The sequence below is a fragment of the Mixophyes fleayi genome, chromosome 2 (genome assembly GCF_038048845.1).
Source record: "Mixophyes fleayi isolate aMixFle1 chromosome 2, aMixFle1.hap1, whole genome shotgun sequence".
NCBI lineage: Eukaryota > Metazoa > Chordata > Amphibia > Anura > Limnodynastidae > Mixophyes > Mixophyes fleayi.
In genome coordinates, this window is record NC_134403.1 from 365,341,911 (window position 1) to 365,413,999 (window position 72,089).

General features: G+C 40.3%; 2 long non-coding RNA genes across 2 annotated transcripts; one reads left to right on the plus strand and one right to left on the minus strand.

Moving 5' to 3' along the window:
• Positions 1 to 18,200: 18,200 nt before the first annotated feature.
• LOC142140531 (uncharacterized) lies at positions 18,201 to 32,270 on the plus strand. The gene is made up of 7 exons (XR_012688532.1): positions 18,201 to 18,446; positions 20,041 to 20,220; positions 20,312 to 20,455; positions 21,239 to 21,470; positions 21,669 to 21,812; positions 29,620 to 29,696; positions 30,394 to 32,270. It is a non-coding gene; the product is annotated as an uncharacterized LOC142140531 (long non-coding RNA).
• A 5,208-nt stretch (positions 32,271 to 37,478) lies between these two features.
• On the minus strand, positions 37,479 to 39,599 carry LOC142140532 (uncharacterized). Its single transcript, XR_012688533.1, has 3 exons — positions 39,367 to 39,599; positions 37,844 to 37,951; positions 37,479 to 37,767 (listed from the first exon to the last, which is right to left on the minus strand). It is a non-coding gene; the product is annotated as an uncharacterized LOC142140532 (long non-coding RNA).
• Positions 39,600 to 72,089: the final 32,490 nt, after the last annotated feature.

A 72,089-nucleotide genomic window follows, 5' to 3' on the forward strand; every position in this document is an offset into this window, starting at 1 on the left:
TGGAATGTCTCTATGTCTTTGACAGGTAACACAGTCTCTGATATATGTACAGTCTAAAGTTAAGAGCCTAACTTGTGAAATTAGAGGTTTAGGGCCGGATTCCTCAAGGCACGCATTCTGAGCGCAACCTGTGTTTAGTATTAAAAGCAAGTATTTCGGCTTTGAGCATGCCCAAATTCATCTAGGCATGAATCTCAAGATATGTGTGCTGTTGAAATCGGGGGCAGGTCTGCTGTGCTCTACTACACAAGACGTTGTATTATATGTCCAATACATAGGTGGATTATAGATTCACAAAACAATGCAATTAATTATTGTCACCTGATAATAATATAGGCATTAGTGATAAAACAGTAAAAAAAATGGGGGGGGGGGGGGGGGTCCCCATGTGATACATATATTAGGATGTTGTTAATGTCTACAGAGCATAAAATAAATTTTTATAGTTACTTGTGATTGCAAACACGTTATAGCAAGTTATGGCTAAGTGGTTAGCACTTATGCCTTACCGCACTGGGGTGATGAGTTCAATTCCCGACCATGGCCTTATCTGTGAGGAGTTTGTATGTTCTCCCCGTGTTTGCGTGGGTTTCCTGCGGGTGCTCCGGTTTCCTCCCACACTCCAAAAAACATACTGGTAGGTTAATTGGCTGTTAACAAATTGACCCTAGTCTGTGTGTGTGTGTGTTACGAAATTTAGACTGTTAGCTCCAATGGGGCAGGGACTGATGTGAGTGAGTTCTCTGTACAGCGTTGCGGAATTAGTGGCGCTATATAAATAAATGGTAATAATAATAATAATAATAGCATGCATACAAGACTATCATCAATAGAAACTCAGGACTTAAACTAGCCCTATAGCTGTAACAAGAGATATGCCAGAAAAACAAGTAACCTTAAGATGGCCAGAGCAGGATTCAGGCGTGACTGTGTGTGCTTGTGTTTGGCACACCCTTACTGTACTACGACTACAGCAAAATGTCCCTTCCCTGCCTCATTCACTCCCTGAAATCGTAGGCTGTAGTAAGTGTCCTTTGCATTTGAAGACGGAGTGCACAGGGCTTCGTCCAAGGCTGAATGTGCCCCAGTTCTGGGAATGCGCAAAGTGATTTTGCGCTTGAGGCGCTCAAAATTGGCAGATACGTGTTTTGATGAATCAGGCCCATAGTTGTCTTTTCTTAATGCAGCAATTGTGGTGTCACAGTGTTTGGTTTGTTATTACTTATTTCTCTTCCTTTGGATGAAGATGTGGTCTCAGCCACTTTGGGGTAGTGAACTACCTGGAAGTCTGATCTTGTTAGCTGTACCTCTCTGCTAACACGCAATTCATTAATAGCAGGAGTCTTCCTCTCTGCAGGCTCGCTTTGCTGTGTGATCTCCCTCAGACTGCTTGATAGCTGATTTTCTGCAGGAATTCAACAACAAAATTTTCCTATGCAATGCTACACCCAGCATCTCTTTTGATAGCTCTGATGTCTGTTTGCTTGCACACTCTTTCTTTTCAGCAAACTCTCCTCTCAGACATCTCTCCTTCCCCTGTTGCCACACACTTCGCTGGCTTCCATATATATATGACACACTGGAGGCTACCGGGGTCGGACCCGGGAATAACCCTCGTAAAGACCCGGGTCTAATTGCCGGGTCATCCATTTCCTCCCACACTCCAAAAAAATACTGGTGGGTTAATTGGCTGCTATTAAATTGCCCTTAGTCTCTCTCTATCTGTGTATGTTAGGGGATTTAGATTATAAGCCCCAATGGGGCAGGGACTGATGTGAATGAGTTCTCTGTACAGCGCTGCAGAATAAGTGGCGCTATATAAATAAATAGAAGATGCTGATGATGATGATGATAAAACTTTAACCAGCCTGTCCTTCGATTCCCACATAATGTGGATTATAGCAATTACTTTTTATAGCCTTTGCTTTTGTTCCCCAGCTCGACAGAGTACAACTGCAGTGTCTAATTACATGTGGATAAGAGAACATTGTAACTCATTGTATATTGGTTATTGTATATTGGTTATGCAGCAGTGAGGTCGTTATTCATTGTCCTTAAAGTGAAGTCAGGGGGGTTATGGGTAGGGATCATGTTGCAAGATACTGGAGAGGGGAAGGCTAATTAGTATCCATTGTTCTCACAAGACTACTCCAGGCGTTTGGTCTATAGTCTGGCAGGGAAGGTTCTGTGGAATACAGCTCATCTCCACTCTTCTCTCCAACCCCCCTAGTCCAGGACTCACCAATGTTTAACAAGAAGAGGCCCAGGGGTTTACCCAGGAAGGGGAAAGCACTGTGGAAATTTGTCCCTAGATATAAGGAGCGACTCCAGGGTGAGAGGTGTTGTTCTTCTGAGATTTGATTCATGGAAGGTGCAGTGTAGCTGGTTTTGATTTTTCATTCTCCACCAATGGACTACAGCTGCAGCTAAGAGAAGAACTCCAGGGGTCTTTAAGTCCGGACATCCAGGTGACTGTAGCTCCTTAAGCTAGTTGGGTAAGGGACAGATGATTTGGTAAACCTGTTTGGTTTATACATAATAATCTAGCGATTGTTTTTTCTTACTATAAATGCATTGCTTAACTTTTTAACTGCATTTGCCTGAGTGACTAATAAGCTTAGAAGATACTGGAAAAAGTTAAATTGTACACCGCACCAAGCTAAAACCCCTTATATATTAATAATTATAAATATTAATTAATCAGTCAGGGGAGGTGCTCCTATACTAATATATCAACTTTGTATACAGAGGAAGAAAGAGAAATTAGTATTGAAAGGGCACTCTTTTGGACAGATACTTGCTCATAACATTTTAGTAGTGTAAATTAAAATAAAGAACTTTATTAATAATTTGTTAAAATTTCAGAGCAAAATATTTAAAAAGTGATTGAAAATAACTATAACCCTGATTAGTAGTCAGTTAAAAGGTAGACATCTACCACAGTGGCTTGCTGTTTATAATATTATATCATTGTTGCTGATAGAATAAATTACGTATAGTACATTGACAGAAAATACTGTAATATATAGAGGCGAATCTGTGCTTTTTCCCTAATGGATTGTCTAATCAAGGAAGACAGGAAGGAATCCGTATAATAAGTTGATGTACTAAGACTAAAATAAGTACTATGCAATCATAGTCTGTATAATAGCGGGTAGGATGATAGAGTAACCTATCCGTAGTTGTTATTAGGTTAATCAGTGAATACCGATCACTGTAGACTTGTTAGTATAATGCAAGGTAGCATATATACGAAAATACCATTCCCTGTCAGGGAATCTAAGGGCCGATAACTGGTGTGTTGATATCGGACTAACTAAATAGCATATACGTCCCTGGAGAGTATTCCTTCAATGATTCACGATAGAATTCTAGTCTCCTAAATTACTATACACTATCAGCCTGAATTATTGTTATAATGAAACTAAAGCAGCAAGCTCAGCGTTACGCCGACACGCGTTTCGCTTCTGAGCTTTGAAAGATACTGGGTAGGCTATCCTGGCCTAGGAAGGCACCCGTGGGTGGCCAGCCAGAGTGAAGTGGGTAGAGTTGGGCCAGAAAACCCGGTATCTTCACATTATTAATAGTGCTTAGTGCCCAAGGGACAATCCCACCCCTATATCAGTTATCTATGTCCATTCAAGGAACAGCATTTCTTGATGTGTAATAAATCTTCAGTTGCTCCAAGCAACATTATTTTCTTCATATTACCAGTTTTGAAAGTTATCTTCTTCACTATTGTTATTCTTCAGTGTTACTACCATTTTCATTATTGAAATTAATGTTGTAATATTACCTATTGCTACCTCATCTTTTACAAATTCAGGCGCATTCTATTGTCCAGAATGTACACTTGCCGTTAGTGATAGTTTCTTCATTTTGTCCATGTATTCAGTATTCAATCTCTTGCTTCAGGGTGTGCATCTGCAGTTTGATTAAGAGTAATACCCCTCTTTACTACCATGATAGTCCATGATTTAAGCAACGAGTAACATGGTGTAAATACACTGCTTCATTCTTCAGGTTTAGAGATGAGTATTTAAGCATTTAGGCAGTTGTTACTGGGTAACAGTCATTTATAGTGTCTTAACTATGATTTTGTGTATTCACATTATTACTCATCATTATAGTTGCTATGATGACAACTCAGCCCAGCCCAACCTGTGAGAGACTGAGTGAGAAGAAGGAGGGGCTGTCAGCAAGGGGATAATTGGAGAAGATTAAAGAGAGAAAAGTGCAGGAAAAGGGCTCAGACAGAGAAAGAGACAGAAGAAAGGTGATGGGAAAGCTGGGACCTGGGACAGTGGAGGTGGAGGTCCCAGGCTCCCCCGGCATTGCCCAGGATCAGGTGAGTGGCGGCTACCACCTAGAGACAAATACGACTATCCCCTAAGTAAGAGTGGGGGTGGACCCCAAAAGAGAAAGGGGGTTGCTGCATGCAACAGTGTGGCTACATATAGAAAGGGGAGGAGTGCCCAATCCCAGAGAGGGTGGGAACCTCATATCACAAAAGAGAACCCCAAAAGAGAGAGGGGAACATTTTGCATGGAAGAGACCCTAGAGAGAGGGTTGTTGCAAGAGGCAGTGTAGTAGCAGTTTCAGGGTCTTTAGAGCCCAAGGGTGTAAAGAAAACCATAACAAGTGTCAGAGCACAATGGCTGAGAGAGCACAGAGAAAAGTGTTAGAGCAAAAGGGAGAAATCATCCCTGCAGAGGAGGGGGTGAGCTGCAGCTGAGAGTTACACAGCGTGGGTCAGAAATGCATTAAGAAGCTGCCTGCTCAAGGGAAATGTTTGCTTGTTATCCATGTGAATGCCCCTGCAGTGAAGGCGTGAATTGCAGTGAAGTATGGAGTACTGGAGTGTAGGAGACATGTGAATTGTTTTATATAACATCTAAATAACATTAAGAACTGTGCAGGAGGAGTAAGGAGATATACTTGCATCCATATTCATACTGCTCATTAAGACATGGGCTGGAGAGAGAATGGAGCTGTATATATTTTTTTATTGCTGCAAATATTATGACAATTGTGCTGGAGGAAGAGGAGTGTAAATAAAGAGTTCAGTTTGTGATTGAGATTGTCTGGTGCCCAAATTATTGTGTCTTTTATTGCACTGCACCACAAAGGTATATCACCTGTATCCCACCACTTACATAGAGACTTTGTAAATAAATACCTACATGGGGTGTAGAAAAATATGGTCATGGCAAAGGTGATGGGTAAAACAGAAATGATATCCCCATCCTCTGTCGCCCTCTTTTATGGACCTACTATTGTGTTTGGGTACAGTTGCTAGATGTCTGGCTGGTGGGCACAGAGGTTACTGTGTTTGGTGGGAGATGTTGGGCCTACACATCTAACTGGAATACACATTACACTGGATAGACATATGTACTGTGTGTTGCTCTTTTGTTCACCATTTTAAATGTACCTTTGTCTCTCTGGAAGAACTGGCACTGTGTGTTAATCTGTTTTATGTTTCATTTTAAATAGGAGTAAATAACAAATAATAAGTGCAAGCTTGCCCCCAGAACTCTCCATTCTCACTTGTACAGACACACACACATACACACACACACACACACACACACACACACCACTGTTTAACATGTGTATCTCTCCCTTTATGCTATCCTGCATTGACTAGTATACAATACAGAAAACATACTATTGACTAATATACAATAGAGCATTCTAGTTACCAATATACAATAAAGAAAGCATTCGTTTGACAGATATACAATAGAGAGAACATATTGCCTTATCCTCCCTCCACCCTCATATTTCTCTTACCCTTTGTTTCCTTTCTGTTGTACTCTCCCCTCCACTTGTATCATATCTGTTAGTGTTCTCGACTTACCTATCTCTCTTCTCTGTTACCTACCTCATATCTATTGTGCCCCCACCCTAGTGCACTTGTCTGATTATTTTAATTCTAACACTGTGTTTTTGGAGCTAGGGCCTCCAGGACTGTACAAAGTACCTGAGACAAGGTCTTACCAGTGGCCAAAGTGGAAAAAATTTCCATCTTCCTGCTACTAATACCTGTCCCTAGTATCTTTCAAGTATCCTACTGGCGTCTCCTACTAATTGGACAGTGTTGCATAATATGTTGAAACTATAGAAGTAAATGATGATTTAATAGCATAATAAAATAAAAATAATAATAATACGTTTCTTAGGTCCCGTGGATAATCATGAAGTTGACTTTACTGATCCACATAAGAACCAGACATCTGAAGAAAAGGAAGATACTGAAAGTCGAGACAACAAATCTCATTATGTTGATGTAACTGAAAGTTAAAAAAATAACTGAGACCATTAAAAATGACTGATTATGAGAATCCAACAACAAGGCTGTCTTTATTATGTTCATGAAAACATCTGTTTTCAGATACAAGATAGATATCCTATTCATATTCTAACTGAGAATAAGAAAAACATGAGATTTGCTTTCTTATGTTGGAATTCAAACCCCCAAATGAAAAAAACTTAAGTGATAAGTGGGTGTATTACTGGGAGCTGTCATGATGATTGTCCTGATTATCTATATTTAAGTGCTCTCACACACGGGCATTGAAAAACAACATTAATTAACCATATCAAAGATATATATGATGCAAATATGCTTACAAGATAATATATTAATGGTTAAGGTGAAAAGGAATTTATTAAAATGCAAATTGGCCAAATTTAATAGACAATAGATAAAATACCTGGACAATATATAAAATACCTAATTGAAAGGAAAATTGACAAGAAAAAGCCACAGGATATGGAAATCACCATTCACTGATAAACAGATCTATGTGTTACTACTCAGTAAGTACCAAGTCCAAAAGTCAGTCCCAAAAAGATCGTCTCTGATCTCAGATGGTAGGCACAAAAAAGTTATTATAAGGATAATGGTTGCCCCACAATACTTGTGGATCATCCCCTTACAAACATCAGACCGGGTCCAGACCACAGGAAGTGATGCGTGCAGTCCGCAATGAAACACATGCTGGTTTTCAGTTCACCAGTACACTTACAGATAGAGGAGCGACTCGTCGAATACCATTAAGCCGGCCAACATGAGCTCCATTCCAAGCACCGCTAGGCAGGGCCGGTGCTAGGGTTCTAGGCGCCCTAGGCAAAAATTCAACGCCCCCGTCCCCTGCCCCGCCGCCCCCGCCGAAAACGCTAAATAAATAAATAATTAGATTTTATTTATCTCGCTCTTTTTTCTCCTGAAGCCTCATCAGTAGATGCAGGGGAGCTCGTCAAACCTCTTCTCTTTTCTTTTCTTCACTTCTCTTCTTTTCTCTTTTATTTTCTTTCTTTCCTATGGCTGCTCCTCGCCTTCTTCACACAGGAGGCGGAGCGATGCATGCTGGGAGGGGAAGGGAGGGGGAAAGAACTTTATTCACACTGTCTGTCACTACAGACAGTGTGATAATGCAGCACAGCACAGGCGCCGCCGGGTAAAGACCTGTCACCTGATCACTGACGTCAGTGATCAGGTGAGCGATGCGCCGGGCAGCCCGGGTGCATCGAAATTAATTGCAAGTGGCGGCGGAAGTTGAAAACACAACGGCGGCACCCCGCTGCACCTCTCTCCCACTTCCCTCCGCTGACTAGATTTTCAAATCTAGTCAGCGGCAGCGGCGCCCTGCAGGTCCCGGCGCCCTAGGCAACTGCCTAAGGTTGCCTAATGGGAGCGCCGGGCCTGCCGCTAGGAAGGACTCAGTCACAGCAAGTGTTGTATTTGTTTATCAGTGAATGGTGATTTCCATATCCTGCGGCTTATTCTTGTCAATTTTCCTTTCAATTAGGTATTTTATATATTGTCCATGGGTGCTATTTTATTATGTTTATAATTTTATGTTTGATTATTGCTGGCTTTGGCCGATTTTCATTTTAATAAATTACTTTTCACCTTAACCATTAATATCTCATTGTGTAGGCATATTTGCATCATATATATCTTTGATACGGTTGGTTAGCGCTGGATCATTCCATTTCTGAGCCGTGCCTATATGACACGTCTGGACAACCTGTAAGATCTGCAACAGCAAACGAATCGTTTTATTCTGTTTTTACTGTGCGCACAAACTGTTGTATTGTGATTGAAAAACAACACTTGCTAAAAGTGTAGACAAAGCCATGAACTTTATTGCTCCTTTAACAGAGCGTTAGCAATGCATTCATTAATGCGTTTCATTGCTTCCCTGCTGCATAGTGTATTATAAAATAAAAATAAAATTTTAATTGAAAACCAGTGACACCAATGTGACCCGAAGTTTATTTAGCCGTACAATCCTCTCTATGCTAACTTTTTGGTGCCAAATAAGTTAACAACGTTTAGGTATCTACTGTAGCTGCCAATACAGAGGCAAATATCTTTCTCTCTGACTCCATTTGGTCTCTAACTTTTTTATACTTTCTGTCTCTAGATGACAATAAATCAATTCTTTCAACTCACACAATCACACACTTTTGTTTTCTGCGCAGAAAATTAATTTCCCAAACAATAGTAATATCTTTTCAGAGGCTTTAGCAAGTCATTATACTATACATATATAATAGACTATCAAAACGACTGTTTAAACACGTGGCAATAACACCGGAAGTGTACATACACAATGCAGGAAATACACATACGCTATGCAATGCAATACATTTAAAACACAAAATGCCAATAAAAAGAAACAGCTTTCTTTCTTGTCCCTAGGTTCAAGTTAGCACTCCTTAGATTATGCAAAAACGGACATTCGGTTTCACAACACAGAATGATTAACAGGTCTTAAACACATTGCGTTCTTACCCGTATATGACGCGTCTCCACCCTTTGTTGAGGAACCAAAATCCGAATGCTTTGAGTATCGTCCGGTAGCTTAACTTCCAGCTGTGAGCCCCCAAATTATTAAAGTAATTTCATTGTTTTCCAATAAGCATTGTCTATGCGATTTCTTGTGGCTCTAAAGCACAAATAATTTATTTTAGCAAAAGCAAAAGTTTTAGCAGTTCAATACATAATTATAATACAGTACAGCCGATACCAAATACATACATACCGCTGCGCCCGCTGTGCTCCGCTGGTACCAGCTACAGTACTTCAGTCCAGAAGACTGTGGTCAGAGATGACTGCTTAGCTGGTCCCAGGGAGCTTGTATATATACACTCAGTGATACAGAGAAAACAATACAGATAAGGCTTGCTTCTATAGGTCCATGCTTCAGTAGGGTCCAGTGTAATGCAGGTCATAGGCCAGTTCAAACAACCCCCTCCAAAGGTGGGGGTCAACATTCCAACATGGGGGACTGCTCTCCAGATGATAACTCAGATTTTCCCGCCCAGAATCCAGTTCAAACTAGTCTATTTACATAACACAGACAGTATCATGTTAAACATTTATTCCCTAACATCGCTAACTAGAGTATGCAATGTGCGTTCCCTTCGGCGAATGAACCGGACAACCGCGGATAAATAGGGGATTAAAATGATACTAGACATGACATATTTCCTGTAACCTAAACCTTAAATATCACTAAAGTGTACATATAACCTTAATATATATATATTTATAAAACTATAAACCAAATACCATCTGCTCATAAATCACTTTGGAATGGAACCATTATAAATATGTAATATATAGATGAATGTGAGAGTGCGAGTGTATGCGTGCGCGTATTTTATCATGTGATCGCGCCATGCCACGTGTTACGTGGCGTACTGATCGCAATCGCACGGTAAAACAATATTAACCAATATACTTTCGTTCATCCAATACGACTTCGACAATCCCTATGCAGGTATTCATTTATCATTAAAAAGAAGATAACTGTTAATGTGCTGTAATTGATTCTGTAGGTTACTGTAACACAAAAGGTCCGATGTGGTAAACATTAGTGTATGGAATGAGCATTGTGGAAATAGGGTGTCCTGTTTTGCATGCTTCCTCACTCACAGTGTGGCAGCATGACAAATGCTGTTCTGCAGGCAGTTTGTTTGTTCAAACTGTGCATGGAGGAGCTATATGGAAGCACAGAGGGGTTGGGTACAAATCTCCGATGGTGGAAATATGAACTGCTCGAAAATCCCGACAGTCAGAATACCTACCCGTAGTAATTACCGACAGTGTGATTGCAGACAATGAAAATGTCGACAGTCACAATGTCAACATTAAAACTGACCTGCTGTCAGTAAACATTTGCACTACAGGACACAGTGAGCCCTCTGTGTAAGGGCATGTTGACACTTGTGGTTCATGACAGCCAAGGCTTGCTGGCACTTCTAGTTCACCAATGTAAAATAGTGTTCCTCCACTCTGCCAAAGAGTCACTTACACATTTTCCCATCTCTACAAAGTCAGCTTTACTAAAATTTAACACCTTTGTTTTTGTGTGGTATAAGTTAGTCTCCGTCTTTATACTAAACCATACTGCTTGATGATCACTGGATCCTAGGTACTCTCCCACATTTACATTAGATATTCTGTCACTATTTGTAAGAATTAAGTCTAATATTGCGTCTTAGCGGGTGGGCTCGCTCAGTGGCGGATCCAGGGGGGGGTGATCGGGGCATTCGCCCCCCCTAGCAGCAAAAAGCTAGGTCCCAGCCGCCGATTAAAATGGGAGGGGCGGGGCTAAGCGTGAGCGGGGTCGGGGCTAAATGTGGGCCAGCCAATCAGAGTGGTCCCAGCCGGCGACCACAACTGGAGGGGGCGGGGCCAATCGCGAGCGGAAGGTGGGGTTAACGCAGGCCAGCCAATCAGAGCAAAGGAGGGGCGTGATTATGCAAAATCGCCACTCCTAAACATAAAGTCTAGATCCGCCCCTGGGCTCGCTCACCATTTGCTTGAGGGATGCTCCCTGCAAGGAGTTCAGAATGTCCCTAATTCTAGTGGAACTTGCAAAAGACCCCTCCCAGTTCACATCAGGTAGATTAAAGTCTCCCATGATTATTACCCATACTTGCCTACTCCCGGACTTCCCGGGAGGATCCCGAATTTCGGGGAGTCCTCAGGGACTCCGGGAGGAGTAGGCAAAGCTCCCGCATTTGCCCAATGGAAGGGTTGGGGCTTAATCGTGTCATTAAGCTCCGACCCCCCCTCCATTCAATGCTGTGAATTTCGGCTTTTTATAGTGGGGGCGGGGCTAAGGGGATGCGACAATGTCACCACGCCCTCCTCCTGCCCCTTCTTAAAAGTTGCCATATGTATGTTATTACCTGCTTATTATGTTAATAAATTCCTGTCCAGTTCCTCTTCCTGACCTGGTGGTCTATAGATCACCCCAGTACGAAGAATAGCCTTGATTTTATTTCCTAAGCTCCTAGCATTTGCACACATAGCTCTAAGGGGCATACGAAGCTGCGGGTTTGTATATGTTTCTTATAGCAACCAATTACCTCCTTTGTGGGGTAATCTCTCTCTCCTGTCCTCTGCAGGGTATTATCTCTCACCCCTATCTGTATACTGCCTCTCCATTTTATCATCCTGTCACATTCTGAGGTAATATCTCCCTGACGTCTGCTGAGGTCAATAATATTCTGTCTGTCATGTTGCACTTTGACCCCTCGTAAAAGCAGACTACGGTCCCCCCCCCCCCTCACAGATTACATGGGGTATTTCAAGACCTCTTCTCCTCTGTCCTGGGTCCCCGGCAGGCACTCAGGGGGGTTTCCCTAGTGCTACAGCCACAACATGGCCGACATGAGGCTGAAGTGATGTCAGCAGCTCCTCCTAGCTCTGTCTGTATGGATCTAACTCAGCTCAGACCGGTCTGCAGTACAGAAGTAAGTTATAGTATTGTACACATTTATCCAGTGCAGCTAACAGTCTGTGTGATGACAGATAATGTAATACTATCCCAATGCACAACATAATTAAAAGCAAATGAAACAACCAGCTCACATTTGTAAGGTCCAATTAATTTGCAGAATGTCAGAACTGCAACATCATTATGAATGATGATACAGCAGCCAAAAGAGTTTTGACATTTCCATTTGTAATCTTAAAGTTCTGTCTATTACAGCAAAACAAACATAGTAAATTAGCTATTGTGTTTTACACAGCCAACATGGACAGACCCCTCTGGCCTGCTAGATAGCTCCTTTATACAAGGAAATGATCCACAGGTGAGTGGGAGTGCTTGCAAGTATAAAATTAATTACCAGGGTGAGAGAGGGTGGAAAATGAAATATGGGACAGTGAGAAAATTAATTGCATGGAAGAGGGCGGGTGAGACCTTTTTCACTCATGGAAACACTATTTTATACCAATATTTAACAGGTAACATTTTTCTGACCAGTGCCTGAGATTCAGATAATGTCTTAATTATCCTCATACTGTTAAGATTAGCCAGAACAACCTAAAATGCATGTTGTGACATGTTAAATGATATCTTACTGGAAATGAAAGGAAAGGACATTAAAATATGGTCAGGCCAGCTGAAGTTAACTGTATGACGGTGTGTGTGAATTGATAATCCATTTGTTTAACAAGCCCTTTTATGTGCCAGCATGTATGTTTGTGTAACTGAGTGTTAACGCTCTGAATGCTGCTGTGTGCTTTGCTAACCTGTGTGTAACAAGGTGTATAGTGTGTGACAGTATATTGAGGTCCTATTCTCCTCATTCAGTAGGTGGTGGCAGATCATAGGTGTGTATGGGTGTAAAAGCACTGTTTGGGGGGGTGATTTAGCAAATCTATACTCTGTGTGATAGGGGAGAGAAAGATTGAGTGCTGGAATCATGTGTACCTCCATACAGTTTCTGACAACCTTATGCGCCCCCATCTGAATTATTAAAGGTAAATTAATAGATTGTCTGATCCAAAACTATGTGGTTCCAATGCATAAAAGAATTTAATTGCAATAAAAGTAAACTCAAAAGTATCACCAATAGTACTCAGGCGCGGCTACAGAGCACAACAACTTCAATCCAGAATTCCTACAGTACATTGATCACACTGAGTTTTTATACAGTGTACACAATGATAACAGTAAGGTCACAGGTGATTGGTCAAAGGGTCAGGACCTCCCTAGAACTCGACGCACAATAGGTCAAACAGTCTCCATTGTATCTGTATGCGACAGTTTTCAGACTTGTGAACGAAGGCTGCTGCTACTTGATCTTATTTTACACATACTTTACCTGCAAATCTTGCACTTAATACATTGATAACTACATCAAGCATTTCCTATGGGCAACAACATTACTTACTATGCGTAAAATAAATATAGTTGCTATGCAATCGCAAGCAAAAATAATTAGGAAGAAATTGATCTTTTGATATCGATATGATAAACTAAAAGTAAATGACTTTTAACAGAGTAATCATCAACCCCCATTAGCATAACAGCTACCCCCATAAACATAATCATTAATCCACATGAGAAAAATCATTAACCCCCATCATCATAATCATTACTCTCCATGTCAGCATAATCATTAACCCCCATCAGGATAAACATTAACCCCACTGTCAACATAATAATTGACCCCATCAAAATAATAATCCCACCTCTGTCAGCATAATCATGTAGAGAGGGAGTGTGTGTGTCTGCTTGTCAGCCTGTGTCTCTCCTGCTCAATGACAGAACTCACCCGTACACACACAGAGTCCACGCTAACATGGTTCAAGTAACTATATGGGGGCTCGTGTAAGCTTCGTAAATTTTATTACAGGCTTAACACCGTAAAAAACACTGATTTCTCCGGCAATAATCTGGTTTTCGCTGAGTAACGCCGCCCACACAGAGCTCTATGGGGATGGAGAAGAGTAGATATTTAACACGCTGTAAAAAGCATCTGTGAAAGGCTTTAACAAGTTACCTTTATGGATTTCTGCCCCGACAAAGACATCAGTGAGAAGACAGCTCATCTCTCCCTGATTGTTCTCCCCAGCAGGCTGACTTCTCCTCACTGCCTTATAGTAATCAGTGTTATTGAGGACAGGGGCGCACTTACGGAAGTTTCCTGTTGCCCAGAAACCCTCCTCTATTCTGAAAATGACTATAGAGCAGGGGTCGGCACCCCCCTGGCACGCGTGTCAGAAGTGGCACGTGGACCACTTTTGTCTGGTACTGGCACTCCGCAGCTGCCTCACTAAAGCAGCTGAAGATGGCCATAACAGAGCTGCTGTGCATGTGCGGCAGCTCAGTTTCGCCCATCATTGGCTGCTTTAGTGAGACAGCTCTCAGGATTCACTGTGGAACGGGAGACGTGTGTGCTAACTATGTGGCATACTATGTATTAGGAGCACAACTATGTGGTATTCAATGTATTAGGAGCACAACTATGTGGTATTCAATGTATTGGGGGGGGGACATTTACGTGGCATACTATGTTTTGGGGGCACAACTATATGGCATACTATGAATTGGGGGCATACTATGAATTGGGGGGAATACTATGAATTGGGGGGCACAACTATGTGGCATAATACAAACTGGGGCAGTGCCCTAATTTGAACTGGGACACTACTGTGTGGCATAACGTTTATTTGTTGGTCCCATTACTATTAATATTATGATCTTAGCATAATAAAAAAAGCCATATTTAAAATATATATATATCTATCTATCTGGCACACCTGACTAGACTTTAGCTGGCACACTGATAGATACATGTTGCCAGCCCCTGTTATGGGGCCTCTCTATAGAAGCTCTGGGTCTGCTGCCCTGTGCTGTGTGCAGAGGAGGAGGTGGGAGGGTCAGACAGCAGCACTGACCAATCAGTTGCTGACTGTCTCCTATGTCATCAGTAGGCTCCCAGCACACAGTACTAGGGGGAGGGGAGGAGTTTCAGTCTCTAGTTGTCTGACCTGCAGGGGGAAGATGGTGAGTACAGACAGTTTGTGTGTGTCTCCTGTTCCTGGCAGTCTCTGTGCTCTCAGTGTGTCTGTCTACCATTCCTGGCAGTCTCTGTGCTCTCAGTGTGTCTGTCTCCCATTCCTGGCAGTCTCTGTGCTCTTAGTGTGTCTGTCTCCCATTCCTGGCAGTCTCTGTGCTCTTAGTGTGTCTGTCTACCATTACTGGCAGTCTCTGTGCTCTCAGTGTGTCTGTCTACCATTACTGGCAGTCTCTGTGCTCTCAGTGTGTCTGTCTACCATTACTGGCAGTCTCTGTGCTCTCAGTGTGTCTGTCTCCCATTCCTGGCAGTCTCTGTGCTCTTAGTGTGTCTGTCTACCATTACTGGCAGTGTGTCTCCAGTCTGCCTGTGATGAGAGATTGTTACTTCACTATTGGAGGTTGAATGCTGGGTGTTTGAGTGGGGAAAGGGGGATATTTATTCACAGAGTTAACAGATAGTATTCACTAAGCTAAATTAAGGTTTGTAGAGACAACTCCCTGCATTTATCCTATTGATATGAACATGGCTTCTAGAGCGATTAATATATTCCTATATTCCTTAAGGAATTTTACCTGCAGTCCAGTCAGTGGCGTCAACCACACAGTGGACGCAGCAGGAACTCCTGTACCTCTGTTGAGTGTATCTTACTGTACACTTACTGCAGCACGGTACACACCTGATACACTGACACCTGATACACACACTGTGACAGACACAGATGACTTTACCATAGGTAAAATGCTGTTGTTTAGTAGTGTGTAAAATTTATTTTTACTATTTTAAATATAATATTAGTCTAATCTGGTTATTAGATAAGTATGTGTATAAGCAACACTTTAGGACTCAACTGAATTTGTTATATACATAAAACAATTTAAATGCAATAAAAGTGTCTGTTTTTTGGGTTTATTGCATCAGTTTTCTTTGCTTTGTTCTGAAATCAGGTATTCAGAAACCCCCTACAGCAATCCTGTGTTTGTCCCTGGGGTTTCTATTGCAGCCATAAAGTAAAAGTGGAGGAGGGGGTTACATATAATATATTTCCACAACTCTTTCCTGTACAACAGACATAGTTTAGTAGCAACAATATTGCATTTTAAGCGAAACAGTGCGACCAATACAACATTGGAAATGTAGTTCCAGGAATGTGTTTATAGATATTTGATATTTTTAAATGGGGGATATATAGACAGGACACTGATCGAGTAGGTTAGGCCCTGTGGGATATAATTATTTAATTGCACAGAAACATAAGCTGGTTTGCAAACAAAGTGTTTTATTAAGAAAACTTGTCATACAGTACTTATAGTTGTAGGCTCATAGCAAATGCTTCCCTATTGGCATCCTTACAAAGTCAACCTGCTGACATTTGCAACTTGACAAGGAGATAATGGTAATATCACAGTATTATGAAGAAGAAAATCTTTTTGATGCAACATGTGACTACTTCTGGATTCAGATATGAAACTGTGCAGTTATGTTACATCTATAACTGTGGTTATTCATTTGTTCTCTGAAAACCCACCTCTTCAGACAAGCTTATAATATTCCTCAACCACCCTCTTAACCTCACTACATTACCCTATTACCACCCATTATACAACTACCCCTTGACCAACATAGTTGTGTGACAGGAGCTTATGAGTCACTTTTACCTTTGCAGCCTGGCTGGGCCGACTGCAAATGTAGACTTAACCTCATGTATCAAACTCATTATCCCATAGATTGTAAGATTGCGAGCAGGGCCTTCTCACCTCTTTGTCTGTTTTACCCAGTTTGTTTATTAGTTTACTATGTTTGTCCCCAATTGTAAAGCACTATGGAATATGTTGGCGCTATATAAATAAATGATATATTATGTGTATATATAGGAGTATTCTACTGACTAAGTGGCTCCCATTGAATTACTGACAAGGAATCCGGCTGGTTACAGTGCGGCTTATGTGGGAGCCTTATACTAACAATGAGGTTTCCCCATTTAATTACTTAAATAATCTGGGTACTAAACGTCTCTGTGATTTATAGTATTTCCAGTTAGTATGGAGGTATATCATGTGGATAGAGATAGACCCCACACACGTTGTGCTCTGCTTTAGTGGTGGGAAGACCTGGCTATAATACTGGTGCTATGTATCTGAATTGGGGGTTAGGTTGTATTTTACATTTATTATGACGACAATCTTCATCATTAAGTGATTTATAAAATATGTCTGATGTCACTGTTGAACCCTTGTGAGAGAGAAGTGCTAAATAAATAAAATGATTATTATGAAATAGGAAGAAAGTGTGGGGAAAGGGGGGTGGACAAGACAGAATCTAGTATTAGATTCCCTGAAATTCCATGTCAGGTTCACAATTTACAAATAACTGAAGAAAATAATGATGATGATAATAATAATACTTGTAAAGTTTATGGATCTACAAGTTTGCACTAAGTCACACATCAGTGTCCTGAATTGGAACATTATAGCTATTTTGATCCAAGTAACTTAATGTCAGTATCTATGTATTCCATTTTCACATAAAATATTATGCAGAGGGGGGAATTCAATTGACCGCGAGATATTTTTTAACACTGCATTAAGTCATTTTAACGCTGTTTTTTTTTTTTAATCATTTTCAAGCGGGTTAACCTTACCCGCTATTCAATTCCATTTTTAACGCTCCGTTTTTTTTCATGAAACGGTACTCTCGCGCTCCAGTAGAAGGTCTATTGAAAGTGTAGGGTGTGCGAGAGGCAGCCATGTTAAAAGCTATTCAATTGTTTTTTAATGCGGCGCGTTAAACAGGCCAGTATGCTGTTTTATCTCGCACCTCTTTGGGGTGTGATAAAAATCCTATGAAAACTATTTGAAATCATGTAATAATGAAAAAAAAAGATAAACTATGTTTATCAGTAATGCCTAATATGTAAAAGTTGATTTTCTTGGGAAAAAATTATGAAAAAAAAAACCATAAAGAAATTAAAATGACTAATTAAATATATTTATGTATGTTTTTGGTACAGATATGTATGTACTAATGTGTTTTAGCATGGTATAGATGATTCTATAGTAAAAAATAGTTAAATAAAAAAATATGCTAAAGAAAGTACTGTAATGTAGATATTATCAAATAGAATGGTTGTGTAATGCAATCTAATGTATGAAATCGTATGCCAGTCCTTTTTTTTGTGTTATACATGACCCAGTTAAACACTCCCCTAAAAACTCACAAACACAATGATTAACGCACGGGGGCAGCGTTCCCTCCTTTTCAAATGAATTGCACGAGTTTTCACGCTGCGTTAACTAAAACTGGTCACTATAGCAGTTAAAGACCCGCAGGAGATTTTTTTTTTTTTAACGCAGTCAATTGAATACCCCCCAGGGAGTGATAGGCTGGGGCAATGAGATAAAAGAACAAAATGGAAAAATTGATTGCTGAAAAATGTGATAACTATGATCTCTCTGCTACAGGTGCTGTCTGGTAAGGAGGACAACGCTGATGTAAACTGGTATTCTGTTGGTGTCGTTCTGACCCGAATGATTACCAGAATATATAAATACCATCATAGTCTATTAAGTGCTCGAGGAGTGGAGGCAAAAGACATAATTGAAAAGGTAAAATAGAATTTTAATTTAATACTAGTAATCATCACAGTAAATGATGGAATTTTAATATCTTTGGGCAGTAGTGTTGATTCAGCACTTTGCTCCTGAGATGCTATGTACAATAATCATTGCCTTTCAAGAGCATGTCCGCAGCATGAAACGCACCATGTGACACCCCCCTAAGAGACCTGAAATGTGAGATAAATGAGTCTCCTCATAGACGTGGCTCTGAATTTCCTGACCGGAGACCTTCCCCTCCCCTACATAGTAGGGTACAGTAACGTACATAAAGAGAAAGTACATACAGACATGACTGCATTATCTAACAGTTTTTTGGTTTTTTTTTAAACTGTTTTGAAGAGGAAACAACTGGAGAAATACAAACATATTGAACTCAAGAATATGAATATACAAGGTGTCTCCTCCATGTTTTCTACATTATATCAATGGGGTAGGGGGGGGAAGGGAGGGAGAAGGGGAGGGCGGGAGGTAGAAAGGCACAAATTCTATTGACAATATTGCTAATAAGTATACATGGAACATGACTAGGAGGAACTAAACCAAACAATTAAATAGCAGACAGGTGTTACTCACCAACAGCGCGCCGTGCCCAGCCCGGAGGATCCAGAAGCGGCCCAAGAACTATATTCCAACTACAGGAGGGGGAGCCATACTGGAAAGGTAACTACGGCTTTCTTGCAAATACCCCGGGGCCCACACCCTATCGAAGTTGTGTGATTTATCGTGCAGATAGTACGTTGTACTCTCCATGCTTGCGACATGCCAAATGTAAGACCGTAGTTCCTGCATGGATGGTGCATTGGGGTCTTTCCAATGCTTTGCTATTGGGGATTTAGCAGCTGTCAGTATATGGGAGATAAGCTTGTTAGAAGGCACACTCTCATCAGGTATAGGGTGGGATAGAAGAAATGACCAGGGGTCCTTATTTATCTGTTCTGACACAGAATTTATAAGTGTAAGGACCATGTTCCAAAAAGGAACTATACGAGGACAGGTCCACCATATGTGTAGCATCGTGCCCCTCTGTCCACACCCCCGCCAGCAGCCCGGAGTGGCCGTGGGAAACATTTTGGACAGCTTGTCAGGGGTATATCAAACAGTTTTTCAGTATTAATTCTTGATAAAAAGCAAGACCATAATGAGATAATTAACTGAAGCGTATTGTCCAGTAAGAAAAATTGAAGAGACATTACACATTGTTTCAGAAATATTTCTGACAAAGCCCTTCAGCAATGATTATATTTCTACTGATCACGGTCACTGAAGAATTTTGACAGTATCTATTCAGCATTGCACCTTGATGTTGCTTAAACTCACAAGTTTGTGTAATAGGATTCATAGAAATAATACTTTCATTTCTCTTTTATATCCATTTGGGGGACACTGCTCACCATGAGTATAGAGGGTGCTGTGTAGGAAGTAAGGGACTAAAATCACTAACACTTGTCTGGCCTGCTCCCCACCTCTGTGCCCCCTGGACTGAGGTCCTTCAGTGTTTTTAATAGTGCCCACAGAGTAGGGCGCTTTTTGTTAATTTTCTTTAACAATATTGTTTTTCTTTGTTTTTCTTCTTCTATTTCAGAACACCGCGGATGAGAGCCGCTTCTCCCTACTCCAACGAGGGGCTCCCGGTGAAGTCATTTGGGTGGCTACATTACAGCGACCAGGGACCCAGGTGCTGCACCAGACCGCGCCAGTTTCACTCTCCCCCACAGCTCATGAGAGGTCCCCTCTGGCTACCAGGAGGTGACACTTTAAGCAGGTTGGAAGAGTCAGACAGAGCTGGAAAGCCAGATTGCTCACACCAGGGTCTTTGTTGAAAAATGGTGATAACTATTCTCTCTCTGCTATAGATGCTGTCAGGTGAGGAGTACATCGCCGCAGTAGACTGGTTTTCCTTTGGTGTCATTCTGACCTGAATTATTACTCGAAAGTCTAAACACCATCATAGACTATAACATGTACAAGGAGTGGAGGCAAAATACATCATTAAAAAGGTAAAATAGATTTTTAATTTAATATTAGTAATCATCACAGTCAATGATGGAATTTTAATATCTTTGGGCAGTAATGTTGATTCAGCACTTTGCTCCTGAGATGCTATGTACAAAAATCATTGCCTTTCAAGAGCCTGTGCGCAGCATGAAACGCACCATGTGACACCTCCCTAAGAGACCTGAAACGTGAGATAAATGAGTCTCCTCATAGACGTGGCTCTGAATTTCCTGACTGTAGACCTTCTCCTCCGCTACATAGTAGGGTACAGTAACATACATAAAGTACATACAGACCTGGCTGCATTATCTAACAGTTTTTCAGCATTAATTCTTGATAGAAAGCAAATCTATAATGAGATAATTAGCTGAAGCGTATTGTCTATTAAGAAAAATTGAACAGACATTACACATTGTTTCAGAAATATTTCTGACAAAGCCCTTCAGCAATGATTATATTTCTACTGATCACGGTCACTGAAGAATTTTGACAGTATCTATTCAGTAATCGCACCTTGATGTTGCTTAAATTCATAAGTTTGTGTAATAGAAATAATACTCTCATTTCTCTTTCATTTACATTTGGGGGACACTGCTTACCATGAGTATAGAGGGTGTTGTGCAGGAAGTAAGGCACTAAAATCACTAACCACTTGTCTGGCCTGCTCCCCACCTCTGTGCCCCCTGGGCTGAAGTCCTTCTGTGTTTTTAATAGTGCCCACGGAGTAGATGGCTTATTATTAATTTTCTTTAACCGTATTGTCTTACTTTTTTTTTCTATTTCAGAACACCGTGGATGAGAGCTGCTTCCCTGCTCCCCAACAAGGGGCTCCTGGTGAAGGGTCATCTGGATGGCTACATTACAGCGACCAGGGACCCAGGTGCTGCACCAGGACAGCACCAGACAGCGCCAGCTTCAGTCTCCCGCACAGCTCCGGATACCCGGCGGTGTCTCTTCAAGCAAGTTGGAAGATTCAGACAGAGCTGGAACGCCAGGTAGCCGGAGGATAATAGCCTGGTAGGTGTCTGTAGTAGTTACAGCTCACACCAGGGTCTTTTGCACGGCAGGGAGCCGCCATTGTTGGTGCTGGGAAAACGGGAGGAGGTGCTTCTTCCCCAGAAGGTAGCACCTCCCTCTTTACCGGGCTTTCTCTCACAACAAGATGGAAAAATTGATTGCTGAAAAATGGTGATGACTATTATCTCTCTGCTATAGATGCTGTCGGGTGAGGAGTACATCGCCGCAGTAGACTGGTTTTCCTTTGGTGTCATTCTGACCTGAATTATTACTCGAAAGTCTAAACACCATCATAGACTATAACATGCCCAAGGAGTGGAGGCAAAATACACCATTAGAAAGGTAACAATAGATTTTTAATTTAATATTAGTAATCATCACAGTAAATGATGCAATTTTAATATCTTTGAGCAGTAATGTTGCTTCAGCACTTTGCTCATGAGACACTGGACCTAATTTATTAAGGAAAATAAGGGGAAACGAAAAGAGTAAGTTATCTCCTGGACAAACCATGTTACAATGCAAAGGGTGCAAATTATTATTGTGCATGTGTGGAAAATATTATCTGTATTTTCATGTAGCACAGAGATGCTTGATAGCTTTAGTCTTACACTGAAACTTAAAATTGATCTAGGACATGCCCTACCTAACTATAAATCTGTCCCCACATTTTAAATTTACCTCCAATGTAACATGGTTTTTCCAAGGTGCAAAGTTGCTCCTTTTTTTATTTTTTTTTATTTTGCTTTACGCTCTTAAATAACTCAGTCACACAATTGCCAAGTGGATTGTGCGTCAGGCTGATCTCTTGGAGGGCTCTCCGGTTCCTGACGAGATTACTGCTTACTCTACTAGATGGGTTAGCACCTCGTAGGGGAAACAGAATGGGGACTTGGTCCAGCAGATGTGTGGGGCAGCTACCTGGTCTTCCATCAACACATTCTTCAAATTATATCGGTTCAACATCTTTGTTTCCAAAGATGCCAGCTTTGGCCGAAAGGTTTTGCTTGCAGCAGTGTCTGAGCATAGCCACCCCTAGGGGCAGCTTTGGAATGTCCCCAGGGTAAGAGGATTTTTGTACCCAAAATCCATTTCTCTGAATCCATTTGGGGGACACTGCGCTCGCACCCATTATGTGCTGATGGTTTTAGTTGTATGGTTCTTGTTTGAGTGTTACATTAGTCCTATCCTTAGGGCTTTGTTAGTTAAAAATAGAGATGAGCGGGCTCGGATTTCGCTAATCCGAGCCCACCCGAACAGTGCGGATCCGAACGGGATCCGAGCACTGTTCGGATATTTCCGGCGGGCAAAAAAATGAAAACGAGGCTCTGTCGTCCAAGTCTCGCGTCGAATCTCGCAAGGGGTGGGAGGGAGGGCCCAGAACAATTCCATCTTGTACCTCTTTTTTTGGCATTATGTGCTCAAGCTACCTCGGTGCAACCTTTTGGCCTAAAAACAATATTGTGAGGTGTTCAGAATAGACTGGCAATTAGTGGAAATGATTGTTATTGAATGTTATTGAGGTTAATAATAGCGTAGGAGTGAAAAAAAAACCCACAAAACTGGTTTTTAACACTTTTAATCTTTTTTTCAAAATAAATCCAAAACCTTAAATCCGAACCAAAACCTTTCGTCAGGTGTTTTGCGAAACAAATCCGAACCCAAAACCTTAAGCAAATCCGAATCCAAAACACAAAACACGAGACACCAAAAGTGGCCGGTGCACATCCCTAGTTAAAAACTGAAGGACCTCCATCCAGGGGACGTAGAGGGGAGGAGCAGGCCAGATAAGTCCTTAGTGGTTTTTAGTGCCTTACTCCCAGCACAGTGCCCTCTATAGCCCATGGTAAGCATTGTCCCCCATGGTAAACAGTAAGTGTATGGTATTAAGTATAGGCAGGTATGTGGATGGGAAGAATCAAACTGTCTCAATAAACACAGTGTAAACATTGTGATGTGCAATGTTAAAGCATTATAATTATACAAGAAGAGCATCTGGTGACATAAGAGAGTCACAATATTATTAATTTAGGTACTTACATGTAACAATATTCACCAAAGAAAAGGGTATGGGGTTTGATAGTATTCACTTTCAAGTCAGTGGCTCCAATAGTATAGTAACAAAATCTGAAGAAAGGTCTTCCATGTATCCTACTATGAGCCCTGCATTAATCAGGGGTAATTATGTCCTTTTATGAAACAGTCTTTCATCCTAAACGATCTATTAAGAAAACCAATCTTTCATAAGGATAAGGATTCCTTGGTGTAGTTTTACCGTGCACTCATAAATATCAAACAAGTTCAGATCAAGCCTGAGAAATGGATTCCGATCAGCGGTATAGAGTGCCACAGACCTACTAGTCCAATGTGCCCATTCTTTCTGTATATATTCCGTATTCCGTATCCTGGGCTGAATGCTAAGTGATTTGTATGGTGTTAGCTGCTGGCTGGCAAATTTTAGCCTGGAGGGAAATCACATTGCACTGGCCCATGAGCAGTGGCCCATTTTCTAGAGGTGGCTTTATGTATAGACCACAGGGTCTGATTTATCAAAGGGGGAAAAAAAGCCCTTTTGCTTGAGAAGACGTGTTTTTATCTCATCCTGTATATTGTTAGGGTTGCATCCAGTAATAACCTCCAATGAGGTAACCTCTTTGTAAAGCATTATTTAGTTATTTTCTGTTCCTGTAAAATTATTTTCAAATGGTGTTACCAGAACAGAAGCATGTTTGAAACAGAAATAAAAAAAGAGTTATGTAATGCATTACTGTTTTAAATTATATTTATTTATGAAAAAATTAAAATAAATTAGCTATTTGTTATTCACGTGGGCACTGTTGTTGCTTACCAGTGTTGGGCCACTTATGCCACATGAACTGCTGCGTTCAAACCTCCCACTGCCAGCTCAAGTCTATGATTACTTGTGAATAAGTCATCACGTCAGCCAGACAGTGGAAGATTTGAAAACAGAGGTTCAAGTAGAAGCTGTGTGGAGCAGGTGAGCTACAGTGGTATAATTAACAGGTACTAGAGGAAAAAGGATATTAACAGTTAAAAAAATATATTAAAATACTGAACACGCATGTACCTAGGTAAAAGTGAATGTGTTTCCTTCTCTTTCTTTTTTCCCCCCTTTACAGTTTTCTCTTCCTCTGTTTCTCTCTCTCTCTGTGTTTTTTTTCCTGGGTTCAGAATGGGGATTACTATACCCTAACTATATGGTAGCCTTGTACTGACAAAGAAGCTCCCACTGAATCACTGGAAAGGCATTGTGTGGCCTATGTAGAAGCCTCCTACTAACAATGAGTTTCCTATTTAGTTACTTAAATAATCTGGACACTAAGCATGTCTATGATAGTTTATAGTGTTTATTTAGTTTTTCCACTCAGTATGGCGGAACATCGTTTGCAAGGACAGTGGGGATAATATACATATGTCCAGGCCCTTCCAGAGAGGAGAGGGGGTGGCTAGCTGGGAGATTTTCCTGGGCTTCAAACTGAAAGGAGGCCTCAGACCTTTTTGTTTTTAGGGGGGAACTTAATTCCCCCCCGAAGTACCGCCACGCTAAAACTATTACCGTTATTACGGTAGTTTCAGTCTGGCTTGCAAAAAGCCAGCGTTAGAACTACCGTAATAACGGTAATTACGTGCACTATTACCGTAATACTGGTAATAATGCGCAGGCTGCGTTACTTTAAACAGTAACGCGGCCAATTGAATACCCCCTTAATGTTCTGACTTTTTTTAAGTATTTATCAATTTGCTAATTTGGCAATTTCCAAGTAATAAAAGTTTAAACCTGTTAATTGGCTAAATATGCTTATTGCTCTCTGTACATGATGCATCTATTCAGACGCAGGAGCACATCACTTGTCCATGAGATTTGCCAGGGGCAATGACTCGCAGCTTCGCAAGGGAATAGTTTGTTTATACTTGGGGAAACTGGACTGTTTGATGTTCAAAGTTTACTTGATGCTTTTACGTGAACAACTGAACGCTTTTAAAGGTAAATAGCATAAATGAGGCAACAGGGCCGCTACTAGGGTGGTGCAGCTGGTGCCGTAGCTGAGAACGCAGGCCGCCCTGTAGGCAGAACCGACTGCCGCCACAATGTCCATTTGCCCTCTGCAATGTTTTTATAAGCAGTGCGCCCGGGTGATTCTCTGCAGTCTCCTTCCCACTTCCGCAGGGCTGTTAGGGAGAGTGATGTCTGAGCATGGGGGTGGGGCAGCAGCAGCTGTCGGTCTCACAGGGAGGAGGAGGAGCTGCAATCGGGAAGACTCACTGTTTTCTGAAGTAACTGTATGTGTGTGATTGCTGGGGTAAATTAAGGTAAGTGTTTGTGTGTGTGGGTGGGTGGGGAGCAGTTGAGGTGCTGGGATAAATTAGGGTAGTGGGAGAAATAATTTAGAGCACTGGAAAAGGTCAAGGGCATGAGGGGAGCAGTATGAGGTGTGAGCAGAACAGTATGAACAATGAGAGGAGCAGTATGAGGTGTGAGCGGAACAGTATGGACAATGAGGGGAGCAGTATGTGGTGTGAGCGGAACAGTATGAACAATGAGAGGAGCAGTATGTGCTGTGAGCGGAACAGTATGAACAATGAGGGGAGCAGTATGTGGTGTGAGCGGAACAGTATGAACAATGAGGGGAGCAGTATATGGTGTGAGCGGAACAATGAGGGGAGCAGTATGAGGTGTGAGCAGAACAGTATGAACAATGAGAGGAGCAGTATGAGGTGTGAGCGGAACAGTATGAACAATGAGGGGAGCAGTATGTGGTGTGAGCGGAACAGTATGAACAATGAGAGGAGCAGTATGTGCTGTGAGCGGAACAGTATGAACAATGAGGGGAGCAGTATGTGCTGTGAGCGGAACAGTATGAACAATGAGGGGAGCAGTATGTGGTGTGAGCGGAACAGTATGAACAATGAGGGGAGCAGTATGAGGTGTGAGCGGAACAGTATGAACAATGAGGGGAGCAGTATGAGGTGTGAGCGGAACAGTATGAACAATGATGGGAGCAGTATGTGGTGTGAGCGGAACAGTATGAACAATGAGGGGAGCAGTATGTGGTGTGAGCGGAACAGTATGAACAATGAGGGGAGCAGTATGTGGTGTGAGCGGAACAATGAGGGGAGCAGTATGTGGTGTGAGCGGAACAGTATGAACAATGAGGGGAGCAGTGTGAGGTGTGAGCGGAACAGTATGAACAATGAGGGGAGCAGTATGTGCTGTGAGCGGAACAGTATGAACAATGAGGGGAGCAATATGAGGTGTGAGCGGAACAGTATGAACAATGAGGGGAGCAGTGTGAGGTGTGAGCGGAACAGTATGAACAATGAGGGGAGCAGTGTGAGGTGTGAGCGGAACAGTATGAACAATGAGGGGAGCAGTATATGGTGTGAGCGGAACAATGAGGGGAGCAGTGTGAAGTGTGATAGGGTACTATGAGCTGTGCGGCGAGCAGTGAGGTGTGCTGGAGAAGTGTGAGCTGTGGGGGGAGGAGCAAGCATGACATAAATCCTTTAACCCCACCCATACTTATGTATAGTCAGTTTCCAGACATTTATAATGCCAATTTAGATAACAAATAATAATGTTATTATACAACTGATGTTTCAGAATATTACAAGAACCGCGATGTTGAGGAAATTTGAAAGTGGGACATCAACAGAAGCCGAATCTAAAAAGTTACTTCATTTTTTTTAAATCACCAGTACAAGAAAACGCTCCTCACCCAAGCGGTCCCACAACAAGTTATTCAGGATCAGGAACTTCAGATTCAAACCCAGTTGAAAATGAAACCAGCCAAACCATCGCAATTACAAATAATTACAATTCTGTTCCAAATTCAATGCCTGAGGCTGAAGTTCAACATGGGAATGAAGACATTTGCTGAGAAAGAAATGTGCAATACCACCGAGGCAGCCGATACCGAGTCAAGCAGCAGACAATCCAGTTTACAATCCACACTCTACAGCAAGAACGTCGAGAACCAGAAGAGCAAGGATTAAATCTGAAACTTAAAAATGAAACACTTACCACAATCGACATTTGTATTATCAACAAAAGCGATGCTGGCCAAATGAAGTCATTTCTTAAGATTCCTAGCTCTGAAATACCAAATAACATTCCACAAGACACTAGTAAGCATGCTTTCCCTTATCTTCTACTTAAGAAAAAAATTGCCCACAAGACTGGTTATGCTGGAGTGTAGCAAAACCATCTCCACTGTGCGCCTTGCTTCATTTTTAATAAAAGTGCAGCAAACACTTTGGTTTTATCTGCTCAATCTGCATGGACCTTGAGTATAGAGTTTGAAATAAATTGAACAACCGAATACCATCACGCAAGAGTTCAATGCTGCACATTGAAAATTATGTGTCGTGGAAGTCAGCCCTCAATTTACAGTTTACTCTTCGCCAAAGTCACCACAGAAGCTAATTATTGGAAACAAATTCTTGAGCGCACCTTGCATGTCATTCTTTATATTTCTGAGCGGGGATTAGCATTCTTTGGTTCCAGTTCTCATATTGGTGACAGTAATAGCGGAAACTTTCTAGGTATAATCGAGCTAATCAGCTTTTATGACCCGATGTTATCGAGGCATATTAAATTTGTTCAGGAATTGTAAAGAAGCCAAAAACACCTGCAAGTTCATTACAAAATATATTTATTGAGCTGTGTGGGTTCGTACAAGAAACAATTCTTGATGAAGTTAGAATTGCAAAATACTTTGCTCTCATAGTTGATGCCACTGCTGTTAGTTCTCACAAGGAACAGATCTCTCTGGTGATTCGTTATGTAAAGATTGTAGAATGCCTAAAATTTTTCAATTGAAGAACAGTTTATCATGTTTGGTATTTTCACCAAAAAAATGGAAAAGAAATTGTTGATCGAGTATTGGAAAATTTGTAAGATTAAAGGTGGATTTTCAAGCATGCATTTGCCAAGCCTATGTCAATGGGTCTAACATAGCTAGGAAAAACAGGGGAATATAAGCAATTGAGCAAAACTCATACTGTATTTTCTGCAGCTGTGTAAACCACACGCTAAACCTTGTGGGTGTTGACTGCACTGAATCTTGTAAGGAGGCAATTGCTTACTTTGGAACTGTGTAACAAATGTACAATATCTTCAGTTCCACTCCACAAAGGTAGGAAATTCTGAAGAGCCTCTTCCTGCTTCACGTCATAATATATCCACAACTAGATGGTCTACATGCATTGATTCTGTTAAACCATTTGTGCATTATTTTGGAACGACTTTATCAAATATTGAAATTCTCCATCTCACTGCACAAACTCGATCAGAAATTCAGTCCATTAAGGAGTACTTGTTGAAATTTGAATTTGTTCTAATGTCATCTTTGTGGATAAAGCTACTTCCAATGATCAGCCAAACTACCCTACTTATTGGAGCACGCAATGCTACACTGGAGTTGAGCTAGACAACATCAAATGTCTTATCAATTGAACAGATGCGCAATAAATGGGATAAGATCACCATAGAGTGCAAAATTATAGCAAAAACATTGAGATTCCAACACAGTCGCCATTTACATAATCCGAGTTTCTTTGGGAGTTCAACAATATGAGTAAGACCTGTGCTCTGCAACTGAAAACTTTAAACAACAATACAAGAAAGATATTGGCCAAGATTTCAGTGACAAACTAATTTTACTGAAGCGAATTTATAGAAAGCAAACCAAAGAAACTTCTTACAGAAATCCTAGAACTAGGACTTTCCGGGGTGTTTCCCGACATCACAATTGCTTTGTGCATTTTCATCTGTTTGCCAGCGCATATTGCTTTTGGAGAACGAATGTTCAGTGTGCTGAGGAGCGGAAAAAATTATCAGCGTTCAACTACAGGGCAAGAGCGATTACATGGGCCATGCTCAATATTAACTGTGAAAGTTGGAATTTTTCCAAATTGATTGCTGCATTTGCAGAAAAAACTACAAAAGCACCTCTAATTTGAAATCTCCAATAATATAGTACTTTACTATATGTATACAGTATATTATTCTGAAATTTTAATAAAGTTAAGCATTAAAATAAATTTAAAATATATTTTAAATGCATTTTTTTTTTTGTAAAGAAAATGGGGGTGGGGATTACATTTTGATTAACTCTGTCTTTGCCAGGTGGAAAGGAGTCTAGGGTGAAGACCGCAGGTTCAGCATGAAATATCAGAGCTAGTGTGCAGGATCTGGAAACTCAAGTAAGATGTCTATCGGCACTGACAGCATAACATCCCGTCGCCCCCCCTTATATAAATTATTTAGTTAAACCTATTCATTATATCATGTACTCTGAAACGAGGGCTACTCATCAGGGATACCAATATTGGCACTGTAAGTGAGAGAAGAATGCTGAAGACGGAAATGTTGAAGATGGAGAATAAGACAAAAACAAAATATTTTACACACGCTTACTGTATGAAGCATGTCCAATTAAAAATGTAATGAACATGCACAGACATGTACAATAAGCCATGACCTATTGTTTAATGTTAATATTGTGTACTCCTAATGTCTCGGCCAAACACTTCCTGACGCCCCGGATTAATGGTGCACTCAAAGAATGCTTGGCATACATTTCAGCTTCATGCATTGTCTTGCACACCTTTACCGCCCATTTACCCTTGCTGGGGTTTTTTCACACTTACTGTTTGCTCTTCTAGCATAAATATCTCTGGCAGTTTGTAAGGAACGCTACTTTAACTCATCTGTTTCTAGTTGTTGTTGTGTCTGCAACATTATATGTAATCTGATATATCACAGATAGGAATGAACTTCTCTAACCTATGAACTTGGAGCTCATCTGTTTTCAACAGAAATATTGACTGTAGTTTGTTCATATACTATGTATGTTTTATAGCCACTTATCAATTTCTTTTGTAAAATTTTTTTCTACAGGGAATTTCCGAACAAAGCTCCAGAAGGAAGAGCAGTGTGTCCAATATGTTGAAAGCCAGGGATGGATAGAATACATCCTTAGAACATGCAACATATACGCGAACTGGAAGTCGCATCAATCAAGAAATCAACCAAGAAATAAGAGATCACATGGAAATAAAACAGGGGAAATGTTTGCGTGATGATCAGGGTGTTCTCTGCAACATATGGAGGGCATTTTCAGAGTTGTGCAGTCCTTCTACTCTGACCTTTTATCGGAGAGATGACCCATTAGAGAAAAGATGGACCAAGAGACTCCTGGGTTGAAAAATCTTAAAGGATCTCTTGACTTCTTGGGTGATGACATAACAGTATATGAATTCAGAATGGTAATAGACAACTTGTCCATACAAAAAAAATCCCCAGGTCCAGATGGCTTGACGTCTGAATTATATTAAACCTTTATTGACATTCTGGCTCCTCATCTTATGGAGGTGTTTAATGAAAGCATGTGTGAGGGCTTGTTCTCTCCCTCCATGAGAATTTCTGATCTTATACTATTATCCAAGGGTAAAGATTCATCCAAAATTGAGAACTGGTGCCCCATCGCCCTTCTTGACATGGAAAGAAAGATACGGGCAAATATATTGTTGAATAGGCTGGTGTGAGTTTCTGAGCTTCTACTTTCTCCTCAGCATTGTGCTATGAAGGGCTGCAGCACCTTTAGTGCTGTCCTTGGGGTCCAGAAGGCCCTGGAATGGTGTAGTGCTGAAAAATGGAGAAAGTATCTCCTAGTGTTGGACCAGTCAAACACCTTTTAAAGGGTCAACCACGAGTACCTGTGGGCCCAACCTGAAAGGTACGGTCTTCCGGTGAGAGTGATAAATTGGCTATCTGTCATCTATAGACAAGAGGAAATCTTCCCACTTGTGAATGGTTGGATCGACTCTGCATTTGAGGTTTTGCAGGTGTCATCCAGGTTGCCCCCCTGAGCCCCCTTTTGTATGTGTTGCAATCAATCCATTTATCTGAAGAGTAGAGAGTGACAGTATGAGAGGGGTGCAATTGAGCCCGAATATTCCTTTGAAAGTAATAACCTATGCTAATGAAGTCACAATATTTTTGTAAGAACAAGTCTAAGGCAAGGGACATAGAACACCACATCTGTTCATACTCAGGTTCCAGGGTAAACCAGGAAAAGTGCAAAGTTCTCTGGATGGGGGAGGAAGGCCAACAATTTAATCTTCCAGACAGCCTCCTCAGGCTTGTCCAGAAATCAAAATTTTAGGCAGTTTTTTTGGCCCTTGGAGATCATGCCATTTGAACTTGGGAACTAAAGCTGGAAGAAGCTACCAGGAAATTAGAGAGCTGGAAGAGATGGAGATTATCTCTTTGGGAAATCAAAACCTACCTGGTTCCAATTTTCTTGTATGCTAGCTATGTGTCTCTCTTGCCAGAGTCTTTACGGGTCAAGATTTATGCAGTTTTTTTAGTTACTCTGGTGTAACAGGCTGAATCTAATCATGAGGCTGGTGACCTATAGGTTGAGGAGGAAAGGAGGCCTGGGAATGGTCAACCCAGTGCTCTTCTTTTTGACCATTTTTATTAAACTTCACCTTGCAATAATCTAGTTTGGGACTCCTCCTTGATTGCTAGAGGATTTTAAGACCTGGGTGCCTCCCTTTCTCAGTGCGTTGTTAGTGGGAGTGGAAGTGAAAAGCTTTCAAGTCAAGCATGGTTACCTTCCAGTCTACATGACCCTGAGCTTAAAGGTGACAAGACGATGGAGCTTGGAGGTGATCAAAAACTCTTCTAGAAGGGATATAACAGATTAAATGTCTGCAAATCACACCTTACAACAAGTGAATATATTCAAATAAAATAATTGAAAATACTTATATTTGAATGGAGAGTAGATTCATGTGTCACAGTGCTCTGGTCTTTTACTCCATATTATATGAGATAGTGATATGTCATAGAAAAATATAAAAATACAACATAGTGTGATATTGTAATAACATAAATGTCATACAGAATCTCAATAGGATAGTAATATTCTTCTTAAACGTGCTCAATCCATGAATTATAATTCTTTTAAAATGTTTCTACTCAGATTCTCTTCTCATGTGAATCCACTCACCAGATAATAAATATACAAATGCCTTTAGTGCTCAGATAAATTCAACGTGATATGATGTACACTCCATCACCATCCGCATCCTTAAGTGAAAACACTTACAAGAACAATGAGAATCTGAAGCCTGATATCAGTTTTCTTTAAATTCCTCCATAGAGATACCGAAGGATTTCCACCAAATAGATTCTCTCAATTTTCATATAAAACGGAAAAAAAACCGGATCTAGCATAATACCGTTTGACTACAAATACATTTTATTACCAATAGTTAAAAAACAATATAAAAATAAATTAAAACACTGGAACTGGATGTTATGAGGGTCCCTACCAGATAGAAATGGATACAAACGTGATGTTATAAATCCCCGGGGTTCGCGGTCTCCACTTCTATGGTTATCCAGATGGTAAGAATGGGATCCCAGAAAGTTACAGATATGATAGCCCTAATGACCCAACGCATTTCAACCTCTCAATTTAGGTCTTTTTCAAGGATAGGGCTATTACAAAAGTGAGTCCCTTTTATACAGGAAGTCTAATTGATTCAGGTTCACAAGTCATTTACATAAATCGTAAAATAACATTTATATATTCACATAAACAAGGATCTATTCAAATTAATATCACAAGGAGGTGAACAAATGAATAAAATTCATTAAACAAGAACATAAATTAGAGATGAGCGGGCTCGGATATCTGAAATCCGAGCCCACCCGAACGTTGCCGATCCGAGCCGGATCCGAGACAGATCCGGGTATTCCCGCCAATTGCAAAACAAACCGAGGCTCTGAGTCATAATCCCGCTGTCGGATCTCGCGATACTCGGATCCTAAAAATTCCCCGCCCGCCGCCATCTTCACTCGGGCATTGATCAGGGTAGAGGGAGGTTGTGTTAGGTGGTCCTCTGTCCTGCTATATCTCGTGCTGTGCATTAGTGGAAATGATTGTTATTGAGGTTAATAGCGTAGGAGTGAAAATAAACCCAAAAACTTGATTTTAACACTTTTTATGTTTTTTTCAATATAAATCTGAATCCAAAACCTTAAATCCGAACCAAAACCTTTCGTCAGGTGTTTTGCGAAACAAATCCAAACCCAAAACCTCAAGCAAATCCGAATCCAAAACACGAGACACCAAAAGTGGCCGGTGCACATCCCGTACATAAATGTCTTTAACTATCGGAGGAAGAACATGAACATCTTTACCAATCAGAAGAGATTCCAACAAATACCTTTCAATATCGTCCAATTCCATAGTTCTTCTTAACACACACCATCTAATTTCTACATAGAGGCTAATTCTGAAATAACTATAGGTAAATACAGAGGGGAACGCCGTTTTCATTCCACCTTCACTTCCGGTTTGTGTGTCAACATAAACAAGGTGAAACGCATATGCGTTCCACTTCCGGTAATTCACTTTCGGTTTTTACTTGGCTTCATTTTCGGATACTGTTAATAGGTGGAGCGCATTTTGCGTTTTATGCAACAAATTCAGATCTCAAAACAAGGCAAAACATAATTTGGAAGGGTAATTCAGTGAAATATATAGTTAAAAAAGGGTGTTTGCGTGTAAGGGTTTTTTTCTGGCCATTTTCAACATTCAGTGACTACATGTAGAACATTGTAGCAGTGGCAGTAACAATCAGATGTCATTAGATGGACCGGTGGTTCTCGCTTCCACAGCACTGTGAACCCCAACAATGTTTTAAAAGACAGATGCATCACGATGCTCTAATCCCTACAGTACTGAAATTACTACTTACCAGATGTCAGACCTGCAGTTTTCTCGGCCTTTGAAATCGCGGTCCAGTGTGGAATCCGAATGAGCTAAACACCGACACTATGAAATGACGTCTATTACTATGGACAGACTGAAAATGCCTGTTTTAAAGCGGCAATACCCGGACCCCACGCCTGTACTACATTATCCAGGCGTGGGGTCCGGGTATATTTTTCAATAGCCATAGCATTCATTCATCCATCTGCAACAGCAGGGCTTTCCTTACCTTGCTGCTATATAAATAAATGATTATGATCGACAAAGATGGCCTACATAAATTCAAAGACTACGCACACATTACACATCTTGATGGGCAGATCATTCATCGATATCCCAAGAGCAGAGCCTTCATATCTTGTTTTAGCTATATGCTGTGTCGTTATGCTGCCCTTCTGAATCAAACCAGGGGACTTGTGTATATTTATGGGAAGGGAATGCTGAAGAATCTTTTTGCCCCTGGGGAAGCTTCGACTAATCCCGGGGTAATGGGGACTGGCCAAGACTTACAGCAGAGGTGGTCCCCTAGACCCATGTATATAAATATAAAATGTGTATAATTAATATTTAGTGACCTGTAAGAAATATGTAAAATAGACGGTTCAGATAGGCCAATATTTGGCCTTCCTATGCAGTGTGTATAACTCACATTGATGCAGATTTCGTTGCCATAAACATCTGTCTTGACTTATATACATTATATGGACAAAAGGACTTGACCACACCTGTTAATTATTTAATTAAGGTGTTTCAATTAGACCTATTGCCAGAGGTCTATAAAATCAAGCACCTAGCCAAGCGGTCTCCATTTGCAAACATTTGTGATACAAAATGGGTCGTTCTGAAAAGCTAAGTGACTTCAAGAGGGGTACTGTGATAGGTTGCCACTTTTGCAATAAAACAGTTTGTGAAATTTCATCCCTGCTGGATATTCCATGGTCAACTGTAAGTGACATTATTAGAAAGTGGAAGCGTATAGTAACAACAGCAACTCAGCCACGAAGCGGAAGACCATGTAAAATCACAGAGCGAGTTCCATGACTGCTAAGGCTCAGCTGATTTCATAGCTGAAGAGTTCCGAACTTCCACTGGCATTAATGTAAGCATAAAATCTGTGCGGCGGGAGCTTAATGGAATGGTTTTCCAAGGCCCAGCAGCTGCATGCAAGCCTGACATAACCAAGACCAATGCCAAGCGTCGGATGGAGTGGTGTAAAGCACACCGTCACTGGACTGTGGAGCAGTGGAAACATGTTCTGTGGATTGTCGAATCTGTTTGCAAATCAGATGGACGAGTCTGGGTTTGGCGGATACTGGGAGAATGTTACCTGCCTGACAACATTATGCCAACTGTAAAGTTTGATGGAGGACGGGTAATGGTATGGGGTTGTTTATCAGGGTTTGGTCCAGGCCCCTTATCTCCAGTGAAGGGCAATCTTAATGCTTCAGCATACCAAGTCATTTTGGACAATACTATGCTTCCAACTTTGTGGCACAGTTTGAGGAAGGCCTTTTTCTATTCCAACATGACTATGCCCCAGTGCACAAAGCAAGGAGTGCAAAAACATAGTTTGATGAATTTGGTGTGGAAGAACTTGATTGGCCTGCACAGAGCCATGACCTCAACCACATCGAACACCTATGGGATGAACTGGAATGGAGATTGCGAGCCAGGCCTTCTCGTTCAATATCAGTGCCTGACCTCATAAATGCTCTACAGAATGAATGGGCACAAATTCCCACAGAAACACTCCAACATCTTGTGGAAAGCCTTCCAAGAAGAGAGGAAGCTGTTATCGCTGAAAAAGGAGGACCAAATCCATATTAAAATATTCGTATTTGAATACAATTGTCATTACAGTCCCTGTTGGTGTAATGGTCAAGGATCCATATAGTGCAGTGGTTCCCAAACTTTTGCAGTTCACGGCACCCTTAGAGTCTCCAAATTTTTTCAAGGCACCCCTCCAAAATAATTACTGAGCAGTCCTGTTTTAGAAGTAGTTGGGTCAAAAAATTGTAATAAGTATTTAGGTCACAACAAAAATACTTATTTAGTTGTATGCAAAATGCCTCTCTGCATCCAGGGACTCTGCCCCCTCTGCATCCAGGGACTCTGCCCCCTCTGCATCCAGACACTCTGCCCCCTCTGCATCAAGGCACTCTGCCCCCTCTGCATCCAGGCACTCTGCCCCCTCTGTCATGCTGCCCCTCCTTTGCCCTCTGTCACGCTGCCCCTCCTCTGCCCTCTGTCACGCTCTCCCCTCCTCTGCCCTCTGTCACGCTCTCCCCTCCTCTGCCCTCTGTCACGCTGTCCCCCCTCCTCTGCCCTCTGTCACGCTGTCCCCTCCTCTGCCCTCTGTCACGCTGTCCCCTCCTCTGCCCTCTGTCACGCTGTCCCCTCCTCTGCCCTCTGTCACGCTGTCCCCTCCTCTGCCCTCTGCCACACTGTCCCCCTTCTCTACCCCCAGGCACGCTGCCCCCTCTGCAGCCCTCTGTCACGCTGCCCCCCTCTGCTGCCCGCTGTCCCCCTCCGCTGTCACACTGTCCCCCTCCACTGTCAAACTGTCGCCCTCTGCTGCCCACTGTCGCCCTCCGCTGCCCCACTGTCCCCCTCCGCTGCCCCACTGTCCCCCTCCGCTTCCACACTGTCCCCCTCCCCTGCCACCCTGTCCCCCTCCGCTGCCACGCTGTCCCCCTCCGCTGCCACCCTGTCCCCCTCCGCTGCCACCCTGTCCCCCTCCGCTGCCACGCTGTCCCCCTCCGCTGCCACCCTGTCCCCCTCCGCTGCCACGCTGTCCCCCTCCGCTGCCACCATCCTTTTCACTCTGCCCCAGGCTAGACATAAAAAAAAGAAGACAGAAACTTACCAATCAGCGCGGTGCCGGGACCCAGAAGCCTCCTCTCTCCCGCAGCTGTCACTGAATAAAGACGTCAGTGACAAGCTGCTGCGGGAGAGAGGAGGCTGCTGGGTCCCGGCGCCGCGCTGATTGGTGAGTTTCTGTCTTCTCATTTTTTTATGTCTGGCTCGCGGCACCCCAGTGACAGCGCCGCGGCACCCCTGGGAGCCACGGCGCACACTTTGGGAACCGCCGATATAGTGTATTTGGTTTTGGGTTTGGTCAAATACAACACCCAGCCTACCCATAATTTTTTAACCCAGAACAGCATACCTACCACTTGACACCTACACCACTATCACTGCGCCACACAAAACGCCAATGAACCCTAACTTACAGGATCAGTACCCCTGTATCCTTTGTCAGGTAGCAATCACAATATCCTGCACTCACAAGCACAGACAGTCCAGAAACCTTCTCTCCTTATTTTTTATAATAGTATCAGCTTATACATTTTATTTTGTTTCTCTTTAGCTTTCTTTTACATTAACATAATTAGATTTGCTGTCTTGACCTCCAGTATCTTTCTCCGACATCCGGATTTCATGTGAATCAGTATCTTGAACTGCATGAGTGTGCACAGGTCCTAGGAAAAGTATTATTATTATTATTATTATTATTACTATTTGTAGTAATGATTCCCCACAAACACTCTCACTTACTGTGTGTACCGCACTGATATTTCCAGAAGAGAAAGATTCCCAGAGAAAGAAATAAAGTTGCGAAACCCACAATTCTCAGCCACCAAATGTAACATATGTAGAGTTCATCTAAAAAGAAAATAATTGTTAAACATTAAGGTGGATCTGTCATTCAGGTATGAAAAACCTGACATAATACAGAATGAGTAAAAGGGTAATAGCAATGTACATTGTTTAACACTCATACTATTCTTGAAAAACATGAACAATGATTCTCCTCCCACTCTGTGACATACATGTAATAGGCTTATTTAAATAATTTGGTGTTGTTATTATTATTTTTATCTTTTATTTATAAGGCGCCAAAAAAGGTCCGGAGCCTGTACATGAAATTTACCGTAGTTTGCAATACATAAAGCACAACAATCCATAATACATTACAGTACAAATTATTATATTATATACATAATTAAACTAAACATAATTATACAAAGTCCAGACGTTTACTAATTAACAGATTGCATACAGATAACATGGTTATACAGATCAGATTATATACGGCACAGGGGTGATGGTACAGAGGGTCATGGAATAGTAGAAGGAGAATACGAGGAGAGCGGGCCCTGCTTGTGAGCTTACATCCTAACGGAGAGGGGAAGACACAAATACGGTGGCAATGAGAGACGGACTGCAGGTGACATCACAGGAAAACAAATTAGGGGGAGGGCTGATAGGCTTGAAAAAAAATTAGGTTTAAGGGTGTGCTTGAAACCTTGAGAAGTAGAGTCTGATAGGGCATGGTAGATCGTTCCATAGGTGGGGAGCCTGAGTGAAATACTGGAGACAAGATTGGGAAGATGTTATGTGCATAAATTCCTGTGAAACTGATGTGATTATTCAGAGCCAATGTAGTGAGAGCTGGCAGTTTTGTTCACTGTGCTCCTGAGTCACATTATGATCCTTAGGAATCCAGTAAACATGCTCCTGCCGTGGACTGTCCACACTACATGAACACTCATGAATATTCATAGTTGCCCAGAATATTGCTAAATTCATGCTGGCATGTAAAAAGGAGAGACTAAGAGAAACTATACAACTATATATAGTTATGTGTTGTCTGTTCAGATATTTGTTTAATGTTCAGTTGTGTGTAAGTGACAGGTTCTCACCACACTGCAGCTGTCTAACCAGCTTCTATGGGCAATTCTCTGAGTGTATTACAGGAAGGGTAAATCTGGTGCTGTGATGTTACCAAATATAAAATGCCCTGTGCAATGGCAATGGCGGTTTACCATATCAAGGCCCCGGCTTTGCTCTTTCAGAGCATGCATGAGGGCCGGCACATACTCAGTGAATGCCATGCCCTGGAAAAGTCTACAAATCATATAACCCTGCAAAGAGGATCCAATGTAAGATCCTAACACTATGGTAGAAATTACCATCCACATTTCCTTTCCTGCTTTTGCCTATGATGTTCCTATATTGATTGATGTCTTGTATTATAGGTCATATAATATAGTTAGGAGAACACTTACTGTATCTACCAGGTACTGAGATGGATTTCTCCTGGGGATACATAAACGTAGGGTGAGAAACAACACAGGTGACTGATGTCACATTGTCTCTCTTCTCACTGTATGTACTGATCACTGTCCAGGTCTGATCCGGATTTCCAGCACTTGTTGTGTTTATATCATGTGAATGTGGGATCCAGGAGATTTCTGCAGCTGGATACCCCCCAATGACTCTGCACTCAGGAGACCCGTCACTGTTTAATTCCAGGGTCAGAGAGGGCTCAGCTGGAAAACATAAAGATCTCTGTTACATGTACAGTTTAATGCAAAATTGTCATCAGCTCATCAAAAGCTTGAAATACCCGAGAGAAATATGTATTAATGTAGTTATTATTGAACTATATGTTGCATGTGACATTTATACCTTTCTTATTCAAAGACTGTTATGCATAAACACATATATTATACACATTTGACTTTAATATATTTATGCATTTTTATAAAGGATACCTCTACATATACAGAGTAATCTGAAGTCATAAAATGATAATTATACACCCTGGGGGAATATCTAGAAACTGAAACTGAATTGCTTTAAAGAAAAAAATATTAGGGACATATATAGGGAGCTAGCTTTGCTGAGAGGACACATAATTCATACTTGCCCACTCTCCCGGGTTGTTCAGGAGACTCCTGAATTCCAGGTAGGTCTCCTGGACTCCAGGGAGAATAGGCAAGTCTCCCACATTCTGCCCTCCGAAAGTCAAAATTACGCGATTAGCAGTGAATTGCGTAATTTTGGCTCCGTCACCTGGGACAATATGATGATTTTGTCATGGGTCAGAGCCAAAATCACATGATTTGCCACATCCTGCCCCCTTCCACCCTACCACCATACACCCCTCGGGGATCTCCCGGAAGCCAACTATACAAAGTTGGCAAGTATGACACAATTTAATGTTTTTGTGACCGCCACACATTATCAGCAATTTATAATGCTGGAACTGCAGATTATAGTTTATCAATACATTTCTGTTATTTATTTTTAAGGTTTTCCTGAAGTATTTATCTTATTTATATCAGATAAAAGAGAATCTCCACCTGGTACAGCTGATGTTGAAGATATAAATAAATGGGATGTAGGATGTATATCAGAGGCATAGGAAAAATGATGAAATATTTGAATAATTCTGAACAGAAAAGCACATGCTGTGAGAGAGCACATGCCAAAAGCACATCTGCATTATCTCTGTGTGTCAATGAAACATGTTAATTCAAGGGAAATTAGTCAATATTGCTAAATCTAAGTATGGGAGACCAGGAATAAAACATTATAGAAGATACGGGGACAGAGTGTGTGTATATCGAATCAGCAGGGCAAAAACAAATTGAAGGAACCTGTGAGATAACAGCCTTATAACAGAGAGTCATCATAGTAGGATCAGCTTCTATCTCACCCAACCTAGCGGTGAGAAGAACACACAAGGATAGAGATACTATAGACTAAAGCCTGTATTAGAATAAGGATGCAGGAAACAAATAAATGATAAATAATTAAGGCTTAATAGTAAAGTGATATTAGCTTAGATACAACTAAAAAAATAGAAGAAGAGAGTTGCATAAATAAATAAATTATTATTAAAATTGAGAAATATTGAGCTACCAAGTGATAATAAACATTTGATAGTAGATTAGAAGGAGACATAGTCTTGGAAATATCCCTGCTATCAGATACACATAAAAGCCATCCCTGTAATATAGTATTGATTGTAAGGAGATATATAGTAACTCCAAAAAATCACCAATAGAGGGCACTATAACAAAATGTATAGAGAGCAATAAAAAGAGAACGACAATACTGAATGAGACCTATTGATATATGTAAATACATATATTAACATTGACCTCTATATTTGGGAACCCTGTGAAATTGATATTATAGTGAATTATCAAAAAGAAAGAGACTCTCCTCTTAAAATACAATATAAGGTGATTGCGAACGCATTTTAATCATTAGATTTGAACACTTTACACCTTCCTATATATGTTTTTAATTATAAAATTTGCTTTGTTGATATAAAAAAATATATTTTTTTATTAACATTGACTTTAAAAATTGATTTTAATAGAAAATGAATCGAAATTGTCTAGTGCTCAATTATATAAATTAAAGATGAGTGGTTAAGATTCTGTGCAACATATCTGAATTTTGGGGTGGAGTGGTGAGGGAATCTTAGGAAGGTGATAATAAGGGTTAATATTAAACAAATAATCTTTTTCCAATCTAGATATCACTCCTCTTTCCATTGCTGTATCTAGTAGATATTTCAATTCCTCCTGATAAATGTTAGAACCTATGCTTCAAATGAAACTGCAATTTAGCAGAGAATCGCATCAACACAGAGCTATATTGCCAGAAGTTGGATACAAAAGACCCAGCAACTAGTGACAACAGCTGCAGAGACATCAGCTACAGAGACAATATCTACAGTGATAGCGTCTACAGAGAGGCATGACAGAGAGAGGCCTCATCTCCGACCAATCCAGCAGCTAAGAAAACATAGGATCGTCTATGTAGCTAACATGGGCAGAGACTGATAGGAGAACTTTATTCCCAATAGACTCACTCAGACCTGATAAGTGATAATATATACAGACCTGTGTATTTCACCAACTAAGGGTCAGAATGTTAATATTTGAGTCCTGGATTGGTTAAAACTTCCATAGTTTACACCAAACAGTACTTACCGTACATGACTGAAGAGAAGGAGTCAATACCCTTTAGCTCATAGTGCTTTCCTAGTGCATTCTACTATCTGTAATAATTTACAGTAATGGTATGTTTTACATTAGATTTTCAATGTTTCTTATGGGATGACATCAGAACTCACTTTTTATGCAAATATTATTTACAAAACGTTATACATATATTAACATCACGTGTGTATTATTACATATACAAAACAAAACTTACCTAATACTTGTAATGTAGTTCCACTAATGAATGTCCCATTATAAGCAGTATGAGTTTCACACCTGTAGTTTCCTTCATCAGATATCTGAGCTCTATCAATTGTCAGTGATAAACTGTCATATTTAATTCTCTCACTACAGTTGTTGTGTAGTCTTGGATCTTTTGAAAATAATCTTGACAATAAACAGTTATAATTATTCCGGAGATGAATCTTCCATATTACAGACATGATGGTCTGTGTTGTATCACCGTCACATTGCAGAAGTACAGAATTGTCGATTCTCGCTGGCATCACAAATCCAACTGAAAACCAGAAATAAATAGATGTATTAGTGGGTTTATTGTTTGTTGGACTCAAACATCATCTATAAATGGTGAGGGATTCCAGGTGAAACCACAATGTCAATATATAAATGTTGCTTGGTGAAGGCTGTGTAGAACTATTAAAAATAAAGTGTTTATCTTCACTGCAGCTTGCAGATAACGTGTTCTCTTCACGTCATTTTTATAAAGAACAATTTAAGTGATACACTCCTATATATATGGAATTGTATCTACTTTTTGCAAAACTTAATTGTCCATATGTGCATCCTGGGACTCATGTAGAGTTGGATGCAAATTGTGTTTTATGTGTAGACTGAGACGCATCCACAGCTTACAGCCGCATGTGACTCCTTATGATTTAAGAGACAGATCAGGGAAGGAGGATCCATGTAAAGGCGTATTGGAACAAATGCAACTTATGTAGACTGAGACTCAGACATCAAGAGATGGGAAACTTGTGGGTGCTTGATCACCAGTGTAAGTTACTATCCGATAGTGAAGGGGATGCGTTCGGCTCAACATACTCCTGTAAAATATGTATTTTTTGGGTTGTAATTTCTATCGGCCTTTTAGAGATTTGAGGCCCCCAATGTGCACAGTAATTGTAACAGTTCTGATAGCGAGTCTCAAATGTAGAAAACATAATCTACTATCACAGCCAGGTCCCATTATTAATTGTAATTTTTTTTGCCACTTACTTTTTTTACATATACGTAATGAAAAAATGACAAATATTGAATTTTCCATGTTGTAATACATTGTACATGCTGTATATAAAAGAGGACCCTCATAAATTGCATACTGTTGATTGTTCTCCTTCATTGTACAAAACCTCTCTTACACTCTAAACCCTACTTAAATAAAGACACTGACAATCATTTGAATTTGGCAAAATATGTCACATATATTGAATTAAATAGAAAGTTGGTAGCTGCAAAAGCAAATTGCAAGTCAGCTAAAAACTAATAGCAAAACCAAACTGTATGGCCACAGGCGGTAACCACTGGTCCCAGGATATAGTCCTTTACGATTCGTCGGTGCTAAATCTGGCGTAAGAGGGACTACTCCCCCTCTGGGCTCACAATGATGTGCCCACACAAAGTAGGTCAAGATTTCCCCCACACAAAGGCACCAAGAGCCAGAGTGCTTTGGAGGGGACAGTGACACGCAACCAATCAGTGATAGCACTGTGTAAATTTGTCGCTGACTGCAAATGCTTTTCTACAAACTGGGCCTCCTCTGGTATCGGGGGAAAAAAGGATATGATTAAGACATACCATATAAATGCACGGATGGACGGGATTTGTGCAGCAAAAGAGACCCCGCAAACACTGGGCAAAGAATATATGGGTCAGCTAGGGCCCCTCCACTGTGTCTCCTATTGGCTGGATGATGTCTGCAGACTTAACTAATATGCACAAACATGTGTGTTTAAATGACTTATGGCCTCATTTATCATTATTTGTGGCTTGTTTGCACCTACAGATGTTTATATTGAGATTTTATTGCATTGCACCGTGCATGTGTTGCCATTTTATATCACATTACTATAATGTAATGTTCTAAATACTTAAGAATGTTTGCTTGTAATGCCAGCACTTTCAGCTCTTTAACTGCACAATGTGAAAGTCATTCATAAAATTACATTTCACACTGCTCCATGATATCACTAATTTATTAACTGAACTAAGGGATGTGCAGGAAATCTTAAGTGCTCAAAGTACATGTACTCATCACACAGAGTTGTTATCAGTACATACTTAGGGAGCAGGGCATAAACCCAGATACAATAAGTTTTTTTAAACCAAGTTTTATTAAATAAATAAATAAATAAATAAAGATGGGGAGATGAAGAGATGAGGCTGTATTTCCATTTACATATTATTCATTTATTGCCTATGTATGACAAGAATGTGACAACTACTGTCATGTACAGTCAGATATCATCACTTACTAGAGTTTACTGTACAGTATGTAACATGTTTCTATGAGTTAAGAGAGTTTTAAAAATAAGCTGTCTCAATTGTTTATCAATATATTTAATTACTATGTACTGTTTACCCATGTGCAACTATTGTCATGTACAGTCACATAGCATCCCTTTCATTTATTTTGTCCTTTTTTTAAATATAATTACAATGATTTAATCTAATTTAATATTAACTATGCAAATACAGTATGTAATGTTTACTTCTGATAAATGCTATGTCTGTAAGCATACTTTGTAATTCCATTGTAATTTCCTAAAGAAGTCATTTGTTTCAGCATGTTTGTTCCTATTCAACAGTAATTGCAGTTTCGATAACATTCCTAAGGTACTATTTACTGGTGCTCATTTCTCCAGTTCTCACGATTTAACAATTAATTTAACACAGGAATTGTAAATCTGTAGAAGAAGGGACATTTATTAAATTTAAGACAATTCTTTCTGCAGAGTAAAATACTTTCATTATTGCAAGTGTAATACAGTTGACACATTCCTGTAGCTACACCATTATGTTCGAATTTACAAAACTCCAAGTAGCTGATTTTATAAAGGATTGCTAGTTTCTTAGTGTGATGATTTCATCTAATTTAATAGTTTAATTGCTGACAGCAGCCCTTCTTTTTTTTTCCCTTTGCCACCTTCTGAATATAGTTTTAATTAATGCCCAGACTAATTCAATCTAGAGATGCTCACTGACCCCCGTGAACTGGTTTTCGTTTTGGTTTTGGATCTGGATTAGCTTCGAGTTTTGGTTTTGGTTTTGGCAAAACCACCCTTGTGTGTTTTAGTTTTGGTTTTGGATTTTTTAGAAAAAATCCTAAAATATGCTAATATCACATAATTTTGCTCTTTTTTTTTGTTCCTACATTATTATTAACCTCAATAACACTAATTTCAACTCATTTGCAGTCAATTTTGACCACCTCACATGCACTTTCAAACAAAGACTGCAGCGACCTGGCTGGATGCTAAGCGACAGAGCATGACATGACACAAACACACGGCAGTTCCTAGCAGATCTAGCACACATTGGCACACAGCAGTGGCAGTAAAGAAAAATGGGGATCCGCCCTCCCTCCCCCCCTCCCTATGTTGGATCTTAAAAAGGAATTCAAAACTCCCGAGATCCGACGATGTCACAATGACGTTTTGCCTCGTTTCCGATTCCGATGGCCCGCGACAGTAACAAACATATAAACAGTTATAGTGGTGCTAGAAAGTTTGTGACCCCTTTAGAATTTCTGGCATGTCTATATAAATGTGACCTTAAATGTGTTCAAATCTTTATCTAAGAGTCATAAAAATAGAAAAAAAGAGCCTAAAAAATAACAGACAAAAGGATATATTTTATCATTCATGTATTGATCAAAATGATCCTACATTTAATGTCTTTGTCAGAAAAATATGTGAACCTTTAGTATTTCCACTTCAACTTAGGAGATAATTAGAATCAGGCGTGTCAATCAAAGGGTTGAGAATGAGGTGTGAGTTTTGGTGGCCTTGCCCTAGTAAATTATACATAAACCTGAGAATTCGCTACAAAAGTCTTGTCTCCACCACAGAGGCTTGTGAATGCATGCCATTCCTTGATCCAATAAGATTTCTGAGAGCCTCAGGAAAAAGAGTTGTTGATGCTCATCAGGCTGAAAAATGTTACAAAACAATTTCTAAAGACTTTGGGCTCCACCAATTAATTGTCAGGCAAATAGTGTACAAATGGAGAAAATTCAACACTATTATTACCCTTAAATCCTTGACCAGCCCCAGAGATAGACAGCCCTCATTGTTTCTCACTGTAACAAGGAGACTAGTGAAAATCAGGCCGAGACTGGTCAGTAAAAATCAGGGTGTTCTCTCTCCCATGCCACTAGTGCTGCACTAAAAAGTGTTGGGGCTCTTTATGTCTTTTTTTACTGTGCAGTCTAGGGTAGAAAACAAAGCTGGGAACACTAGTGTGGCAATAATTCCACAATAGTCGTAACAGTATTATGGACAGAGAACCCTAAGATCCCAGCCCAGAGTATGAAAAGAGTAAAAAATAAAAATGCACACATTTTTAAAATAACCTTTTGTTAAATAAAAATATTCTTTCCTTTGATCAATTGTAGAATGTTTGTCACTCACCGGACTGTGAGTGCTACTTCTCGTGTGTTTAGGAACCGTGGCCGTCCACCATCCTGAGGGTCTGCGCATGTGCAGCCCTTTCAACCCTTCAGTACATGTTCCTTTTAGTTAATTGGCTGATCAGGCAACACTCCCTATTTAAACCACCTGTGGTCAATACCTCGTTGCCTGATCTTGGAGTCTCATTCCCTATGAGCCTCTGAAGGTGTTCCTGTGTTTCCTCGTGTATTCAGCTCCTGCTGATTCCTGTTGTTCGTTTGTGGTTTCCAAACCACTTCAACTCCTGTGTTTCATCGTGACTGCACCAGCTGATTCCTATCCGCTGCCTCCGTGCTTCTACAGTCTCCAAACCACTTCAACTCTCCCGTGTTTCATCGTGACTGCACCAGCTGATTCCTATCCGCTGCCTCCTTGCTTCTACAGTCTCCAAACCACTTCAACTCTCCCGCGTTTCATCGTGACTGCACCAGCTGATTCCTATCCGCTGCCTCCGTGCTTCTACAGTATACTGCTCACCTCAACTCTCCCGTGTTTCATCGTGACTGCACCAGCTGATTCCTATCCGCTGCCTCCGTGTATCTGCAGTGTCCTGCTCATCGCAACCTTCCAGTACTCATCGTGTCTGCAGCCAGCCGATCCGCTGTCTCCGGGCTTCTACAGCGTTCCTGCTTGTGTCAACTCGCCTGTCTGCATCGGATCAATGCTCCGCTGCTTTCATCTCAGCTAGACCGCCTCAACTCTCCCGTGTTCTCCAGGTGTCCAGTTCTATATACTAATGCTTCCTGAGTATTGTGTACATCCTTGCTGGTCTACCTAGCGTGCGCTGCACCTACTTGGTTACCGCTTCCACCCTCCTGGGACTTTGCATCCTGCCGGCCTCCAGCCGTTCAGGTATCCCTGCACCTCTCTCTGACAGCCTGCTCTCCTGAACCACGGTATGCATACTTCTCATTGACTGTGCTGGTGTATTGCATATCTAGCTGGACTGAGTTGTTCTCCTCCGGAGTTTCCTATCCACTGAGACTATTGCTATTATTTGACTGTGTTACCGTTTAGCCTGGATAGTTCTCGTGACTTTGTATATTTGTGCAGTGCTGCTAAGTTATTATTATTGTGTGCATATAATCGTGGGATCAAGTTCAGTGTGCCCGTGTATACTCTGCATTGCATTTATCTTCCCGTGCTCCTCCTCACTTATATATTTCAGTGGTACAAATTGCTAGAGGCAGACCATTGTTCCCTGTTTTCTGAGTCACCAGTTTCCAGTATCCTTTCACATAGCAGTGGTACAACTTGCTAACGCAGACCACTGACTCCCCGGATACCTTCACCTGGATTCCATTCCTACACCCAGACAGCGGTACAACTTGCTATACGCAGACCGCTGACTCTCATCACCTCCTCGTTACTCCTGGACATTCCTCCTCACTATAGCAGTGGTACAACTTGCTATACGCAGACCACTGACTACCCTCACGTTTCCTTGTCCATCCAGTTCCTCGTGTACAGTTATCTACCTATTACCAGAGCTGCTAGTCATAGACTTTCCTCGAGCATTCTCTTATCATCTGCTGTCTCCTGTTCCGTGATCACCCCGCTACCAGAGTACCATATTACCACCTATACTGCTCTGGTAAGTCTATCATCTGGTGATACCTGGGTGAAGACTCCTAGTGCCCATGACAGTAAGATCAGGCATGACAGACCCAGATTCGGAACCTACAGCTAAAGAGATGCTGCAGCATCTGGTTACCCGTATGGAGCAACAGGATGCTCGCCAACAGCTGTTACTACAATGTTACCAGGCGTTAGCCTCCCAAGGAACATCTGGGCCAAATATCACAGCTAATGTTGATGCTCCTGTGCTTTCCTCCTTTTCCCCAGTGCCATCCCAGGTGTCTACGGCTTCTACGCTTGACCTGCCAACTCCGTCAAAGTATGATGGAGACCCCAAAACATGTAGGGGTTTTCTCAATCAATGCTCAGTTAATTTTGAGCTCCAACCTCAAAATTTCTCTACTCATCGTTCCAGAGCGGCCTATCTTATTTCATTGTTTTCTGGACAAGCTCTCGCATGGGCTTCCCCTCTGTGGGAAAGAAACGATCCATTATTACAGGATAGTGCCAAATTTATTTCCACGTTCCGAAGTGTATTCGATGAACCAGGTCGTGCTGGTCATCTCCGCTGCATCCAGCATCCTCCGTCTACGTCAGGGTTCTCGTACAGTAGGCCAGTACGTCATTCAATTTAGGATTCTAGCCTCTGAACTTCAGTGGAACACTGAAGCGTTAATTGCCGCCTTCTGGCAGGGGCTCTCTGATAAAATTAAAGATGCACTGACTACTCAAGAACTACCTACTTCTTTAGAAGATTTGATTTCTCTTTGCCATCGTGTAGACATGAGATTTCGTGAAAGGGAGTCTGAAAAAACAACTTCAGTTAAAGCACCTCTTCGCTCAACTTCTCAAGTTCGTCCAGCTTCATCTCCGGTGATACCCATGGAGATAGGACGCTCCAAATTAACCACTGAGGAGAGGAACCGAAGAGTAAAAAATAGACTTTATATCTATTGTGCTGATTCCACACATATGCTCAATTCATGCCCTAAAAAATTGGGAAATGCCAGGCCCTAACTAGTTCTGGAGAGGTGAAGTTAGGGTCCCTGGAGTCCTCTCCATGTTCTATGAAATTAAAAGTCTGCGCTTTTGATGTTACAATTTCCTTCGCTACCAAATCCTTTGAGTCCCAAGCACTCATTGATTCTGGAGGTGCGGGAAATTTTATTTCTAAATCCCTCGTGAATCAATGGTCCCTACCAGTGATTACCCTGAAGACACCTATTACTGTGACTGCTATTGATGGATCACGTCTTATCAATGGTCTCATCACCCAGAGTACGTCTCCAGTAACTCTTCAGATTGGTGTGCTACACCAAGAAGAAATTTCGTTTTTAATTCTTCCTGTTACTACAAGTCCGATTGTTTTAGGCCTCTGATGGCTTCAGTGTCATTCTCCCCAGATTGACTGGCGTACTCCTCAAGTTACGTCTTGGGGAGCTGAATGTCATCATCGTTGTCTCTCCCAAGTCGTCCCCCTTAAAATACAGCAATCCTCCATTTCACCTTCCTCACCGGGACTCCCTCCTCAGTATGCTTCATTTGCCGACGTATTTGATAAAACTCAGTCTGAACGTCTTCCTCCTCATCGTTCATGGGATTGTCCGATTGATCTTCTACCTGGCAAGACTCCTCCTAGGGGTCGTGTGTATCCATTTTCGTTACCTGAAACTCAAGCTACATCTCAATACATCCAAGAGAATCTCCAGCGAGGATTTATTTGACCTTCTACTTCTCCCGCTGGAGCCGGGTTCTTCTTTGTAAAAAAGAAGGATGGATCACTACGCCCCTGCATAGACTTTCGTGGTCTTAACGCCATTACTATCAAAAATCGGTATCCCATTCCACTGATTACTGAGCTATTTGATCGGATTAAGGGAGCTCGGATCTTTACCAAGTTGGATCTTCGTGGTGCCTACAATTTAATTAGAATCAGGTCCGGTGACGAATGGAAGACAACTTTCAACACCAGGGATGGGCATTATGAATACTTAGTAATGCCTTTCGGGTTATGTAATGCCCCCGCTGTTTTCCAGGGCTTCATTAATGAGATCTTCCGGGACTCGTTATATGTATGTGTCGTCGTTTATCTGGACGACATATTGATCTTTTCACAGGACCTGCCTTCTCATCACCAACATGTGGCAGAAGTTCTTTCCAGACTCCGGAGGAATTCATTATTCTGCAAACTAGAAAAATGTTCATTCGAGTTGCCCCAGATTCCATTTTTGGGTTATATTGTCTCCGGAGTTGGTCTGCAAATGGATCCAGAAAAGGTGAATGCTGTGTTACATTGGCCTCAGCCAACTACTCTTCGTGCCATTCAGCGTTTTTTAGGTTTTGCCAATTACTATAGACGCTTCATTCAAGATTTCTCTTCGATTGCATCCCCTATTGTGGCCCTGACTCGTAAAGGGGTCAATCCTAAGCAATGGTCATCTGAGGCTCTTCAAGCCTTTCAGTTTCTTAAAGAGTCCTTCTCCTCTGATCCCATTCTTCGACAGCCTGATGTGACGCTTCCCTTCTTCCTAGAGGTAGATGCCTCTAATGTTGGTTTAGGAGCCATTCTCTCCCAAAGATCGGAGCAACAAAAATTCCATTCTTGTGCCTTTTACTCTCGGGGTCTTCTGCCTGCGGAGAAGAATTACACCATCGGGGACAAGGAGTTGCTGGCTATTAAAGTAGCATTAGAGGAGTGGAGATACTCGTTGGAGGGAGCTCGTCATCCTGTGACAATTTTCACGGATCATAAGAATTTGTTCTATCTACAGTCTGCTCAAAGTTTGAATCCTCGTCAAGCAAGATGGTCTCTTTTCTTTTCTCGTTTTGAGTTAATCATAACCTTCAAACCAGCTGCAAAGAATAAAAAAGCAGACGCTCTATCTCGAGCCTTTGTAACGTCCTCAGACGTTGAAGAGATCCCCAACCACTCTATATTAGATCCCAAATGTGTTTCTCTGGCTGCTTCTTCCACTAAGGTGCTACCATTTGGGAAAACCCTCGTGCCTTCTGCTCTTAGGAAGAAAATCCTTTCGTGGTTTTACTCTTCTCGTTTTTCTGGACACTCTGGTGAACGCAAGACCTTTGAGATCCTCTCTCGAAGTTACTGGTGGCCTTCTATGAGGAGAGATGTCAAAGACTTTGTGGCTGCATGTGAATTGTGTTCTCAGTTCAAGACTCCCCGCAGAACTCCAGCGGGTTTGCTTCAACCACTACCCATTCCGTCCAAGCCATGGACCCATATTAGTATGGACTTTGTTACTGATCTTCCGCCTAGTAAAAACTGCAATACTATTTGGGTAGTGGTGGACAGATTTTCGAAGATGGCGCATTTCGTTCCCTTGGCTGGTTTGCCTTCTTCTTCTACTCTGGCTGAATATTTTATCAAAGAAATCTTTCGTATCCATGGATGTCCGTCCGAGATTGTGTCAGATAGAGGAGTACAATTCGTTTCCAGATTCTGGCGGGCCCTTTGTAAGACCTTGGGCATACGATTATCACTCTCATCTTCCTACCATCCTCAATCAAACGGACAAACTGAAAGGGTCAATCAAGATCTTTATAAGGATGTTCTCGTCAGCCAATCAAGACAACTGGGTAGAATTGCTTCCTTGGGCTGAATTCGCTCATAACAACATGTACCATGAGTCATCTTCCAAAACTCCATTCTTTGTGGTTTACGGTCACCATCCGTCTTTTCCGGAATTTCCTGCCCTCCCTCCCACCCAAGTTCCTGCTGTAGAGACTGTTTGTCAAACTTTCAAAAATATTTGGTCTCAGGTCAAAACCTGTTTAAAGAAGACATCTGCCAGATATAAGTCTTTTGCAGATAAAAAGAGACGGGCTATTCCACCATTGAAAATTGGAGATCGTGTCTGGTTATCTACCAAAAATATTCGTTTGAAGGTTCCATCTATGAAATTCGCTCCTCGTTTTATTGGTCCATATAGGATCATTCAAGTGATAAATCCAGTTTGTTTCAAACTTCTACTTCCTAAGAATCTTCGTATTTCCAACGCCTTCCATGTGTCCTTACTCAAACCTCTCATCATCAACCGTTTCTCGGTCCCTCCTTCAGCACCTCGGCCAGTTCAAATTCATCAAGAGGGAGACTTTGAGATTACTCATATATTGGACGCAAAAATTTCGCGAGGAGGTCTCCGTTTCCTCGTTCATTGGAAGGGCTTTGGTCCTGAGGAGCGTTCATGGATCAAGGCTGAAGATCTCAACGCTCCAGCTCTTCTTAAGAAGTTTTATTTCAAGTTTCCGGACAAACCCGGTTCCAGGTGTTCTGTGCCCACCTTTAAAAGGGGGGGTACTGTCACTCACCGGACTGTGAGTGCTACTTCTTGTGTGTTTAGGAACCGTGGCCGTCCACCATCCTGAGGGTCTGCGCATGTGCAGCCCTTTCAACCCTTCAGTACATGTTCCTTTTAGTTAATTGGCTGATCAGGCAACACTCCCTATTTAAAGCACCTGTGGTCAATACCTTGTTGCCTCATCTTGGAGTCTCATTCCCTATGAGCCTCTGAAGGTGTTCCTGTGTTTCCTCGTGTATTCAGCTCCTGCTGATTCCTGTTGTTCGTTTGTGGTTTCCAAACCACTTCAACTCCTGTGTTTCATCGTGACTGCACCAGCTGATTCCTATCCGCTGCCTCTGTGCTTCTACAGTCTCCAAACCACTTCAACTCTCCCGTGTTTCATAGTGACTGCACCAGCTGATTCCTATCCGCTGCCTCCGTGCTTCTACAGTCTCCAAACCACTTCAACTCTCCCGTGTTTCATCGTGACTGCACCAGCTGATTCCTATACGCTGCCTCCGTGCTTCTACAGTCTCCAAACCACTTCAACTCTCCCGCGTTTCATCGTGACTGCACCAGCTGATTCCTATCCGCTGCCTCCGTGCTTCTACAGTATACTGCTCACCTCAACTCTCCCGTGTTTCATCGTGACTGCACAAGCTGATTCCTATCCGCTGCCTCCGTGTATCTGCAGTGTCCTGCTCATCGCAACCCTCCAGTACTCATTGTGTCTGCAGCCAGCCGATCCGCTGTCTCTGGGCTTCTACAGCGTTCCTGCTTGTGTCAACTCGCCTGTCTGCATCGGATCAACGCTCCGCTGCTTTCATCTCAGCTAGACCGCCTCAACTCTCCCGTGTTCTCCAGGTGTCCAGTTCTATATACTACTGCTTCCTGAGTATTGTGTACATCCTTGCTGGTCTACCTAGCGTGCGCTGCACCTACTTGGTTACCGCTTCCACCCTCCTGGGACTTCGCATCCTGCCGGCCTCCAGCCGTTCAGGTATCCCTGCACCTCTCTCTGACAGCCTGCTCTCCTGAACCACGGTATGCATACTTCTCATTGACTGTGCTGGTGTATTGCATATCTAGCTGGACTGAGTTGTTCTCCTCCGGAGTTTCCTATCCACTGAGACTATTGCTATCATTTGACTGTGTTACCGTTTAGCCTGGATAGTTCTCGTGACTTTGTATATTTGTGCAGTGCTGCTCAGTTATTATTATTGTGTGCATATCATCGTGGGATCAAGTTCAGTGTGCCCGTGTATACTCTGCATTGCATTTATCTCCCCGTGCTCCTCCTCACTTATATATTTCAGTGGTACAACTTGCTAGAGGCAGACCACTGTTCCCTGTTTTCTGAGTCACCAGTTTCCAGTATCCTTTCACATAGCAGTGGTACAACTTGCTAACGCAGACCACTGACTCCCCGGATACCTTCACCTGGATTCCATTCCTTCACCCAGACAGCGGTACAACTTGCTATACGCAGACCGCTGGCTCTCATCACCTCCTCGTTACTCCTGGACATTCCTCCTCACTGTAGCAGTGGTACAACTTGCTATACGCAGACCACTGACTACCCTCACGTTTCCTTGTCCATCCAGTTCCTCGTGTACAGTTATCTACCTATTACCAGTGCTGCTAGTCATAGACTTTCCTCGAGCATTCTCTTATCATCTGCTGTCTCCTGTTCCGTGATCACCCCGCTACCAGAGTACCATATTACCACCTATACTGCTCTGGTAAGTCTATCATCTGGTGATACCTGGGTAAAGACTCCTAGTGCCCGTGACAATGTTATAGGACGATGACTAAAACTTTAAATTTGCACATGTTAACTATTATCATGCACATCATACATTTGCTGCACTCTTTGTGATTGCAGACGTTTAACGGGGATTGACGGGGTGGGAAGTGCAGTCTAAATACCATAAGGGCGAAATTTACATAATTGTGACACATATGTACATGAAAGCGCTTTTTCTTGTGTGCCTCTTTTTCTGCGTACATCAGGACACAAATGCACTGGCACTTAATTGTATTTTCAGATGTAATTTCAGATGTATTTCAATTTCACTACTACTAGGACCTGACATATTGTTCTCAAAGACTAATTCAGAACCACAGTTCCCAGCATAAAGAAACTCTCAAGATTGTGACTTCCACCTCATTCAGTACAGTTCAGACTTTATATATTGTACATTTAAAAGATGAATAGAGATGCTTGAATCATATAATGTCAATGTTTGTATCCCAAGCTCACACAATTGTTTCGTTTTGACTCATCGTACTATTTACAGGTATACAGGTACTATTACATTATTATGGTCCAAGCACAGGCAATTATAGTCCAAGTACACTCATTTGTTAAGTATTTTACTCATCCTACTATTTAAAGGTCATGGGAATGGCCATGGGGACCTGGTTTTCCGCAGGTTATGCAAATTTCTACATGGAAGTGTTCGAATTTTAATACATGTGGGATAGGAACTTTGGGGCAAATCTGGTCCTCTATGGCCATTACGTTGATGATTAATTTATTATTTGGAATGGCACTGAGCACTCTGCACTGGATTGTGTCCCTTATCTTAATGCTAAGATTCCATTGATTTCTTGAATTTAACTCTATCAGTACAAGACGTATCAATTACTATGTCCATATACTGCACCTTAATTAATTATAAAAGTACACATTATAAAATGTGGAAGAAAAATATACCAATAGCTCAGCTGATTAATTTAATGTGTAATTGTTCTTCTAAAGAGGTTTTTGAATGTCAATCCAGACGAGAGCGTACCCACAAGTTCCTTTCAATACAGCATTTGAAGAAGTTAAGAAAATGTAAAGGACTTCTCTTTTTTCTAATTCTATGTTGCTGAATCAGGAAAAATAAATGTAATGGATCTTCACATTTTATTAAACAGATTATAAAGCAAAAGTATCCCATTTTACAACAAGATCCTATATTAAAATCTGTGTTTCTCAATAAACCTAGAATTATCTTCATAAAAGGCGCACGTCTTAAAATTCTTCTAGCACAAGTTTTCCAGGGTCCAAAAAGCATGGAAAAATAGCCATGTAAGGAGTAAGATTGGTCACTATCTGCTGCTTTAGATGTGGACATCTAGCTTGTATCACTTGTAAACATGTGTTGAATGGTATGAAAGAATTTATTTCTACAAATAATGGCAAAAAAAATTGCCCGGAGTTTTATTACTTGTAATACTGACTATTTAATTTATATGCAGCAGTGTAGCTGCACTATGCAGTATGTCGGCTGAACAACTTGACCTTTGAAAAGATTTAAAGAACATATAATAAATATTATATATATATTGTCATCTCATAGTGTTTCAAGACACTCTGATCTCTGTCACATCAGAAATACAACAATTTTGATGGTGATATGTTTAGGGCATATCAGGTTGACAGAGAAAGGATTTTAGATGATAAGACAGGCGGGAAGTGTATTGGATGCACCAACAAAACTCTCTGCTGTCAGGCACCAGGCTCTAAGCTCATATTACTTACCCCTTTGCTGCCTTTCTAAGCTGTCCCTGCAGTCCGCAGGCTCTGCTGATCTCAGATCTCTCTGCATGATGCTGCCCAATCTGTCTACACTACAGAGATCTATCCAAAACCAGTACACAGGCACTGCCATCTTGGATTCAGTCACTTGTTCTCCCTTAGCCAATCAGAGTACTGCTTCAGGTCAGCTGACTGCAGCTTTCAATTATGGATAGCAGTCTCCACTCCAGGTTTCACTCCAAAACCATTTCCTGGGCGCTGCCATCTTGGATCTAGTCACTTGATCCATCTCAGCCAGTCAGAGTGCTGCTGCAGCCAAGCTGACTGCAGCCTCCAATCAGGTAACAACAACTAGTATAAAAGTACTTCCTGGAGCCCTTACCTGTTGCCAGTGCAACGTTGAATCTTTAAGCGCCAAACTGGATCCCAGCATAGTTTATTTTTATCAATTAACAAAATTCAAAGTGAATGAACAGGAGAGTAATCTAAATCAAATCAATATTTGGTGTGACCACCCTTTACCTTCAAAACAGCATCAATTCTTCTAGGTACACATGCACAAAGTCAGGAATTTTATAGAATTATAGTCAGGTGTATGATTAATTATAATCATACCAAACAGTGATAATGATCATCATTTTCATATGCAGGTTGAAACACAGTCATTAACTGAAACAGAAACAGTTCTGTAAGAGGCTTAAACCTGGATGACGAACAGTCAAACTCTGCTGTAAAGGTGAAGTTGTGGAAGACAGTTTCATGTCAAGACTGAGCGAAGCAAAAAGACACAAGGTAGTTATACTGCATCAGCAAGGTCTCCCCCAGCCAAAGATTTCAAAGCAGACTGGGGTTTTATGATGTGACTCAAACCTACATCCACAGAAGAGCTGTGGGTAGTTCTCCAAGAAGGAACAACCTCCCTGCCGAGTTCCTTCAAAAATTGTGCAAGTGTACCTAGAAGAATTTATGCTGTTTTGAAGACAAAGGGTGGTCATGCCAAATATTGATTTGATTTAGATTTCACTTCTGTTCATTAAATTTGCATTTTTTTAATTGATAAAAATAAACAACAGTTTTTCCACACGCGCCTAAAAGTTTTGCACAGTATTGTGTATACATATATCTATATATATATATATATATATATATATATATATATATATATATATATATACTGTAGCCATAGATATATATTTAAATTTAATTATACTAAAGTAATTGGTATTGGTTATATTTTTTTTGTATCCATACAAATTTTAATGGAGACGCAGGACTGAAATATTACTGACTACACTTATATACAGTAATACATTGTATCAGTATTACTTGATATATTTATGTCCTTGCAGGCTAATGAGTATGATTGTTTTCATTCATTATAGTATATTTACTATGCTGGTTTAATGAGATTAATTCATGATAAGTTCTCATCATTCATCACTAGTTAATCACTGAAATAATTAGGATCTGTATAATAATGTTGGATACTGAGGGTGTTAGGGGGAACCAATCCCAGTTAGTAATATGAACATTTATTTTAAAGAATTGGCTAGCTTTTAAACCATTGTATTTTCTGACAAACTGTTAATTAATTATTTAATGAAATATATGGGTGGGTGAATATAGAGTCACAGTATGTGATGAAATGTATTAGGTGAAGCAGTGAGGAACAACTTGATCAGCAAATACTAAATCTGACAACTGGATGTTTTACTAAGTAGTGCTGAATGATAAACACATTTATAGCATGATTGGAGCATTGAATACAAAAGGTAACTCCGGCGCTAAATAGGAAGCATGAAAAACATGCAAATGTCAGAAAAACATCAGATGCAGCAAATCAAAAAGAGGAAGTGCAAATCCTCTAATAAACAGACATAACAAACCAAAAAGCAGATTGCGCATGAGATGTTCCAATCAAAATAAATACATATAAAAATATATTTTTTTATAAAAATAAAAACAAATTTGCAGGCAGCTAGTAATATATTTGTATTTCTGTTTACTAGATGCAATACATGAATAAATAAAATAGAATCAATCAATGATCACATAAAAATGATCCACAGGCTCATAGGGACCTATATATATGTATGATACAATAGGACAAATATCTCTAGAGAATAGCATGAATATTTGCATTCAACAAATTGTCTCTAAGGCCAAAAAAGTGTGATGGCTCTGTATAAAAAGTATATATATATTGGCCAAACAAGCCCTACTTCACCTAATTCCGGTAACAGGTTTAGATGACAGATTCCCGCAACCAAAGCGGTGTAGATAATGTCAAATGTATAACTCCATAAAGTCAGCTGTATAACGGTGTATTAGTAATGGAGCATACATGCAAGGATACTTATCCGCTGTATGAGATATCAATTCAGCCGATGTGATTTGTAAGGCTGGTAAGTAGATGAACCATATCAGGCCTACCCGTAGCGGGAGATGTGTGTCCGGATCACTGTAACGCCGCAGAAGCAGCTCGATGGACTGAAGTTTCCAGAGAAAATCTTCTGTGGTGCGCACCACCAATTGATGTCCGGACTGAAACACAGGTAGTGCCGGAAAAGGGTCCTCTTAAGGACACGATGAATGTGATGCCTCTGGAGACAATGTAACACGGTCTTCCCAATCAGTGAGGCTTGATGGAGCCAATGATCAGTAGTAGATACTCCATAGGGTGAACAAATAACAAGCAGCGACGCATTTCGTCTGTCCAAGCAGACTTTTTGCGGGAATCTGTCATCTAAACCTGTTACCGGAATTAGGTGAAGTAGGGCTTGTTTGGCCAATATATATATACTTTTTATACAGAGCCATCACACTTTTTTGGCCTTAGAGACAATTTGTTGAATGCAAATATTCATGCTATTCTCTAGAGATATTTGTCCTATTGTATCATACATATATATAGGTCCTTATGAGCCTGTGGATCATTTTTATGTGATTATTGATTGATTTTATTTTATTTATTCATGTATTGCATCTAGTAAACAGAAATACAAATATATTACTAGCTGCCTGCAAATTTATTTTTATTTTATTTTTATTTTTATAAAAACATATATTTTTATATGTATTTATTTTGATTGGAACATCTCATGCGCAATCTGCTTTTTGGTTTGTTATGATTGGAGCATTGACAACATTTATGCTACTAACTACTGAAAGCTTTATTAAGTTATTGTACCAGACTATGTTTGCTAAAGGATTTACCCCCATTTGGAACTTTTGAATTTACTTACTTATTTGCTCAGGACTTACTGTACCTAATTAGTTCCTCCAGTGTATGATTTTAAAAGATCTCTTGGAGCCATTTGGGACTAAAGCTGGGTACACACTACAGAAATTTTAACCAACTTTTTATGCCGAGCGATTTTACATGCGATCGATGTTCCGATCGCTCGGTCCATGGACTGCATACATACTAGCCTTGTTTAGGACGATAAAGGGAAGAGCGGACGTCCCTTTAGCGACTTTTTACAGCTATGTTGTCTTGAGCAATGACTGTAATTTCATACTCACTGTTGTGGATCGGTCGGAAGTTTATACACACTACACAATGGAAACGAGCACTGGCTCCCAATTTAAGGCTAGAACTGTCTATGTCCCGTTATATACATCTACATCTGATCAAATCACAAACATTATTTGTGCTTTGAAATGTTTTTATATTAAAGATTTAACAAATATGTATGTTTTTTTAAACAGACCAATTGTTATTTTTAATTATTATTTAAACCTCTAATGTTTTTATCCCCAAGTATAAGTCTTATAATTAGCGCTATTAATATTTACAGTGTTGCATTATCCCACTTGGGTATATTCTTTCTATGCTTAGCTGAGTTTTACTTTCAATTGTATCTGAAACTCTGCTAAGGTCATGAGTCTGTCTACAAATGCAAGCAGGAGAATGGTGCTTTAATAAAGCTTGCTATGGGTTACAGCACATGTACTCCACTCTCAATCATTGTTATCAACTTTTTATTCATTTGTGGTTAACCTGAAGAATAAATACTTATTATTAGAGAGAAGCAGAACATGTAGAAATGTTGCATGTTAAAATTATTAAAACCAACCATATAAAGACTAAATTGAATTGGTAACAAAACATGATTGTTAGAAGACAACTTACCTGTCAAAGGAAAATGTATTGTACTGGTTACCAGCAGCTTAGATATAAAGAGTGCATAGCCCTGGCCAGAACCAGCCATCCTACTCAAACTCATTGTAAGATTTAACTGACCAGCTCTGTAAAATCATATTTGTCATATTTCCTCTTTGCATGTGAAGGTGCGTCATGTGACCAACCCACATAACCATACAATTACATAGAAAGCTCACCTTCATGTTAGAGCATTGTTTCCTAAATATAACTTTTTTTTAAACTGAGCAATAAATTGTCACCGCAGGTTTTAACTCACTAGAACCATTTACTAAGCTGCAAAAATAATGACATTTTATGATGCAATGTGCCTATTTTTATGTACACGTGCTCATGAGTTTTCACACAGCTTAGTGGGTCAAGAGACTGCAATGGGAGTTAATATTGTTCCTTAGAAGGTTGGCATAAGCCAATTAGGGATAGGATTGAATAATTGTACCTCCAACCACCAGAGGTCATTACTGCATTGGCACTTCTACTTGAACCATTGAATTTGACAAACATGATGGCCATTAATACCTTTAGAAGAATCCATCTTGTTTCATCTATCCTGTTTGGGCCATTACTGCCCTATTTGGGCATTTCCTGAAAAGACCTTTTCTTGAGTATTGTTCTACTCTGCTCCTTATATTCTGTATCCAGATACACCTGACTACTCTGCTTGTTGTTCTGCATCCTTTTGGATAGGACGTCAGCTCAACAAATGTAAAAACGAGATTTCATTTTTATGGGACACGATTTTTAAAAGAGCTGACAAAGTATTTTTCCATGCCCTCAGGGATGTCAGAGATCAGGCGTTGGCCTACACTTCCAGTAGGACCCCTTTTACAACAACCTGGAGCACATTATATTTTAGTTCCTTTTTATGCAAATAAAGAAATATGAATAAAAATATTAAAATGTACAACTGTTGCACATGTAATAAAAACAGTCTTGATGCCCCCCTTACACTACTGACTTATTTAAGGCATACTTTATTCTAAACGAGCAGTGTTTTAGGGGAACAATGGAAAACTTGGAACTAAAGAAGGGGGTGGTCCTACAGTGATAATAGGAAGCGACTATTTCACTTTTGCTGTTATGCACATTATAATTTTTTCCCACCATCCCACAAGTGATCAAACAGAGAGTTTACATCCCAAACCAGGGCGTGGATTTGCAGATTGTGATGTGCTCTTTAAACAATTATGTGCAATTACTCAAAATCAAAGTGCAGCATCATTTCATATTCTGTCATTAAGCAATAAGCCTTCCTATTTATTTCTTAGTTTATTTTGTATCTCCTATTTAGTACTGATACTTAGATGTCAGCATTAGAATAATATTTCCAGGTATGCTATGCAGCAAGGCAGGCAAATTGAGGCACATTAAGGTGCATATATTCAATTAGGTCCCGGGATCTCGGTAACTTGCTGGAACGGGGCGCAAAGGTAATCCGCAGTACGGCAATAACGCTGATTATCCACACCATATGGTTGTGAAGGAAAATCTGCATTATTGAGGTACTGTATTACCTTTGGTAATGTGAACTCCGCACGTCACCACGATCATGGAACCTAATTGAACATGTTACAAAGCCCATGAAAAGTGATACTAACATATGTAGGAACTTTTGCCAAGAATATCTCTATAAAGGTTGAGTTCTGATGTCACTGATGTCTGAGTATAGGGCAATCATTTTATGCTGAGGTTCCTGGCAGGGTCAGAGAGGGGCTGTCACATATACAGACACATTTATACAAAAACTGTCACTAGTTAGAGAATTCAGGGAGTGGAGGTAGAAAAAAATCTTTATTCCGATGTATCTTACAAGAAACAAAATGCTGCAGTCCCAACTTTGAATACACGTGAGCGCTCCATAGTCCATTATGTGTCTTCAAAAAAACAAGGGATGTGATGATAGTCCAAGGAGACTCTATGGAGAATGTTCCATCTGATTTATCTATTCACAATATTTCCGTGTCTGCATTAATTACATTTAATGACATAATATGAAATACAAATAATTAATGCTAATGAGCTTTGCATGTGACATCCCAGTGCCATTGGTCAGTGAGTGTGTAATGCTAGAAGCTATGGTACTTTGTTATTCATGTCTTGCAGAAGCTGTTAGAGGAAAGTTTATTCTGTAAAACAAAATCAACATAACCAATGAATCATCACCCAGCCTTACAACTAGTTCTAATCAGTGAGATCAATGTGTCACCTTCAACTTAACATTAATGTTTATTGTGAAAAGAATAACACAGCACCAATGGCAAATTATTACTGATATTAGAAGTCAACATAATTCCCGTGACCGGTGTTTAAGCCGTCAACCAGAAACCTTGTACTTTATATGGTCATGGAGCTCATTGGTGACTTTTAATCTGCTAATGGTAGAACAGTGTATGTGGTTTAGTCTGCACTTTTATAATTGCACAGATCATCGCAGCTCATCAAAGCAGCTCGCAGTAATAAAACTCCCATTACTCACGTTCACATATACAAACAGATGGAATTTAACAATAAATTTTTTCATTCCTTTTTAGCGAAAATAAATTCTGTTTTTTCTCGTTCTTGATTAGTATCATAGTTTCCATCTTTTATCTGAAGACAGATGTTTACATGAATATGATACAGAGGGCCTCCCAGTTTACAGTTTACATAATCAGCAGTATTTTTTAAACCTATCAGCGTTTAATTGTTTTGTCTTTTAAATTAGCATAATGAGATTTTTTGTCTTGACTTTCAGTATCTTACGTTGATGTCCGAGTTTCATGTGGATCAGTATCATGAACTGCATGAGTGTCAACATGACCTAGGAAAAGTAATGTATTATTATATTAAAATTAAATAGGAAGCACTGATATAGTAGATGATATTTATTAATAAATGGATAAATTAAATAAAATAATTAAAAATAAATAAAACAAACACAATGAATACATATAATACCATATTATAAGTAGTTACATCATAATTGATAATTAAATCACTATACCGGTATAGAAGAGTAATCTACAGGTGTTCATTTAAATCACATGAGCTCATGTTACTATTGACTTTCAATTCTTCTGGAAAGTTTCAAAAATCTAAATAAAAATATATATATGTTTCCAATTAGTTCCTCAGGAACCTTATAAAAATCAATATAAAGTGCTGTTAAATGAAAAAAGAGAAGAAAAAAGGTCCAACGCACTGTTAAAAGCAGATATAGATCCACTTTGAGTGAATGGTCACAGATGGAAATTCTAGTGGACAGACTTGAAACCACACAGTAATAGTGGACTTATAACGCCAGCCTTCATTCAAACATAAATTGAGGTCTTAGATTAGCCAATATCGAGAGTAGTGTAAGCCACATAACAAGCTAACTTCGTTAGAACTTGTCCATACATAAATGTCCAATGCTTTCTAGTATCCTTATAATTAAACATAATTATTTTTTTATTATTGTTATTATTATTATTATTATCCGTTTTTATTATTATTGTCATCATCACAAGTTGTAATAATTATAGGCCACAAACTCATTCACTTACTTTGTGTATAACAATGAAATTTCCAGAACAGAAAGAATCCCACAGCAATAAATAAAGTCACGAAAAAGACACTTCTCAGCCACCAAAAGTAATGTACATGGATGTGACCTAAATAGAATATAATTGTTAAGCAGTAAAGTTGAACTGTCGTGTAGGTTTGAAAAATCTAACATCCTGAGTAAAAGCTTAATGGCACTGTACAGTTCTTATACCATTCTTAAAAGAGCTATAAAATGGTTCCCCTCCATCAGTGAAAAAAAAGCCCAAGGCCTTATTTAGATCAGCTGCTGGAGTACAAACAAGATCCTATGACACTGATGTCATGTGATCATTCAGAACCAATGTAGTGAAAGCTGACAGTTTGATGATGTCACAGGATGTTCCTCAGGAGCCTAGTGATCACCCTACTGCCAGTACATGGGCTGTCATACCTCATAAATACACATGAATATTCACAGCTGTCCAGAAGATGGAAAAATGTATGCAGGCATGTAACAAGGAGAACATAAGAGAAACTATACAGGTGTAACACACAGTGAATGTAATATATATATATATATTTTTTTCAAAACATTTTTATTGAAGATGTCCAGACATCAATCATACAATATAGTTCGTTTCATAAAGAAAAAGAAGCATTCAATTGTAAATACAATCAACATACATGTACATAGATATTGTTACATTTTAATAGGTTCTACTTGAGGAGATTTTACAATACCTCGCTACATATATTTCAGGATATATATATCTGATATCAGTCTATTATAGGACTGTAGCATGAAGCAGGACATTACCACAATAGGATAACAATTGTGATGAGAACAAATATGTCACCCTCCCCTCAAAGTGAGGAGCGTTCGCAACATTGCAGTTTCCCCACTCCCAACCCATCATCAGGGTGCGGAGGGACCAGAGGAAGAGGACAGGCCCGCCCCATCATATCATACAAAAATTGGAGGGTCTCGAAGAAGTACCCTTGTTTCATACCACAGTGTCTGGTGAAAGCATTCATAAAGTTGGTTTCGTAGTTGGGAGGGTAGGCTATCAATATAACTTTCCCAAGTCTCAACAGATTTGCGAGTTAGGGTACTCTTCTGGAGAGAAGCCTCCAGCCAGTCCATTCTCAGGAGAAAATACATCTTTTTTTTAAATAGATCGAGTGTTGGAGGGGCGTTCTGGATCCACATATGGAGGATCGATTTCCTAGCAGCCGCAGATATTGCCATAATCAACCTTCTTCCTCCTACAGAGGTTCGTGCATCGGAAGGCAAAATACCCAATACTGCCCATTCGGGAGTGAGTGGCAAAAAATTAACTAAATCTGCAGTTGCAAACTTCCATACTCGGGTCCAGAAGGCCCTGATTATAGGACATGCCCATAAACAATGGTATAGGTCTGCTTGGGATTCACCACATTTAGGACACCTAGAATCAGCTGAAAGACCAAAAATATTTCGACGATGTGGTGAGAGGTAGCCTCTATGGAATATGTTGAGGAACATCTCTGCATATATAGAAGCTGGGAAAAGCTTTATTGAAGAGGCCAGCCCCTTCAACAATACCTGCTCTGTTAATTGGGGGAAATGGCGCAACCATCCACTCAGGCCCGAATTAATTTTGGTGTGATCTATTATAGTTCTCAGAAAAGCATAGTTGGACGAGATCGCTCCCCTCTTGGAGGAAACAGCTAATAATAAAGTATCAAGAGGGTTATCCCAATCCACTGCTGAGAAGAGCGATATCACCTCTCGGACATAATGCTGAGCCTGAATGAAAGAAAGACCACATGGACCCAAAAATGGAAACAACTCCAGTGTGTAATATATTTTTATCGTTTGAGTATCTATTACAGGGAGATATTAAATGGGGTGTTGAGATGTTACCAAACTGCAAAGGTCCTGTGTCTGGCCCCACAGCAAAGAATAGAGAGGGGCCAGGCAAAGCCAATGCACCCTCCCGAGGCCCCCGCTCTGCTCTCCTGAACATGCATAGGGTCCAGGCCATGTGCAGCCCTGCTATGGAAAAGTCTACAAATCAAATAGTCCTGCAACACGAATCCAGATATACAATATCCAATCCTCCTGCACTTACCTATGATGGGCCTGCACTGATGTATGTGGTGCTATAGGTCACATTGTTTGGAGAATACTCACTGTATCTACCACGTACTGAGATGAATTTCTCCTTGGTATTCATAAATGTAGGGTGAGAAACAACACAGGTCACTGATGTCACATTGTCTCTCTTCTCACTGTATGTACTGATCACTGTCCAGGTCTGATCCGGATTTCCAGCACTTGTTGTGTTTATATCATGTGACTGTGGGATCCAGGAGATTTCTGCAGCTGGATACCCCCCAATGGCTCTGCACTCAGGAGACCCCTCACTGCTTAATTCCAGGGTCACAGAGGGCTCAGCTGGAAAACATAAAGATCTGTTACATGTACAGTTTAATGTAAAATTGTCACCAACTTATCAAAAGCTTGAAATACCTGGGTGGTTGCTGGTGCTGGTTTTGCCTTTTCTTTTGTTTTCCTCCTATATGTGTGTACTTGTCCATGTACAGGGTTATTAGCCCGGTAATAATATTTCTTATAAATTGTTACACATACCATTTTTGAGTATTAGTGTTATTTGTTATTATTTGGGCATAAGTGATATTTCAAAGCTCTGTTTGTGACTGCATTTAACTCCTACCTATTTATATGTCTCTGAATGCCATGTTTCTATTCTTTTATCCAATACATGGAAACCTTTTCATTGGATCCTGATTTCTCTTACCAGTATAGAACTTCCCTTGTCATATAGTGCGTCAGCCGCAGTACGGGGTGCAATTCTCTAGGAGGATCGGGCCTGCAAAAAACCTGTGGGTTCCGTCGTAGGGGAAACCAGCCTGGTGCTGAGTGACACCAGCGCACTCACTGACATCCCTTGTTAAGGGTCAGTGTAATGTGTGACAGATGGATGAACATTAATTAAGTTTGTGGAACTATAAGTCAAAGCAAACCCTGTATGTGCAGTAAAAGAAAGCACATTTTTTCTTATTTGGGTTGTGGATCACGCAGATCCAAAGGGGGAATCATATAAAACCTGAATCTTTTTTCTCCAGGTGCTTTGTTCATATATTACTATCACTTTTATATTATAACATATATAAATTATTACTTACCGAAAATTTTTAATGTAGTTACACTGATGAATGTCCCACTATAGGCAGTCAAAGTTTCACACGTGTAGTCTCCTTCATCAGATATTTGAATGTTATCGATTGTCAGTGATAAACTGTCATATTTAATTCTCGCACTACAGTTGTTGTGTAGTCTTGAATCATCTAACAGCATTCTTGATAATAAACAATTATAATTATTAAGTAGATGAATCTTCCATATTACAGACAGGATGGTCTGATTGTCATCACCACCACATTGCATGACAACAGAACGGCCGATTCTTGCTGGCATCAACAATCCAACTGTAAACCAGAAAATAATTAGACATATTAGTGGATTCACTGTTTGTTTAACATAAGCATCATTTGATCCTGGCTGTGTAACTGGTGATTGTTTGCAGTATGGATGAGACTACAATGCACTATATAAATGGTGCTTGGTGGAGGTTGCATAGTATAGTTTACTAGTAAAATGTATTCAGAGCTTGCAGAGCATTCATTTGATGTGTTTCCTTCAAATTATGTCTGTATGTCTTGTATCTCTAAGTCAGAGGTGGTCGTATACAGGATGAACAATTTTAGTAATTCACGTCTAATTCTACTTTTTGTACCAGTTCATTATACAACCACGCCTCCAATGTGCACAATAATTGCAGTTCTCTAGGTGTGTGTCAAATGCACAAGTCACAACAAAACACAACCTATAATTATCACAGCCCAGTCCTATTAATTTGTGACAATCACCTATATTACATATAACTCCTGAAACACTTCTCTGCCTTTATTTCACGTGATGAATATTTCAATTTCCATGTTGTAAATACTATGTTAGTTCCAGGTTAATTTGAGTGACTAAGATCACCTAATGAAAAAAGAGAGATCTGCGCTCAACTCCAAGTGGGCAAGTGCTGCTCTATTAAGGAATCCCTTCCTATATTTAAACAATTCAAACCAAATAATAGTGCGCTCAATTGCCTATATAATCACTGAAGTTAATTGAATTGAAAGATGGGACTTAATGGATTTGAAATAATATACTCTATTGGCGTGAACTTGGTGCACACAATCTATGTTGCTAACAATTTAATGAAAGAACAGAGAGAAAAAATTATAACATTAAACATTGCATAATCAAGTAAAATTCATAAACATAGATGAAATTCATAAAATTGCATAAAAATGGAGATTCTTCTCAAAAAATAGAAGGTAACCTAATCCATATAAATCATTGGCCATGGCCTCAACAAATGACAATGCCTTCAAATATGTGCAATCTCTACCCCTATGTGATCATTAAGAAGGGGGCAAAATGAAATGTTGTTTCTATGTGTTATAGACTGCATACACCTGCATGCCTTAACGGGATTGAACGGTGTGACGGTGATTAACCGGCCTTCTCAGTAACGTGAAGCTGGAATAATGGAGTTTAGTCCCAGACTGTATTTCAATCTTATTGGACTTTGTTGTATCATGCAACATATTATTATTATTATTATTTTAGTATTATTATTATTGTTTTATTAATAAGGAACCCTAGATTTCATATCTCTATATAGTCATATAAATACAGATGAGAGTCACCTAGAATTCTGGTAGGTATACCAGCCCACTTTGACATATTCCACTATGAAATAATTTAATTGGATTGATTTTGACACACGAGACCACATAATAATTTTTCTCTTATTTCTGATACTACTTTTGTTTGAGATAACGTGTTGTACAAAAAGGAGGAGAGCTAGATAAGTCCTATATGTAGATGAACTTTTGGATTCATGTGATCACGGATATATTTTATTGGATCATGTACAACTGAGGACAACATATATAGGTGGATGAACGTTCCGAATGACTTAGTTACAAACCATGTAGAGGATTTAGCAGACAACACTTTTAGTTAGTGGGTAGCTCCACATACATTTGCTTTATTTCTGCATAGAAATGTGTCTATCATGCTGCAGTGAGGAACACCCCTTCTCCATCCACCTAAATACTCCCATCATTAAGTGCAAATCCATGTGCAGTTCCGTACAAATAGCTGCAGTCTGTAAGTCACCTTGGTGACATTATGGTGGCTCTTGTGCTATCCAAATATTGGTTCACACAGCAAAAAGCAGAAATTCTTCCCACTTGTATCCAAACTATGCTCACTGCCACAATGAAAAGGGTATGGTGTAGACATAATTCCTTAAGAAAAGGTAATTACTGGCCAATAATGCCCTGAGTGGTGGAGTTGAAAGCCCAGAGGCAATGCTGAGTTATTAAATCTACTTATGCCACTTGTATATATATATATATATATATATATATATATATATATATATATATATATATATATATATACTGTCTGCTTGCTAGGCGAGATACTGTGTATATAGAAAGAGCCAATAAGCTACAAGTGGGAAAAAATGGGGGCTTTCTGTATGACTAGAAAATGATCTGGCTGTGTACAGGACATGTCACTTAATAATAATTTGTTTATTTTAAATTAAAATAACTGGCCCCAACATCACAACAGTACTTTCATACAATAATGGAAATGTTGAAACAGCTGTAACAGGTCTTTCAGAAAGACAAAACTTTAGGGATAGAGAGAGGAACGTGTGAGGATCCAGAGTCTGAGATGTAGAGAGAGATGTCAAAGGTTATGGCAAAGTTTGTGTTGACTGTGAGATAAGGACAGCTAGGAGTGCAGCCGAACTCCTCTAAGGGAGCACTGAATGCCAAGAACGTGAGTTCATCTGAGATCTAGAAACTATGAATACTTCTTCCATATTTGCAGTTGAACTTCATCTAAGAGAGAGGCATACGTCAAGAGCGTTTGTGCGCAGTATGAGAAGGCACGTGCGAGTGTTAGGAGAGTGAACCTACATACCACTACCGATGGTAATACCTGGTCCAGCTAAGTGACATCAGTGTGAGAGTTCTGCCAGTGGGTACAGGGAAAACTTATATCAGTTATCCTCCAAGGCAGAAGGAGAGAAGTAGAGTGTGCACATTAAACAGCAGATGAATGTCAGCTGATTAGACAAGTAGACCCGGTATCACACCTTAAAAAAATTGTGAGCTTATAAATTGAAGTTATACTGTGACAAGAACAAGACCAGGAACCAATTATTTTCATCAGCTGTGTTCCTGCCTATTCTGTACTACACTTTTATCATGTTTATTAGCCCTCCATATGCAGTGGTCTGGCAGTACAGCTAATCAAAGCCTTTAACGCCACACATATCACAAATCCTCTGCCGCAGCTTAGTAAATCTGGTTGAGATGTGTAGACGTGTTGCTGTACTGGTGGAAAGTGAAGTGGTAGCTAAAGGTGTGAAACCACCGATATATTTATAATGGTAATGAAAGGTGCAACTTCAGCTAAACGTGCAAAACAAAAGGTTCTCCCTGTAGCTGGGCATTGTAAGATCATATGTAATAATAGGGATCTAATGCTAACTAGCTCAGTTCTCTTCATATTTTCATTTCTTAACAGGACTCAGAGGTGACAGACCACTTCCTATGTCCATGATTTTATACATTAATAAACAGTACAGAACCTATGGTCAGAGTGTATGTAGAGTTTATAAATCAATAAACTTATCAATAAACTACAAAAATATACATTACCTGCTGAGGCTGTATTCCCGCAAATAAACACTATTACTAGTGACACAAACATGTTGATTGTAGCAGCTGCGTATCAGGAGTGTTATGTATCATGGAATAATGGTCTTTACAAAGTTTCCACGGTCAGTTTCTATCAGCCAGAGTTGGGATCACTTCTTGTTACAATAGGGCTAGATTTGTTCTGCTTCATAAGTTTCTATTTTAACATTGCAGGTTACAGCTTCCTGTTACTTGTAGGATACAGAGTAAAGTCTAACACATATATAGGTGATAGCTGCTGAAAGCATTAAATAAACCATGGTCAGTCCTCTAACAAGTACATTCTATATCACAACTATATGGCTCAGAAAAATGCCTTTATGAACAAATTTAATTTGCACAAATTTACCTAATTGTCTGCCAAACACATATAACGGTCACTTCCCCAGTCTTAGAAAACATCCCTCTAACAGAGGAATATGCCGAATACTTTCGAAAATGTGCATTGTGGAACCAGTAAAATGATCAGATCAGAGTCCAACCTAATATCACTCCCTTCATTAATTTACCTTTTTATGTTTCTCCATTAAAATATTGCTTGGTTTAGTCTTATGTATGTCTTACAATAGTCAGGATTAATGATCATAGTTGAATCATGCCTTTCTCTGGGTCAGCATAATTAGAATATATAAAATGTTGAACTCAATGAGCCTAATTCATTAAGCAGAGCAAAGCAAAAAAAGGAGTAACTTTGCTCCAGGACAAACCATGTTACAATGCAAGGGGTGCAAATTAATTTATCATTTTGCACATAAGTTAAATACTGGCTGTTTTTCATGTAGCACACAAATACTTGATATCTTTATTTTTACACAGAACTTTAAAGTTGATCTAGGACATGCCCTGCCCCAACTATAAATCTGTCCCACATTTGCGCAGCACGGCGGCTTAGTGGTTAGAACTTCTGCCTCACAGCATTGGGGTCATGAGTTTGATTCCCGACCATGGCCGTGTTTGCGTGGGTTTCCTCCGAGTGCTATCAAATTGACCTTAGTCTGTGTGTGTTAGGGAATTTAGACTGTAAGCTTCAATGGGTCAGGGACTTATAGGAGTGACAAATATTCTCTGTACAGCGCTGCAGAATTAGTGACACAATATAAATAAAAGATGATGAATGATTTTAAATTTACCTCCCCCACCAATGCAACATGGTTTTCCCAAGATGCTAGTTTACTCCTTTTCTGCTTTGCTTGCCTTAAGGAATCAGGCCCTATGGCTTTTTAAAATCTTACTAATTCTGTCATTATGAGAGTCCAGGTACATTGTGTTTGCCTTTATTACTTTACTTTTTGTTTTTGAAAGTTTTAATTACATTGGTTGAAGTGCACATAAAAATGCTCTTTACCTCAAAAGTGCTTCATAGAATAAATGCGTTGTAT